Raw genomic sequence first — 72,089 nt, 5'->3', positions numbered from 1 at the left:
CTGCTCAACTCTTAGCTCATTTTACGCCCTATGAATAAATCACGCCCAACTCTTACAACACTTTGCCTCTTTGAAAGCTCAACTCTTACCTCAATTTACCCCCTCTGAACAAACTACACCACCCGTCACTGTTACACCATTTTCTCCCCTTAGCAGCTCAACTCGTACCTCGTTTTACATCTCTGAACAAACTACCCCTCCCCCCACCCACTCTTACACCATTTTACCCCCTTGGCAGCTCAAGTCTTACATCATTTTATCCCCTTACAACAAAGCGATCCCCAAATTCATATAACATCTTACTCCCCTTGTCAGCCCAGCTGTTAGCTCATTTTATAACCCCCTGAACAAATCATCCCAACTCTTACACCATTTTACCCCCATGGCAGCTAAACTCTTAGCTCATTTTACGCCCTATGAAAAAATCACGCCAAACTCTTACACCACTTTGCCCCTTTGGAAGCTCAACTCTTACCTCAATTTACCCCCCCTGAACAAACTAAACCCCCCTCACTCTTACACCATTTTACCCCCTTGGAAGCCCAGCTCGTAGCTCACTTTAACCTCACCCTGAACACATCAGCCCCAACTCTTACACCGCTTTTCTCCCCGTGGCAGCTCAACTCGTACCTCATTTTACATCTCTGAACAAACTACCCCCCCCCCCCCCCTCTTACACCATTTTACCCCCTTGGCAGCTCAACTCTTACCATCTCTTACATCATTTTACCCCCTTATAACGAAATATTCCCCAATTTCATATAACATTTTACTCCCCTTGGCAGCCCAGCTGTTAGCTCATTTTAACACCCCCTGAACAAATCATCCCAACTCTTACACCATTTTACCCCCATGGCAGCTCAACTCTTAGCTCATTTTACGCCCTATGAACAAATCACGCCCAAATCCTACACCACTTTGCCCCTTTGGAAGCTCAACTCTTACATCAATTTACTCCCTTCTGAACAAACTACACCCCCTCACTCTTACACCATTTTCCCCCTTGGCAGCCCAGCTCTTAGCTCATTTCAACCTCCCCCTGAACAAATCACCCCAACTCTTACACCATTTTACCCCCATGGCAGCTCAACTTTTAGCTCATTTTACGCCCTATGAACAAATCACGCCCAACTCCTACACCACTTTGCCCCTTTGGAAGCTCAACTCTTACATCAATTTACTCCCTTCTGAACAAACTACACCCCCTCACTCTTACACCATTTTCCCCCTTGGCAGCCCAGCTGTTAGCTCATTTTAACAACCCCTAAACAAATCACCCCAACTCTTACACCATTTTACCCCCATGGAAGCTCAATTCTTTCATTATTTTATCACCTCGGAAAAAATTACCGACTCACTCTTACATCATTTTACCCCCTTGGCAGCCCAGCTCTTAGCTCATTTTACGCCCTATGATCGAATCACGCCCAACTCTTACACCACTTTACCACTAGGAAGCTCAACCCTTACCTCCATCTACCCCCTCTGAACAAATTACCCCCCTCCCCTCACTCCTACACCATTTTACCCCCTTGGCAAGGCAGCTCTTAGCTCATTTTAACCTCCCCCTGAACACATCAGCCCCAACTCTTAAACCACTTTTCTCCTCTTGGCAGCTCAACTCGTACCTCATTTTACATCTCTGAACAAACTAACCCCCCCCCCCAATCTTACACCATTTTACAACCTTGGCAGCTCAACTCTTACATCTTTTTATCCCCTTACAACAAAATAATCCCCAAACTCATATAACATTTTATTCCCCTTGGCAGCCCAGCTGTTAACTCATTTTAACACCCCCTGAACAAATCACCCCAACTCTTACACCATTTTACGCCCACGGCAGCTCAACTCTTACATCTTTTTATCCCCTCGGAACAAATTACCGCCTCACTCTTACATCATTTCACCCCCTTGGCAGCCCAGCTCTTAGCTCATTTTAGCCCCACTGAAAAAAATCACCCCCAACTCTTACACCACTTTACCCCCCTTGCCAGCTCAACTCTTACCTCATTTTACCCCCTTTGAAAAAACTACCCCCCTCACTCTTACACCATTTTACCCCCTTGGCAGCCCAGCTCTTAGCTCATTTTAACCTCCCCCTGAACACATCAGCCCCAACTCTTACACCGCTTTTCTCCCCTTGGCAGATCAACTCGTACCTCATTTTACAACTCTGAACAAACTACCCCCCCAGTCTTACACCAACTTACCCCTTTGGCAGCTCAACTCTTACATCATTTTACCCCCTTACAACAAAATAATCCCCAAACTCATATAACATTTTACTCCCCTTGGCAGCCCAGCTGTTAGCTCATTTTAACACCCCCTGAACAAATCAACCCAACTCTTACACCATTTTACCCCCATGGCAGCTCAACTCTTACATCATTTTATCCCCTCGGAAAAAATTACCTCCTCACTCTTACATCATTTCACCCCCTTGGCAGCCCCGCTCTTAGCTCACTTAACGCCCTATGATCGAATCATGCCCACTCTTACAACACTTTACCCCTTGAAAGCTCAACTCTTACCTCAACCTACCTCATCTGAACAAACTACCGCCCTTCACTCCTACATCATTTTACCCCCTTGGCAGCACAGCTCTTAGCTCATTTTAACCTCCCCCTGAACACATCAGCCCCAACTCTTACACCACTTTTCTCCCCTGGCAGCTCAACTCGTACCTCAATTTACATCACTGAACAAACTACCCCCCTCCACTCACCCTTACACCATTTTACCCCCCTGGCAGCCCAGCTCTTAGCTCATTTTACGCCCTATGATCGACTCACGCCCAACTCTTACACCACTTTACCCCTTGGAAGTTCAACTCTTACCTCATTTTACCCCCTCTGAACAGCTACCCCCCTCCACTCACTCTTAAACCATTTTACCCCCTTGGCAGCCCAACTCTTAGCTCATTTTACGCCCTATGATCGACTCACGCCCAACTCTTACACCACTTTACCCCTTGGAAGTTCAAATCTTACCTCATTTTACCCCCTCTGAACAACTACCCCCCTCCACTCACTCTTATACCATTTTAACCCTTGGCAGCTCAACTGTTACCTCAATTTACCCCCTCTGAACAAACTAACCCCCCTCACTCTTACACCATTTTACCCCCTTGGCAGCCCAACTCTTAGCTCATTTTAAGCCCTATGATCGAATCACGCCCAACTCTTACACCACTTTACCCCTTGGAAGCTCAACTCTTACCTCAATTTACCCCCTCTCAACAAACTACCCCCACCCTCACTCCTACACCATTTTACCCCCTTGGCAGCGCAGCTCTTAGCTCATTTTAACCTCCCCCTGAACACATCAGCCCCAACTCTGACACCACTTTTCTCCCCTGGCAGCTCAACTCGTACCTCAATTTACATCTCTGAACAAACTACCCCCCCTCTCTCCTACACCATTTTACCCCCTTGGCAGCCCAGCTCTTAACTCATTTTAACCTCCCCCAGAACACATCAGCCCCAACTCCTACACCATTTTTCTCCCCTTGGCAGATCAACTCGTACCTCATTTTACCCCCTCTCAACAACTACCCCCCTCCACTCACTCTTACACCATTTTAACCCTTGGCAGCTCAACTCGTACCTCATTTTACATCTCTGAACAAACTAACCCACACCCCCCCAATCTTACACCGTTTTACCCCCTTGGCAGCTCAACTCTTACATCAGTTTATCCCTTTACAACAAAATAATCCCCAAACTCATATAACATTTTACTCCCCTTGGCAGCCCAGCTGTTAGCTCATTTTAACACCCCCTGAACAAATCACCCCAACTCTTACACCATTTTACCCCCATGGCAGCTCAACTCTTACATCATTTTATCCCCTCGGAAAAAATTACCGCCTCACTCTTACATCATTTCACCCCCTTGGCAGCCCCGCTCTTAGCTCACTTTACGTCCTATGATCGAATCATGCCCACTCTTACAACACTTTACCCCTTGAAAGCTCAACTCTTACCTCAACCTACCTCATCTGAACAAACTACCGCCCCTCACTCCTACATCATTTTACCCCCTTGGCAGCACAGCTCTTAGCTCATTTTAACCTCCCCCTGAACACATCAGCCCCAACTCTTACACCACTTTTCTCCCCTGGCAGCTCAGCTCGTACCTCAATTTACATCACTGAACAAACTACCCCCCTCCACTCACCCTTACACCATTTTACCCCCCTGGCAGCCCAGCTCTTAGCTCATTTTACGCCCTATGATCGACTCGCGCCCAACTCTTACACCACTTTACCCCTTGGAAGTTCAACTCTTACCTCATTTTACCCCCTCTGAACAACTACCCCCCTCCACTCACTCTTAAACCATTTTACCCCCTTGGCAGCCCAACTCTTAGCTCATTTTACGCCCTATGATCGACTCACGCCCAACTCTTACACCACTTTACCCCTTGGAAGTTCAAATCTTACCTCATTTTACCCCCTCTGAACAACTACCCCCCTCCACTCACTCTTACACCATTTTACCCCCTTGGCAGCCCAACTCTTAGCTCATTTTAAGCCCTATGATCGAATCACGCCCAACTCTTACACCACTTTACCCCTTGGAAGCTCAACTCTTACCTCAATTTACCCCCTCTCAACCAACTACCCCCACCCTCACTCCTACACCATTTTACCCCCTTGGCAGCGCAGCTCTTAGCTCATTTTAACCTCCCCCTGAACACATCAGCCCCAACTCTGACACCACTTTTCTCCCCTGGCAGCTCAACTCGTACCTCAATTTACATCTCTGAACAGATTACCCCCCCTCTCTCCTACACCATTTTACCCCCTTGGCAGCCCAGCTCTTAACTCATTTTAACCTCCCCCAGAACACATCAGCCCCAAATCCTACACCATTTTTCTCCCCTTGGCAGATCAACTCGTACCTCATTTTACCTCCTCTCAACAACTACCCCCCTCCACTCACTCTTACACCATTTTAACCCTTGGCAGCTCAACTCGTACCTCATTTTACATCTCTGAACAAACTAACCCCCACCCCCCCAATCTTACACCGTTTTACCCCCTTGGCAGCTCAACTCTTACATCAGTTTATCCCCTTACAACAAAATAATCCCCAAACTCATATAACATTTTACTCCCCTTGGCAGCCCAGCTGTTAACTCATTTTAACACCCCCTGAACAAATCACCCCAACTCTTACACCATTTTGCCCCCATGGCAGCTCAACTGTTACATCTTTTTATCCCCTCGGAACAAATTACCGCCTCACTCTAACATCATTTCACCCCCTTGGCAGCCCAGCTCTTAGCTCATTCTAACCCCACTGAAAAAAATCACCCCCAACTCTTACAGCACTTTACCCCTCTTGGCAGCTCAACTCTTACCTCATTTTACCCCCTTTGAAAAAACTACCCCCCTCACTCTTACACCATTTTAACCCCTTGGCAGCCCGGCTCTTAGCTCATTTTAACCTCCCCCTGAACACATCAGCCCTAAATCTTACAACGCTTTTCTCCCCTTGGCAGATCAACTCGTACCTCATTTTACAACTCTGAATAAATTACCCCCCCACTCTTACACCAATTTACCCCTTTGGCAGCTCAACTCTTACATCATTTTACCCCCTTACAACAAAATAATCCCCAAACTCATATAACATTTTACTCCCCTTGGCAGCCCAGCTGTTAGCTCATTTTAACACCCCCTGAACAAATCACCCCAACTCTTACACCATTTTACCCCCTGGCAGCTCAACTCTTACATCATTTTATCCCCTCGGAACAAATTACCGCCTCACTCTTACATCATTTCACCCCCTTGGCAGCCCAGCTCTTAGCTCACTTTACGCCCTATGATCGAATCATGCCCCACTCTTACACCACTTTACCCCTTGCAAGCTCAACTCTTACCTCAATTTACCCCATCTGAACAAACTACCGCCCCCCCCCTCACTCCTACACCATTTTACCCCCTTGGCAGCGCAGCTCTTAGCTCATTTTAACCTCCCCCTGAACACATCAGCCCCAACTCTTACCCCACTTTTCTCCCCTGGCAGCTCAACTCGTACCTCAATTTACATCTCTGAACAAACTACCTCCCTCCACTCACTCTTAAACCATTTTACCCCCTTGGCAGCCCAGCTCTTAGCTCATTCTACGCCCTATGATCGACTCACTTCCAACTCTTACACCACTTTACCCCTTGGAAGCTCAACTCTTACCTCATTTTACCCCCTCTGAACAACTACCCCCTCCACTCACTCTTACACCATTTTACCCCCCTTGGCAGTCCAACTCTTAGCTCATTTTACGCCCTATGATCGAATCAAATCCAACTCTTACACCACTTTACCCCTTGGAAGCTCAACTCTCACCTCAATTTACCCCCTCTCAACAAACTACCTCACCTCACTCCTACACCATTTTACCCACTTGGCATCGCAGCTCTTAGCTCATTTTAACCTCCCCCTGAACACATCAGCCCCAACTCTAAACACCACTTTTCTCCCCTGGCAGCTCAACTCGTACCTCAATTTACATCTCTGAACAAACTACCCCCCCCCCCCACTCTCTCCTACACCAGTTTACTCCCTTGGCAGCCCAGCTCTTAACTCATTTTAACCTCCCCCAGAACACATCAGCCCCAACTCCTACACCACTTTTCTCCCCTTGGCAGCTCAACTCGTACCTCATTTTACCCCCTCTGAACAACAACCTCCCTCCACTCACTCTTACACCATTTTGCCACCTTGGCAGCCCAGCTCTTACATCATTTTACCCCCTCACAACAAAATTCCCCCAAACTCATTCTACGCCCTATGATCGACTCACGCCCAACTCTTACACCACTTTACCCCTTGGAAGCTCAAATCTTACCTCATTTTATCCCGTCTGAACAACTACACCTCCACTCACTCCTACACCATCTTACCCCCTTGGCAGTCCAACTCTTAGCTCATTTTACGCCCTATGATCGAATCACGCCCAACTCTTACACCACTTTACCCCTTGGAAGCTCAACTCTTACCTCAATTTACCCCCTCTCAACAAACTACCCCACCTCACTCCTACACCATTTTACCCCCTTGGCAGCGCAGCTCTTAGCTCATTTTAATCTCCCCCTGAACACATCAGCCCCAACTCTTACACCCCTTTTCTCCCCTGACAGCTCAACTCGTACCTCAATTTACATCTCTGAACAAACTACCCCCCCACTCTCTCCTACACCATTTTACCCCCTTGGCAGCCCAGCTCTTTACTCATTTTAACCTCCCCCAGAACACATCAGCCCCAACTCCTACACCACTTTTCTCCCCTTGGCAGATCAACTCGTACCTCATTTTACCCCATCTGAACAACTACCCCCCTCCACTCACTCTTACACCATTTTACCCACTTGGCAGCCCAACTCGTAGCTCATTTTACGCCCTAAGATCCAATCACGCCCAACTCTTACACCACTTTACTCCTTTGAAGCTCAACTCTTACCTCAAATTACCCCCTCTCAACAAACTACCCCCCCCCCCCTCACTCCTACACCACTTTACCCCCTTGGCAGCCCAGCTCTTAACTCATTTTAAGCTCCCCCAGAACACATCAGCCCCAACTCCTACACCACTTTTCTCCCCTTGGCAGCTCAACTCGTAACTCATTTTACCCCCTCTGAACAACAACCCCCTTCCACTCACTCTTACACCATTTTGCCACCTTGGCAGCCCAGCTCTTACATCATTTTACCACCTCACAGCAAAATTCCCCCAAACTCTTACACAACTTTACCCCCGTTGGCAGCTCAACTCTTACCTCATTTTTTTCTCTCTGAACAAACTACCCCCCCCCACTCTTACACCATTTTACCCACTTGGCAGCTCAACTCTTAACTCATTTTAACCTCCCCCAGAACACATCAGCCCCAACTCCTACACCACTTTTCTCCCCTTGGCAGCTCAACTCCTACCTCATTTTATATCTCTGAACAAACTACCCCCTACCCCTCCCCCACTCTTACACCTTTTTACCCCCTTGGCAACTCAACTCTTACATCATTTTACCCCCTCACAACAAAATTCCCCCAAACTCTTACACAACTTTACCCCCATTGGCGGCTCAACTCTTACCTCATTTTTTTCTCTCTGAACAAACTACCCCCCCGCCCCACTCTAACAACATTTTACCCCCTTGGCAGCTCAACTCTTACATCATTTTACCCCCTTACAACAAAATAACCCCCAAATTCATATAACCTTTTACCCCCTTGGCAGCCCAGCTCTTAACTCATTTTAACCTCCCCCAGAACACATCAGCCCCAACTCCTACACCACTTTTCTCCCCTTGGCAGCTCAACCCGTTCCTCATTTTACCCCCTCTGAACAACAACCCCCCTCCACTGACTCTTACACCATTTTGCCTCCTTGGCAGCCCAGCTTTTAGCTCATTTTACGCCCTATGATCGAAACAATCCCAACTCTTACACCACTTTAACCCTTGGAAGCTCAACTCTTACCTCAATTTACCCCCTCTGAACCAAATATCCCCCTTCACTCCTACACCTTTTTACCCCCTTAGCAGCGCAGCTCTTAGCTCATTTTAACCTCACCCTGAACACATCACCCCCAACTCTTACACCACTTTTCTCCCCTTTGCAGCTCAACTCGTACCTCATTTTACATCTCTGAACAAACTAACCCCTACCCCTCCCCACTCTTACACCTTTTTACACCCTTGGCAGCTCAACTCTTACATCATTTTATCCCCTCGGAACAAATTACCGCCTAACTCTTACATCGTTTTACCCCCTTGGCAGCCCAGCTCTTTGCTCATTTTTACCTCCCCAGAACACTTCAGCCCCACTCTTACACCACTTTTCCCCCTGAGCAGCTCAACTCGTACCTCATTTTACCCCCTCTGAACCAATACCCCCCACTCACTCTTACACCATTTTACCCCCTTGGCAGCCTAGCTCTTAGCTCATTTTACGCCCTATGATCGAATCACGCCCAATTCTTACAAAACTTTACCCCTTGGAAGCTCAACTGTTACCTCAAATTACCCCCTCTGAACAAACTAACCCCCCCCCCCCCTCACTCTTACACCATTTTACCCCCTTGGCAGCGCAGCTCTTAGCTCATTTTAACCTCCCCCTGAACACATCAGCCCCAACTTTTACACCACTTTTCTGCCCTTGGCAGCTCAACTCGTACCTCATTTTACATCTCTGAACAAACTACCCCCCCACTCTTTCTTACACCATTTTACCCCCTTGGCAGCCTAGCTGTTAGCTCATTTTACGCCCTATGATCGAATCACGCCCAACTCTTACAAAACTTTACCCCTTGGAAGCTCAACTGTTACCTCGATTTACCCCCTCTGAAGAAACTAACCCCCCCTCACTCTTAAACCATTTTCCCCCTTGGCAGCCCAGCTCTTAGCTCATTTTAACCTCCCCCTGAACACATCAGCCCCAACTCGTACACCGCTTTTCTCCCCTTGGCAGATCCACTCGTACCTCATTTTACAACTCTGAACAAACTACCCCCCCCCCCCCACTCTTACACCAATTTACCCCCTTGGCAGCTCAACTCTTACATCGTTTTACCCCCTTACAACAAAAGAATCCCCAAACTCATATAACATTTTACCCACCTTGGCAGCCAAGCTGTTAGCTCATTTTAACACCCCCTGAACAAATCACCCCAACTCTTACACCATTTTACCCCCACGGCAGCTCAATTCGTACATCATTTTATCCCCTCGGAACAAATTACCGCCTCACTATTACATCATTTTACCCCCTTGCAGCCCAGCTCTTAGCTCATTTTACGCCCTATGATCGAATAACGCCCAACTCTTACACCACTTTACCCCTTGGAAGCTCAACTCTTATCTCAATTTACCCCATCTGAACAAACTACCGCCCCCTCACTCCTACACCATTTTACCCCCTTGGCAGCGCAGCTCTTAGCTCATTTTAACCTCCCCCTGAACACATCACCCCCAACTCTTACACCACTTTTCTCCCCTTGGCAGCTCAACTCGCACCTCATTTTACATCTTTGAACAAACTAACTCCTACCCCCCACTCTTACACCTTTTTACACCCTTGGCAGCTCAACTCTTACATCATTTTATCCCCTCGGTACAAATTACCGCCTAACTCTTACATCGTTTTACCCCCTTGGCAGCCCAGCTCTTTGCTCATTTTTACCTCCCCAGAACACTTCAGCCCCAACTCTTACACCACTTTTCTCCCCTTGGCAGCTCAACTCGTACCTCATTTTACCCCCTCTGAACAACTACCCCCCCCCCAATCACTCTTACACCATTTTACCCCCTTGGCAGCCTAGCTCTAAGCTCATTTTACGCCCTATGATCGAATCACGCCCAATTCTTACAAAACCTTACCCTTTGGAAGCTCAACTGTTACCTCAATTTACCCCCTCTGAACAAACTAACCCCCCCATCACTCTTACGCCATTTTAACCCCTTGGCAGCGCAGCTCTTAGCTCATTTTAACCTCCACCTGAACACATCAGCCCCAACTTTTACACGACTTTTCTCCCCTTGGCAGCTCAACTCGTACCTCATTTTACATCTCTGAACAAACTAACCCCCCCCCCACTCTCTCTTACACCATTTTACCCCCTTGGCAGCCTAGCTCTTAGATCAATTTACGCCCTATGATCGAATCACGCCCAACTCTTACAAAACTTTACCCCTTGGAAGCTCAACTGTTACCTCAATTTAACCCCTCTGAACAAACTAACCCCCCTCACTCTTACACCATTTTCCCCCTTGGCAGCCCAGCTCTTAGCTCATTTTAACCTCCCCCTGAACACATCAGCCCCAACTCTTACACCGCTTTTCTCCCCTTGGCAGATCAACTCGTACCTCATTTTACAACTCTGAAAAAACTACGCCCCCCCACTCTTACACCAATTTACCCCCTTGGCAGCTCAACTCTTACATCATTTTACCCCCTTACAACAAAATAATCCCCAAACTCATATAACATTTTACTCACCTTGGCAGCCCAGCTGTTAGCTCATTTTAACACCCCCTGAACAAATCACTCCAACTCTTACACCATTTTACCCCCAAGGCAGCTCAACTCGTACATCATTTTATCCCCTCGGAACAAGTTACCGCCTCACTCTTACATCATTTCACCCCCTTGGCAGCCCAGCTCTTAGTTCATTTTACGCCCTATGATCGAATCACCCCCAACTCTTACACCACTTTTCTCCCCTTTGCAGCTCAACTCGTACCTCATTTTACATCTCTGAACAAACTAACCCCTACCCCTCCCCACTCTTACACCTTTTTACACCCTTGGCAGCTCAACTCTTACATCATTTTATCCCCTCGGAACAAATTACCGCCTAACTCTTACATCGTTTTACCCCCTTGGCAGCCCAGCTCTTTGCTCATTTTTACCTCCCCAGAACACTTCAGCCCCACTCTTACACCACTTTTCCCCCTGAGCAGCTCAACTCGTACCTCATTTTACCCCCTCTGAACCAATACCCCCCCACTCACTCTTACACCATTTTACCCCCTTGGCAGCCTAGCTCTTAGCTCATTTTACGCCCTATGATCGAATCACGCCCAATTCTTACAAAACTTTACCCCTTGGAAGCTCAACTGTTACCTCAAATTACCCCCTCTGAACAAACTAACCCCCCCCTCACTCTTACACCATTTTACCCCCTTGGCAGCGCAGCTCTTAGCTCATTTTAACCTCCCCCTGAACACATCAGCCCCAACTTTTACACCACTTTTCTGCCCTTGGCAGCTCAACTCGTACCTCATTTTACATCTCTGAACAAACTACCCCCCCACTCTTTCTTACACCATTTTACCCCCTTGGCAGCCTAGCTGTTAGCTCATTTTACGCCCTATGATCGAATCACGCCCAACTCTTACAAAACTTTACCCCTTGGAAGCTCAACTGTTACCTCGATTTACCCCCTCTGAAGAAACTAACCCCCCCTCACTCTTAAACCATTTTCCCCCTTGGCAGCCCAGCTCTTAGCTCATTTTAACCTCCCCCTGAACACATCAGCCCCAACTCGTACACCGCTTTTCTCCCCTTGGCAGATCCACTCGTACCTCATTTTACAACTCTGAACAAACTACCCCCCCCCCCCCCACTCTTACACCAATTTACCCCCTTGGCAGCTCAACTCTTACATCGTTTTACCCCCTTACAACAAAAGAATCCCCAAACTCATATAACATTTTACCCACCTTGGCAGCCCAGCTGTTGGCTCATTTCAACACCCCCTGAACAAATCACCCCAACTCTTACACCATTTTACCCCCACGGCAGCTCAATTCGTACATCATTTTATCGCCTCGGAACAAATTACCGCCTCACTATTACATCATTTTACCCCCTTGGCAGCCCAGCTCTTAGCTCATTTTACGCCCTATGATCGAATAACGCCCAACTCTTACACCACTTTACCCCTTGGAAGCTCAACTCTTATCTCAATTTACCCCATCTGAACAAACTACCGCCCCCCTCACTCCTACACCATTTTACCCCCTTGGCAGCGCAGCTCTTAGCTCATTTTAAACTCCCCCTGAACACATCACCCCCAACTCTTACACCACTTTTCTCCCCTTGGCAGCTCAACTCGCACCTCATTTTACATCTTTGAACAAACTAACTCCTACCCCCCACTCTTACACCTTTTTACACCCTTGGCAGCTCAACTCTTACATCATTTTGTCCCCTCGGTACAAATTACCGCCTAACTCTTACATCGTTTTACCCCCTTGGCAGCCCAGCTCTTTGCTCATTTTTACCTCCCCAGAACACTTCAGCCCCAACTCTTACACCACTTTTCTCCCCTTGGCAGCTCAACTCGTACCTCATTTTACCCCCTCTGAACAACTACCCCCCCCCCCACTCACTCTTACACCATTTTACCCCCTTGGCAGCCTAGCTCTTAGCTCATTTTACGCCCTATGATCGAATCACGCCCAATTCTTACAAAACCTTACCCTTTGGAAGCTCAACTGTTACCTCAATTTACCCCCTCTGAACAAACTAACCCCCCTCACTCTTACGCCATTTTACCCCCTTGGCAGCGCAGCTCTTAGCTCATTTTAACCTCCACCTGAACACATCAGCCCCAAATTTTACACCACTTTTCTCCCCTTGGCAGCTCAACTCGTACCTCATTTTACATCTCTGAACAAACTAACCCCCCCCCCCCCACTCTCTCTTACACCATTTTACCCCCTTGGCAGCCTAGCTCTTAGATCAATTTACGCCCTATGATCGAATCACGCCCAACTCTTACAAAACTTTACCCCTTGGAAGCTCAACTGTTACCTCAATTTACCCCCTCTGAACAAACTAACCCCCCTCACTCTTACACCATTTTCCCCCTTGGCAGCCCAGCTCTTAGCTCATTTTAACCTCCCCCTGAACACATCAGCCCCAACTCTTACACCGCTTTTCTCCCCTTGGCAGATCAACTCGTACCTCATTTTACAACTCTGAAAAAACTACGCCCCCCCCCCCCCACTCTTACACCAATATACCCCCTTGGAAGCTCAACTCTTACATCATTTTACCCCCTTACAACAAAATAATCCCCAAACTCATATAACATTTTACTCACCTTGGCAGCCCAGCTGTTAGCTCATTTTAACACCCCCTGAACAAATCACTCCAACTCTTACACCATTTTACCCCCAAGGCAGCTCAACTCGTACATCATTTTATCCCCTCGGAACAAGTTACCGCCTCACTCTTACATCATTTCACCCCCTTGGCAGTCCAGCTCTTAGCTCATTTTACGCCCTATGATCGGCTCACGCCCAACTCTTACACCACTTTACCCCTTGGAAGCTCAACTCTTACCTCAATTTACCCCCTCTGAACAAACCAGCCCCCCCCCCTCTCCTACACCATTTTACTCCCTTGGCAGCCCAGCTCTTAATTCATTTTAACCTCCCACAGAACACATCAGCCCCAACTCCTACACCACTTTTCTCCCCTTGGCAGCTAAACTCGTACCTCATTTTACCCCCTCTGAACAACAAACCCCCTCCACTCACTCTTACACCATTTTGACACCTTGGCAGCCCAGCTCTTAGCTCGTTTTACGCCCTATGATCGAATCACGCCCAACTCTTACAAAACTTTACCCCTTGGAAGCTCAACTGTTACCTCAATTTACCCCCTCTGAACAAACTAACCCCCCCTCACTCTTACACCATTTTCCCCCTTGGCAGCCCAGCTCTTAGCTCATTTTAACCTCCCCCTGAACACATCAGCCCCAACTCTTACACCGCTTTTCTCCCCTTGGCAGATCAACTCGTACCTCAATTTACAACTCTGAAAAAACTACGCCCCCACTCTTACACCAATTTACCCCCTTGGCAGCTCAACTCTTACATCATTTTACCCCCTTACAACAAAATAATCCCCAAACTCATATAACATTTTACTCACCTTGGCAGCCCAGCTGTTAGCTCATTTTAACACCCCCTGAACAAATCACTCCAACTCTTACACCATTTTACCCCCAAGGCAGCTCAACTCGTACATCATTTTATCCCCTCGGAACAAATTACCGCCTCACTCTTACATCATTTCACCCCCTTGGCAGCCCAGCTCTTAGTTCATTTTACGCCCTATGATCGAATCACGCCCAAATCTTACACCACTTTACCCCTTGGAAGCTCAACTCATACCTCAATTTACCCCATCTGAACAATCTACCGCCCCCCTCAATCCTACACCATTTTACCCCCTTGGCAGCGCAGCTCTTAGCTCATTTTATCCTCCCCCTGAACACATCAGCCGCAACTCTTATACCCCTTTTCTCCCCTGGCAGCTCAATTCGTACCTCAATTTACATCTCTGAACAAACTACCCCCCTCCACTCACTCATACACCATTTTACCCCCTTGGCAGTCCAGCTCTTAGCTCATTTTACGCCCTATGATCGGCTCACGCCCAACTCTTACACCACTTTACCCCTTGGAAGCTCAACTCTTACCTCAATTTACCCCCTCTGAACAAACTACCCCCCCCCTCTCCTACACCATTTTACCCCCTTGGCAGCCCAGCTCTTAATTCATTTTAACCTCCCACAGAACACATCAGCCCCAACTCCTACACCACTTTTCTCGCCTTGGCAGCTCAACTCGTACCTCATTTTACCCCCTCTGAACAACAAACCCCCTCCACTCACTCTTACACCATTTTGCCACCTTGGCAGCCCAGCTCTTAGCTCGTTTTACGCCCTTTGATCGAATCAATCCCAACTCTTACAAAACTTTACCCCTTGAAAGCTCAACTGTTACCTCAATTTACCCCCTCTGAACAAACTAATCCCCCCTCACTCTTACACCATTTTCCCCCTTGGCAGCCCAGCTCTTAGCTCATTTTAACCTCCCCCTGAACACATCAGCCCCAACTCTTACACCGCTTTTCTCCCCTTGGCAGATCACCTCGTACCTCATTTTACAACTCTGAACAAACTACGCCCCCCACTCTTACACCAATTTACCCCCTTGGCAGCTCAACTCTTACATCATTTCAACCCCTTACAACAAAATAATACCCAAACTCATATAACATTTTACTCACCTTGGCAGCCCGGCTGTTAGCTCATTTTATCACCCCAAGAACAAATCACTCCAACTCTTACACCATTTTACCCCCAAGGCAGCTCAACTCGTACATCATTTTATCCCCTCGGAACAAATTACCGCCTCACTCTTACATCATTTCACCCCCTTGGCAGCCCAGCTCTTAGTTCATTTTACGCCCTATGATCGAATCACGCCCAACTCTTACACCACTTTACCCCTTGGAAGCTCAACTCTTACCTCAATTTACCCCATCTGAACAAACTACCGCCCCCCTCAATCCTACACCACTTTACCCCCTCGGCAGCGCAGCTCTTAGCTCATTCTATCCTCCCCCTGAACACATCAGCCCCAAATCTTATACCCCTTTTCTCCCCTGGCAGCTCAACTCGTACCTCATTTTACCCCCTCTGAACAACGAACCCCCTCCACTCACTCTTATACCATTTTGCCACCTTGGCAGCCCAGCTCTTAGCTCGTTTTACGCCCTATGATCGGCTCACGCCCAACTCTTACACCACTTTACCCCTTGGAAGCCCAAGTCTTACCTCAATTTACCCCCTCTGAACAAACTACCCCCCCCCCCTCTCCTACACCATTTTACCCCCTTGGCAGCCCAGCTCTTAATTCATTTTAACCTCCCACAGAACACAACAGCCCCAACTCCTACACCACTTTTCTCCCCTTGGCAGCTCAACTCGTACCTCATTTTACCCCCTCTGAACAACAATCCCCCTCCACTCACTCTTATACCATTTTGCCACCTTGGCAGCCCAGCTCTTAGCTCGTTTTACGCCCTATGATCGAATCACGCCCAAATCTTACACCACTCTACCCCTTGGAAGCTCAACTCTTACCTCAATTTACCCCCTCTGAACCAACTATCCCCCCTCTCCCCTACATTATTTTACCCCATTGACAGCGCAGCTCTTAGCTCATTTTAACCTGCCCCTGAACACATCACCCCCAACTCTTACACCATTTTTCTCCCCTTGGCAGCTCAACTCGTACCTCATTTTACATCTCTGAACAAACTACCCCCTACCCCCCCCCCCACTCTTACACCTTTTTAACCCCTTGGCAACTCAACTCTTACATCATTTTACCCCCTCACAACAAAATTCCCCCAAACTCTTACACAACTTTACCCCCGTTGGCAGCTCAACTCTTACCTCATTTTTTTCTCTCTGAACAAACTACCCCCTCCCCCCGCACTCTTACACCATTTTACCCCCTTGGCAGCTCAACGCTTACATCAATTTAACCCCTTACAACAAAATAACCCCCAAACTCATACAACATTTTACCCCCTTGGCAGCCCAGCTCTTAACTCATTTTAACCTCCTCCAGAACACATCAGCCCCAACTCCTACACCACTTTTCTCCACTTGGCAGCTCAACTCGTCTCGTACCTCATTTTACCCCCTCTGAACAACAACCCCCCTCCACTCACTCTTACACCATTTTGCCTCCTTGGCAGCCCAGCTCTTAGCTCATTTTACGCCCTATGATCGAATCACGCCCAACTCTTACACCACTTTATACCTTGGAAGCTCAACTCTTACCTCAATTTACCCCCTCTGAACCAATTATCCCCCCTCACTCCTACACAATTTTACCCCCTTGGCAGCGCAGCTCTTAGCTCATTTTAACCTCCCCCTGAACACATCACCCCCAACTCTTACACCACTTCTCTCCCCTTGGCAGCTCAACTCGCACCTCATTTTACATCTCTGAACAAACTACCCCCTACCCACCCCCCCACTCTTACACCTTTTTACCCCCTTGGCAACTCAACTCTTACATCATTTTACCCCCTTACAACAAAATAATCCCCAAACTCATATAACATTGTACTCACCTTGGCAGCCCAGCTGTTAGCTCATTTTAACACCCCCTGAACAAATCACTCCAACTCTTACACCATTTTAACCCCGAGGCAGCTCAACTCGTACATCATTTTATCCCCTCGGAACAAATTACCGCCTCACTCTTACAACATTTCACCCCCTTGGCAGCCCAGCTCTTAGCTCATTTTACGCCCTATGATCGAATCACGCCCAACTCTTACACCACTTTACCCCCCTTGACAGCTCAACTCGTACCTCATTTTACCCCCTCTGAACAACTATCTCCCCCACTCACTCTTACACCATTTTACCCCCTTGGCAGCCTAGCTCTTAGCTCATTTTACGCCCTATGATCGAATCCCGCCCAACTCTTACAAAACTTTACATCTTGGAAGCTCAACTGTTACCTCAATTTACCCCCTCTGAACAAACTAACCCCCCCTCACTCTTACACCATTATACCCCCTTGGCAGCGCAGCTCTTAGCTCATTTTAACCTGCCCCTGAACACATCAACGCCAACTTTTACACTACTTTTCTCCACTTGGCAGCTCAACTCGTACCTCATTTTACCCCCTCTGAACAACAACCCCCCTCCACTCACTCTTACACCATTTTGCCTCCTTGGCAGCCCAGTTCTTAGCTCATTTTACGCCCTATGATCGAATCACGCCTAAACTCTTACACCACTTTATACCTTGGAAGCTCAACTCTTACCTCAATTTACCCCCTCTGAACCAACTATCCCCCCCCCCCCCTCACTCCTACACAATTTTACCCCCTTGGCAGCGCAGCTCTTAGCTGATTTTAACCTCCCCCTGAACACATCACCCCCAACTCTTACACCACTTCTCTCCCGTTGGCAGCTCAACTCGCACCTTAATTTACATCTCTGAACAAACTACCCCCTACCCCCCACTCTTACACCTTTTTACCCCCTTGGCAACTCAACTCTTACATCATTTTACCCCCTTACAACAAAATAATCCCCAAACTCATATAACATTGTACTCACCTTGGCAGCCCAGCTGTTAGCTCATTTTAACACCCCCTGAACAAATCACTCCAACTCTTACACCATTTTACCCCCAAGGCAGCTGACCTTGTACATCATTTTATCCCCTCGGAACAAATTACCGCCTCACTCTTACATCATTTCACCCCCTTGGCAGCCCAGCTCTTAGCTCATTTTACGCCCTATGATCGAATCACGCCCAACTCTTACACCACTTTACCCCCCTTGACAGCTCAACTCGTACCTCATTTTACCGCCTCTGAACAACTATCTCCCCCCACTCACTCTTACACCTTTTTACCCCCTTGGCAGCCTAGCTCTTAGCTCATTTTACGTCCTATGATCGAATCCCGCCCAACTCTTACAAAACTTTACATCTTAGAAGCTCAACTGTTACCTCAATTTACCCCCTCTGAACAAACTACCCCCCCCCCCCCACTCTTACATCGTTTTACCCCCTTGGCAGCCCAGCTCTTTGCTCATTTTTACCTCCCCAGAACACTTCAGCCCCAATTCTTACACCACTTTTCTCCCCTTGGCAGCTCAACTCGTAACTCATTTTACCCCCTCTGAACAACTACCCCCCCACTCACTCTTACACCATTTTAACCCCTTGGCAGCCTAGCTCTTAGCTCATTTTACGCCCTATGATCGAATCACGCCCAACTCTTACAAAACTTTACCCCTTGGAATCTCAACTGTTCCCTCAATTTACCCCCTCTGAACAAACTAACCCCCCCTCACTCTTACACCATTTTACCCCCTTGGCAGCGCAGCTCTTAGCTCATTTTAACTTCCCCCTGAACACATCAGCCCCAACTTTTACACCACTTTTCTCCCCTTGGCAGCTCAACTCGTACCTCATTTTACATCTCTGAACAAACTACCGCCCCCCCACACTCTTACACCATTTTACCCTCTTCGCAGCTCAACTCTTACATCATTTTATCCCCTCGGAACAAATTACCGCCTAACTCTTACATCGTTTTACCCCCTTGGCAGCCCAGCTCTTTGCTCACTTTTACCTCCCCAGAACACTTCAGCACCAACTCTTACACCACTTTTCTCCCCTTGGCAGCTCAACTCGTACCTCATTTTACACCCTATGAACAACTACCCCCCCCCCTCCAATCACTCTTACACCATTTAACCCCCTTGGCAGCCTAGCTCTTAGCTCATTTTACGCCCTATGATTGAATCGCGCCCAATTGCTTACAAAACTTTACCCCTTGGAAGCTCAACTCTTACCTCAATTTACCCCCTCTGAACAAACTAAACCCCCCCTCACTCTGACACCATTTTACCCCCTTGGCAGCGCAGCTCTTAGCTCATTTTAACCTCCCCCTGAACACATCAGCCCCAACTCCAACACCACTTTTCTCCCCTTGGCAGCTCAAATCGTACCTCATTTTACCCCCTCTGAACAACAACCCCCCTCCACTCACTCTTACACCATTTTACCCCCTTGGCAGCGCAGCTCTTAGCTCATTTTAACCTCCCCTTGAACACATCAGCCCCAACTCCAACACCACTTTTCTCCCCTTGGCAGCTCAAATCGTACCTCATTTTACCCCCTCTGAACAACAACCCCCCTCCACTCACTCTTACACCATTTTGCCTCCTTGGCAGCCCAGCTCTTAGCTCATTTTACGCCCTATGATCGAATCACTCCCAACTCTTACACAAATTTACCCCTTGGAATCTCAAATCTTACCTCAATTTACCCCCTCTGAACCAACTATCCCCCCTCACTCCTACACCATTTTACACCCTTGGCAGCGCAGCTCTTAGCTCATTTTAACCTCCCCCTGACCACATCACCCCCAACTCTTACACCACTTTTCACCCCTTGGCAGCTCAACTCGTACCTCATATCACATCTCTGAACAAACTACCCCCTACCCCCCCCCACTCTTACACCTTTTTACCCCCTTGGCAACTCAACTCTTACATCAATTTACCCCCTCACAAAAAAATTCACTCCAACTCTTACACAACTTTACCGCCGTTGGCAGCTCAACTCATACCTCAATTTTTCCCCTCTGAACAAACTACTTCCCCCCACGCTTATACCATTTTACCCCCATGGCAGCTCAACTCTTACATCATTTTATCCCCTCGGAACAAGTTACCGCCTAACTCTTACATCGTTTTACCCCTTTGACAGCCCAGCTCTTTGCTCATTTTTACCTCCCCAGAACACTTCAGTCCCAACTCTTACACCACTTTTCTACCCTTGGCAGCTCAACTCGTACCTCATTTTACCCCCTCTGAACAACAACCCCCCTCCACTCACTCTTACACCATTTTACCCTCTTGGCAGCGCAGCTCTTAGCTCATTTTAACCTCCCCCTGAACACATCAGCCCCAACTCCAACACCACTTTCTCCCCTTGGCAGCTCTAATCGTACCTCATTTTACCCCCTCTGAACAACAACCCCCCTCAACTCACTCTTACACCATTTTGCCTCCTTGGCAGCCCAGCTCTTAGCTCATTTTACGCCCTATGATCGAATCACTCCCAACTCTTACACAAATTTACCCCTTGGAAGCTCAAATCTTACCTCAACTTACCCCCTCTGAACCAACTATCCCCCCTCACTCCTACACCATTTTACACCCTTGGCAGCGCAGCTCTTAGCTCATTTTAACCTCCCCCTGACCACATCACCCCCAACTCTTACACCACTTTTCACCCCTTGGCAGCTCAACTCGTACCTCATATCACATCTCTGAACAAACTACCCCCTACCCCCCCCCCCACTCTTACACCTTTTTACCCCCTTGGCAACTCAACTCTTACATCAATTTACCCCCCTCACAACAAAATTCACTCCAACTCTTACACAACTTTACCGCCGTTGGCAGCTCAACTCATACCTCAATTTTTCCCCTCTGAACAAACTACTTCCCCCCACGCTTATACCATTTTACCCCCATGGCAGCTCAACTCTTACATCATTTTATCCCCTCGGAACAAGTTACCGCCTAACTCTTACATCGTTTTACCCCTTTGGCAGCCCAGCTCTTTGCTCATTTTTACCTCCCCAGAACACTTCAGTCCCAACTCTTACACCACTTTTCTACCCTTGGCAGCTCAACTCGTACCTCATTTTACATCTCTGAACAAACTACCCCCCCCCCCCCCCACTCTTACACCATTTTACCATCTTGGCAGCTCAACTCTTACATCACTTTACCCCCTCACAACAAATTACCCCAAACTCTTACACCACTTACCCCCGTTGGCAGCTCAACTCTTGCCTCATTATATGCCCTGTGAATAAACTACCCCCCACTCTTACACCGTTTTACCCCCTTGGGAGCTCAACTCTTACATTATTTTACCCCCTTACAAAAAAATAACCCCCTGAACAAATCATCACTACTCTTACACCATTTTACCCCCCTTGGCAGCTCAACTCTTACATCATTTTACCCCTTCACAACAAATTACCCCAACTCTTACACAACTTTACCCCCTTGGCAGCTCAACTCTTACCTCATTTTACCCCCTTACAACAAAATAACCCCCAAACTCATACAACATTTTACTCCCCTTGGCAGCCCAGGTGTTAGCTCATTTTAACACCCCCTGAACAAATCATCCCTACTCTTACACCATTTTTCCCCCTTGGCAGCTCAAATCTTACATCACTTTACGCCCTCGGAATAATTTACACCCTCACTTTAATGTCAAATTACCTACTCACAACAGAATAACCCCCAAAACCTAACAGCATTTTACTCCCCTTGGCAGCCCAGCTCTTGCCTCAATTTACCCCCTCTGAACAAGATACCCCCCCCCCCCCCCCTCACTCTTGCACCATTTTACTCCCTTGGCAGCTCAAATATTACATTCATTTAAACCCTCACAACAAATTAAACCCCAAATTCTCATTTTACTCCAATTGGCACCCCAGCTCTTAGCTCAATTTAACCCCACTGAAAAACTGACCCCCAACTCTTACACCATTTTACCCCCTTGGCAGCTCAACTCTTATATCATATTACCCTTTACAACAACTAAACCCCAAACTCATACAACATTTTACTCCCCTTGGCAGCCCAGTTCTTACCTCATTTTACCCCCTCTGAACAAGCTAACCCACCCTCACTCTTGCACCATTTTACTCCCTTGGCAGCTCAACTATTACATTCTTTTAACCCCTCACAACAAACTAAACCCCAAATTCTTACATCATTTTTCTCCAATTGGCACCCCTGCTCTTAGCAAATTTTAACCCCACTGAAAAAATCACCCCCAACTCTTCCACCACTTTACCCCCCTTGGCAGCTCAACTCTTACCTCATTTTACCCCCTCTGAACAAATCACCCCCAACTCTTACACCACTTTACCCCGTTGGCAGCTCAACTCTTAACTCATTTTATTCCCTCTGAATAAACTACCCCTCCCCCCCCCACTCTTACACAATTTTACCCCCTTGGCAGCTCAACTCTTACATCAATTTACCCCCTTACAGCAAATAAACCCCAAACTCATACAACATTTTACTACCCTTGGCAGCCCAGGTGTTAGCTCATTTTAACACATCCTGAACAAATCACCCCAACTCTTACACCATTTCACCCTCATGGCAGCTCAACTCTTACATCATTTTATCCCCTCGGAACAAATTACCGCCTCACTCTTACAACATTTCACCCCCTCGGCAGCCCAGCTCTTAGCTCATTTTACGCCCTATGATCGAATCACGCCCAACTCTTACACCACTTTACCCCTTGGAAGCTCAACTCTTACCTCAATTTACCCCCTCTCAACAAACTACCCCCCCCCCCCCCTCACTCCTACACCATTTTACCCCCTTGGCAGCGCAGCTCTTAGCTCATTTTAACCTCCCCCTGAACAAACTACTCCTTTCACACTTACACCATTTTACCCCCTTGGCAGCTCAACTCTTACATCACTTTACGCCCTCGGAATAATTTACCCCCTCACTGTAATATCATTATACCTACTGACAACAAAATAACCCCCAAAATCTAACACCATTTTACTCCCTTTGGCAGCCCAGCTCTTACCTCATTTTACCCTCTCTGAACAAGCTACCAACCCCCCCCCCCCCCCCCCCCCCCCCCCCCTCACTCTTACACCATTCTACTCCAATTGGCACCCCAGCTCTTAGCTCAATTTAACCCCACTGAAAAATTCACCCCCAACTCTTACACCACTTTACCCCCCTTGGCAGCTCAACTCTTACCTCATTTTACCCCCTTTGAAAAAATTACCCCCCTCATACTTACACCATTTTAACCCCTTGGCAGCTCGTCTTTTACATCAATTTACCCCTCACAACAAATAAACCCCAAACTCATACAACATTTTACTCCCCTTGGCAGCCCAGCTGTTAGTTCATTTTAACATCCCCTGAACAAATCACCCCAACAGTTACACAACTTTACCCCTTTGGCAGCTCAGCTCTTACATCACTTTGCGCCCTCGGAATTAGTTACCCCCTCAATTTAATATCATTTTACCTCCTCACAACAATATAACCCCCAGAATCTAACACCATTTTACTCCTCTTGGCAGCCCAGCTCTTAACTCATTTTACCTCCTCTGAACAAGCTACCCCCACCCTCACTCTTACACCATTTTACTCCCTTGGCAGCTCAACTATTACATTCTTTTAATCCCTCACAACAAACTAAACCCCAAATTCTTACACCATTTTTCTCCAATTGGCACCCCAGCTCTTAGCAAATTTTTAACCCCACTGAAAAAATCACCCCCAAATCTTCCACCACTTTACCCCCTTGGCAGCTCAACTGTTAACTCATTTTACCCCCTCTGAACAAATTACCCCCAACTCTTACACCACTTTACCCCCTTGGCAGCTCAACTCTTACCTCATTTTACCCCCTTACAGCAAATAAACCCCAAACTTATACAACATTTTACTACCCTTGGCAGCCCAGGTGTTAGCTCATTTTAACGCCTCCTGAACAAATCACCCCAACTCTTACACCATTTTACCCTCATGGCAGCTCAACTCTTACATCATTTTACCCCCTCACATCAAATTACCCCCAATTCTTACACAACTTTTCCACCTTGGCAGCTCAACTCCTACCTCATTTTACCCCCCCTGAACAAACTACCCCTTTCACACGTACACCATTTTACCCCCTTGGCAGCTCAACTCTTACATCACTTTACGCCCTCGGAATAATTTACCCCCTCACTTTAATATCATTATACCTACTGACAACAAAATAACCCCCAAAATCTAACACTATTTTACTCCCTTTGGCAGCCCAGCTCTTACCTCATTTTACCCCCTCTGAACAAGCTACCAACCCCCCCCCCCCCCCCCTCACTCTTACACCATTTTACTCCCTTGGCAGCTCAACTATTACATTCTTTTACCCCCTCACAACAAATTAACCCAAAAATTCTTACACAATTTTACTCCATTTGGCGCCCCAGCTCTTAGCTCAATTTAACCCCACTGAAAAAAGCACCCCAACTCTTACACCACTTTACCCCCCTTGGCAGCTCAACTCTTACCTCATTTTACCCCCTTTGAAAAAATTACCCCCCTCATACTTACACTATTTTACCCCCTTGGCAGCTCGTCTTTTACATCAATTTACACCTCACAACAAATAAACCCCAAACTCATACAACATTTTACTCCCCTTGGCAGCCCAGCTGTTAGTTCATTTTAACACCCCCTGAACAAATCACCCCAACTCTTACACAATTTTACCACCATGGCAGCTCAACTCTTACATCATTTTACCCCCTCACAACAAATTACCCCCAACAGTTACACAACTTTACCCCTTTGGCAGCTCAGCTCTTACATCACTTTACGGCCTCGGAATAAGTTACCCCCTCAATTTAATATCGTTTTACCTCCTCACAACAAAATAACCCCCAAAATCTAACCCAATTTTACTCCTCTTGGCAGCCCAGCTCTTAACTCATTTTACCTCCTCTGAACAAGCTACCCCCAACCCTCACTCTTACACCATTTTACTCCCTTGGCAGCTCAACTATTACATTCTTTTAACCCCTCACAACAAACTAAACCCAAATTCTTACACCATTTTTCTCCAATTGGCACCCCAGCTCTTAGCAAATTTTAACCTCACTGCAAAAATCACCCCCAACTCTTCCACCACTTTACCCCCCTTAGCAGCTCAACTCTTACCTCATTTTACCCCCTCTGAACAAATTACCCCCAACTCTTACACCACTTTACCCCCCTTGGCAGCTCAACTCTTACCTCATTTTACCCCCTCTGAACAAATTACCCCCAACTCTTACACCACTTTACCCCCCTTGGCAGCTCAACTCTTACCTCATTTTACCCCCTTTGAAAAAATTACCCCCCTCATACTTACACCATTTTACCCCCTTGGCAGCTCGTCTTTTACATCAATTTACCCCTCACAACAAATAAACCCCAAACTCATACAACATTTTACTCCCCTTGGCAGCCCAGCTGTTAGTTCATTTTAACACCCCCTGAACAAATCACCCCAACTCTTACACCATTTTACCCCCATGGCAGCTCAACTCTTACACCATTTTACCCCTTCACAACAAATTACCCCCAACAGTTACACAACTTTACCCCTTTGGCAGCTCAGCTCTTACATCACTTTGCGCCCTCGGAATAAGTTACCCCCTCAATTTAATATCATTTTACCTCCTCACAACAAAATAACCCCCAGAATCTAACACCATTTTACTCCTCTTGGCAGCCCAGCTCTTAACTCATTTTACCTCCTCTGAACAAGCTACCCCTCACCCTCACTCTTACACCATTTTACTCCCTTGGCAGCTCAACTATTACATTCTTTTACCCCCTCACAACAAATTAACCCACAAATTCTTACACCATTTTACTCCAATTGGCACCCCAGCTCTTAGCTCAATTTAACCCCACTGAAAAAAGCACCCAAACTCTTACACCAATTTACCCCCCTTGGCAGCTCAACTCTTACCTCATTTTACCCCCTTTGAAAAAATTACCCCCCTCATACTTACACCATTTTACCCCCTTGGCAGCTCGTCTTTTACATGAATCTACCCCTCACAACAAATAAACCCCAAACTCATACAAAATTTTACTCCCCTTGGCAGCCCAGCTGTTAGTTCATTTTAACACCCCCTGAACAAATCACCCCAACTCTTACACCATTTTACCCCCATGGCAGCTCAACTCTTACATCATTTTACCCCCTCACAACAAATTACCCCCAACAGTTACACAACTTTACTCCTTTGGCAGCTCAGCTCTTACATCACTTTACGCCCTCGGAATAAGTTACCCCCTCAATTTAATATCATTTTAGCTCCTCACAACAAAATAAACCCCAAAATCTAACACCATTTTACTCCTCTTGGCAGCCCAGCTCTTAACTCATTTTACCTCCTCTGAACAAGCTACCCCCACCCTCACTCTTACACCATTTTACTCCCTTGGCAGCTCAACTATTACATTCTTTTAACCCCTCACAACAAACTAAACCCCAAATTCTTACACCATTTTTCTCCAATTGGCAACCCAGCTCTTAGCAAATTTTAACCCCACTAAAAAAATCACCGCCAACTCTTCCACCACTTTACCCCCCTTGGCAGCTCAACTCTTACCTCATTTTACCCCCTCTGAACAAATTACCCCCATTTCTTACACCACTTTTCCCACTTTGGCAGCTCAACTCTTACCTCTTTTTACACCCTTACAGCAAATAAACCCCAAACTCATACAACATTTTACTACCCTTGGCAGCCCAGGTGTTAGCTCATTTTAACACCTCCTGAACAAATCACCCCAACTCTTACACCATTTTACCCTCATGGCAGCTCAACTCTTACATCATTTTACCCCCTCACATCAAATTACCCCCAACTCTTACACAACTTTACCACCTTGGCAGCTCAACTATTACTTTCTTTTACCCCCTCACAACAAATTAACCCACAAATTCTTACACTATTGGCACCCCAGCTCTTAGCTCAATTTAACCCCACTGAAAAAAGCACCCCAACTCTTACACCACTTTACCCCCCTTGGCAGCTCAATTCTTACCTCATTTTACCCCCTTTGAAAAAATTACCCCGCTCATACTTACACCATTTTACCCCCTTGGCAGCTCGTCTTTTACATCAATTTACCCCTCACAACAAATAAACCCCAAACTCATACAACATTTTACTCCCCTTGGCAGCCCAGCTGTTAGTTCATTTTAGCACCCCCTGAACAAATCACCCCAACAGTTACACAACTTTACTCCTTTGGCAGCTCAGCTCTTACATCACTTTGCGCCCTCGGAATTAGTTACCCCCTCAATTTAATATCATTTTACCTCCTCACAACAAAATAACCCCCAGAATCTAACACCATGTTTCTCCTCTTGGCAGCCAGCTCTTAACTCATTTTACCTCCTCTGAACAAGCTACCCCCCACCCTCACTTTTACACCATTTTACTCCCTTGGCAGCTCAACTATTACATTCTTTTAACCCCTCACAACAAACTAATTCCCCAAATTCTTACACCATTTTTCTCCAATTGGCAACCCACCTCTTAGCAAATTTTAACCCCACTAAAAAAATCACCGCCAACTCTTCCACCACTTTACCCCCCTTGCCAGCTCAACTCTTACCTCATTTTACCCCCTCTGAACAAGTTACCCCCAACTCTTACACCACTTTTCCCTCTTTGGCAGCTCAACTATTACCTCTTTTTACACCCTTACAGCAAATAAACCCCAAACTCATACAACATTTTACTACCCTTGGCAGCCCAGGTATTAGCTCATTTTAACACCTCCTGAACAAATCACCCCAACTCTTACACCATTTTACCCTCATGGCAGCTCAACTCTTACATCATTTTACCCCCTCACATCAAATTACCCCCAACTCTTACACAACTTTACCACCTTGGCAGCTCAATTATTGCATTCTTTTACCCCCTCACAACAAATTAACCTACAAATTCTTACACTATTTTACTCCAATTGGCACCCCAGCTCTTAGCTCAATTTAACCCCCCTGAAAAAAGCACCCCAACTCTTACACCACTTTACCCCCCTTGGCAGCTCAATTCTTACCTCATTTTACCCCCTTTGAAAAAATTACCCCCCTCATACTTACACCATTTTACCCCCTTGGCAGCTCGTCTTTTACATCAATTTACCCCTCACAACAAAGAAACCCCAAACTCATACAACATTTTACTCCCCTTGGCAGCCCAGCTGTTAGTTCATTTTAACACCCCCTGAACAAATCACCCCAACTCTTACACCCTTTTACCCCCAGGGCAGCTCAACTCTTACATCATTTTACCCCCTCACAACAAATTACCCCCAACACTTACACAACTTTACCCCTTTGGCAGCTCAACTCTTACATCACTTTACGCCCTCGAAATAAGTTACCTCCTCACTTTAATATCATTTTACCTCCTCACAACAAAATAACCCCCAAAATCTAACACCATTTTTCTCCTCTTGGCAGCCCATCTCTTAACTAATTTTACCCACTCTGAACAAGCTACCCCCCCTCACTCTTACACCATTTTATTTCCTTGGCAGCTCAGCTACTACATTCTTTTAACCCCTCACAACAAATTAACCCCCAAATTCTTACACCATTTTACTCCAATTGGCACCCAAGCTCTTAGCTCAATTTAACCCCACTGAAAAAATGACCCCCAACTCTTACACCACTTTACCCCCCTTGGCAGCTCAACTCTTACCTCATTTTTCCACCTTGGAAAAAATTACACCCCTCATACTTACACCATTTTACCCCCTTGGCAGCTCATCTTTTACATCAATTTACCCCCTCACAACAAATAAACCCCAAACTCATACAACATTTTACTCCCCTTGGCAGCCCAGCTGTTAGTTCATTTTAACACCCCCTGAACAAATCACCCCAACTCTTACACCATTTTACGCCCATGGCAGCTCAACTCTTACATCATTTTACCCCCTCACAACAAATTATCCCCAACACTTACACAACTTTACCCCTTTGGCAGCTCAACTCTTACATCACTTTACGCCCTCGGAATAAGTTGCCCACTCACTTTAATATCATTTTACCTCCTCACAACAAAATAACCCCCAAAATCTAACACCATTTTACTCCTCTTATTCTACCCCCCCCCCCCCCTCACTCCTACACCATTTTACTACCTTGGCAGCTCAGCTATTACATTCTTTTAACCCCTCACAACAAATTAACCCCCAAATTTTTACACCATTTTACTCCAATTGGCACCCCAGCTCTTAGCTCAATTTAACCCCACTGAAAAAATGACCCCCAACTCTTACACCACTTTACCCCCTTGGCAGCCCAACTCTTACCCCATTTTACCCCCTTTGGAAAAACTACCCCCCTCATACTTACACCATTTTACCCCCTTGGCAGCTCATCTCTTACATCATTTTACCTCCTCACAACAAATTACCCCCAACTCTTACACCATTTTACCCCCATGACAGCTCAACTCTTACCTCATTTTATTCCCTCTGAATAAACTACCCCCCTCATACTTACACCATTTTACCCCCTTGGCAGCTCATCTCTTACATCATTTTACCTCCTCACAACAAATTACCCCCAACTCTTCCACCATTATACCCCCATGACAGCTCAACTCTTACATCATTTTACCCCCTCTGAACAAACTGCCCCCTTCTCACTTACTCCCTTTTGACCCCTTGGCAGCTCAAATGTTACATCACTTTACACCCTCGGAATAAATTAACCCCTCACTTTTATATGATTTTACCTACCCAAAACAAAATAACCCCCAAACTCTTACACAACGTTACCCCTTTGGAATCTCAACTGTTACACCAATTTACTCCAATTGGCATCCCAGCTCTTAGCTCATTTTAACCCCACTGAAAAAATCACCCCGAACTCTTACACCACTTTACCCCCCTTGGCAGGTCAACTCTTACCTCATTTTACCCCCTATGAAAAAACTACGCCCCTCATACTTACACCAATTTACCCCTTGGCAGCTCATCTCTTACATCAATTTACCCCCTCACAACAAATTACCCCCAACTCTTACACCACTTTAAGCCCGTTGGCAGCTCAACTCTTACCTCATTTTATTCCCTCTGAATAAACTACCTTCCACTCCTACACCATTTTACCCCCTTGGCGGCTCAACTTTTACATCACTTTACACCCTTTGGAAAAATTACCCCCCTCATACTTACACCATTTTACCCCCTTGGCAGCTCATCTCTTACATCATTTTAACCCCTCACAACAAATCACCCCGAACTCTTACACCACTTTACCCCCGTTGGCAGCTCAGCTCTTACCTCATTTTATTCCCTCTGAATAAACTACCCCCCTCATACTTACACCATTTTACCCCCTTGGCAGCTCATCTCTTACATCATTTTAACCCCTCACAACAAATTACCCCCAACTCTTACACCACTTTACCCCCGTTGGCAGCTCAGCTCTTACCTCATTTTATTCCCTCTGAATAAACTACCCACTCATACTTACACCATATTACCCCCTTGGCAGCTCATCTCTTACATCATTTTACCCCCTCACAACAAATTACCCCCAACTCTTACACCATTTTACCCCCATGACAGCTCAACTCTTACATCATTTTACCCCCTCTGAACAATCTGCCCCCTTCTCACTTACACCCTTTTGACCCCTTGGCAGCTCAACTCTTGCATCAATTTACGCCCTCGGAATAAATTAACCCCTCACTTTTATATGATTTTACCTACCGAAAACAAAATAACCCCCAAACCTCAGTTTACCCCACTCTGAACAAACTACCCCGCTCACACTTACACCATTTTAGCCCTTGGCAGCTCAACTCTTACATCATTTTACCCCAACAACAAATTACCCCAACACTTAAACCATTTTACCCCTTTGGCAGCTCAGCTCTTACATCATTTAACCCCCTCTGAACAAACTGCCCCCTTCTCACTTATACCATTTTGACCCCTTGGCAGTTCAACTCTTACATCACTCTACACCCTCGGAATAAATTAACCCCTCACTTTTATATGATTTTACCTACCCAAAACAAAATAACCCCCAAACTCTTACACAACGTTACCCCTTTGGCATCTCAACTCTTACACCAATTTACTCCAATTGGCACCCCAGCTCTTAGCTTATTTTAACCCCACTGAATAAATCACCCCGAACTCTTACACCACTTTAAACCCCTTGGCAGCTCAACTCTTACCTCATTTTACCCCCTTTGAAAAAACTACCCCCCTCACACTTACACCATTTTACCCCCTTGGCAGCTCAACTTTTACATCACTTTACCCCCTTACAACAAATCAACCCCAAACTCATACAACATTTTACTCCCCTTGGCAGCCCAGCTGTTAGTTCATTTCAACACCCCCTGAACAAATCACCCCAACTCTTACACCATTTTACCCCCATGACAGCTCAATTCTTACATCATTTTACCCCCTCACAACAAATTACCCCCAACTCTTAGACCACTTTACCCCCGTTGGCAGCTCAATTCTTACCTCATTTTATTCCCTCTGAATAAACTACCTTCCACTCCTACACCATTTTACCCCCTTGGCAGCTCAACTTTTACATCACTTTACCCCCTTACAACAAATCAACCCCAAACTCATACAACATTTTAATCCCCTTGGCAGCCCAGCTGTTAGTTCATTTCAAAACCCCCTGAACAAATCACCCCAACTCTTACACCATTTTACCCCCATGACAGCTCAATTCTTACATCATTTTACCCCCTCACAACAAATTACCCCCAACTTTTACACAACTTTACCCCTCCTTGGCAGCTCAACTCTTACCTCATTTTACCCCCTTTGGAAAAACTACCCCCCTCATACTTACACCATTTTACCCCCTAGGCAGCTCATCTCTTACATCATTTTAACCCCTCAAAACAAATTACCTCCAACTCTTACACCACTTTACCCCCGTTGGCAGCTCAACTCTTACCTCATTATATTCCCTCTGAATAAACTACCCCCCTCATACTTACACCACATTACCCCCTTGGCAGCTCATCTCTTACATCATTTTACCCCCTCACAACAAATTACCCCCAACACTTACACCATTTTACCCCCTTGGCAGCTCAACTCCTACATCATTTTACCCCCTTTGAAAAAAACTACCCCCCTAATACTTACACCATTTTACCCCCTTGCAGCTCATCTCATACATCATTTTACCCCCTCACAACAAATTACCTCCAACTCTTACACTATTTTAGCCCCTTGGAAGCTCAATTCTTACATCACTTTACCCCTTTTGAAAACACTACCCCCCTCATACTTACACCATTTTACCCCCTTGGCAGCTCATCTCTTACATCATTTTACCTCCTCACAACAAATTACCCCCAACTCTTACACAACTTTACCCCTTTGGCAGCTCAATTCTTACCTCATTTTACCCCCTCTGAACAAACTACCCCCTTCACACTTACACCAGTACCCCCCTTGGCAGCTCAACTCTTACATCACTTAACGCGCTCGCAATAATTTACCCCCTCACTTTAATATCATTTTACCTACTCACAACAAAAAAACTACAACTCTTACACCACTTTACCCCCTTGGCAGCTCAACTCTTACCTCATTTTACCCCACTCTGAACAAACTACCCCGCTCACACTTACACCATTTTAGCCCTTGGCAGCTCAACTCTTACATCATTTTACCCCCTCACAACAAATTACCTCCAACTCTTACACCATTTTAGCCCCTTGGCAGCTCAATTCTTACATCATTTTACCCCTTTTGAAAACACTACCCCCCCTCATACTTACACCATTTTACCCCCTTGGCAGCTCATCTCTTACATGGCAGCTCCTCACAAAATATAACCCCCAACTCTTACACAACTTTACCCCTTTGGCAGCTCAATTCTTACCTCATTTTACCCCCTCTGAACAAACTACCCCCTTCACACTTACACCAGTACCCCCCTTGGCAGCTCAACTCTTACATCACTTAACGCCCTCGCAATAATTTACCCCCTCACTTTAATATCATTTTACCTACTCACAACAAAATAACTCCAACTCTTACACCACTTTACCCCCTTGGCAGCTCAACTCTTACCTCATTTTACCCCACTCTGAACAAACTACCCCGCTCACACTTTCACCATTTTAGCCCTTGGCAGCTCAACTCTTACATCATTTTACCCCAACAACAAATTACCCCAACACTTACACCATTTTACCCCCTTGGCAGCTCAGCTCTTACATCATTTTACCCCCTCACAACAAAATAACCCCCAAACTCTTACACAATTTTACTCCCCTGGCAGCTCAACTCTTACCTCATTTTACCCCCTCTGAACAAACTGCCCCCTTCTCACTTACACCATTTTGACCCCTTGGCAGCTCAACTCTTAAATCATTTTACACCCTCGGAATAATTTAATTCCTCACTTTTATATGATTTTACCTACCCAAAACAAAATAACCCCCAAACTCTTACGCAACGTTACCCCTTTGGCATCTCAACTCTTACACCAATTTACTCCAATTGGCATCCCATCTCTTAGCTCATTTTACCCCACTGAAAAAATCACCCCGAACTCTTACACCACTTTACTCCACTTGGCAGCTCAACTCTTACCTCATTTTACCCCCTTTGAAAAAACTACGCCCCTCATACTTACACCATTTTACCCCTTGGCAGCTCATCTTTTTCATCAATTTACCCCCTCACAACAAATTACCCCCAACTCTTACACCATTTTACCCCCGTTGGCAGCTCAACTCTTACCTCATTTTATTCCCTCTGAACAAACTACCTTCCACTCCTACACCATTTTACCCCCTTGGCAGCTCAACTTTTACATCACTTTACCCCCTTACAACAAATCAACCCCAAACCCATACAACATTTTACTCCCCTTGGCAGCCCAGCTGTTAGTTCATTTTAACACCCCCTGAGCAAATCACCCCAACTCTTACACCAATTTAGCCCCATGGCAGCTCAATTCTTACATCAATTTACCCCCTCACAACAAATTACCCCCAACTCTTACACAACTTTAGCCCTTTGGCAGCTCAACTCTTACCTCATTTTACCCCCTCTGAACAAACTACCCCCCTCAAACTTACACCATTTTACCCCCTTGGCAGTTCAACTCTTACATCACTTTACGCCCTCGGAATAATTTACCCCCTCACTTAAATACCATTTTACCTACTCACAACAAAATAACCCAACTCTTACACCTTTTTACCCCCTTGGCAGCTCAACTCTTACATCATTTTACCCCCTCTGAACAAACTACCCCCCTCACACTTAAACCATTTTACCCCTTGACAGCTCAACTCTTACATCATTTTACCCCAACAACAAATTACCCCAACACTTACACAATTTTACCCCCTTGCCAGCTCAGCTCTTACATCATTTTACCCCCTCACAACAAAATAACCCCCAAACTCTTACACAATTTTACCCCCTTGGCAGCTCAACTCTTACCTCATTTTACCCCCTCTGAACAATCTACCCCCTTCACACTTACACCATTTTACCCCCTTGGCAGCTCAACTCTTACATCACTTTACACCCTCGGAATAAATTACCCCCTCACTTTTATATGATTTTACCTACCCTAAACAAAATAACCCCAAACTCTTACACAACTTTACCCCTTTGGCATCTCAACTCATACCTCACTTTACCCCCTCTGAACAATCTACCCCTTCACACTTACACCATTTTACCCCCTTGGCAGCTCAAATCTTAAATCATTTTACCCCAACAACAAATTACCCCAACACTTACACCATTTTACCCCCTTGGCAGCTCAACTCTTACATCGCTTCACCCCCATGGAATAAATTACCCCCTCACTTTCATATCATTTTACTTACTCACAACAAAATAGACCCCAAAGTTTAACACCATTTTACTCCCCTTGGCAGCCAAGCTCTTAACTCATTTTACCCCCTCTGAACAAGCTACCCCCCCCCCCTCACTCTTACACAATTTTTCTCCCTTGGCAGCTCAACTCTTATATCTTTTTACCCCCTCACGACAAATTAACCCCCAATTTCTTACACCATTTTACTCCAATTGGCACCCAAGCTCTTAGCTCATTTTAACCCCCCTTATCAAATCACCACCAACTCTTTACCACTTTACCCACCTTGGCAGCTCAAGTCTTACCTCGTTCTACCCTCTCTAAACAAACTAACCCCCTCACACTTACACCATTTTACCCCCTTCCCAGCCCAACTCTTACATCATCTTACCCAAACACAACAAATTACCCCCAACAATTACAACATTTTACCCCCTTGGCAGCTCTGCTATTACATCATTTTACCCCCTCATAACAAAATAACCCCCAAACTCTTACACCATTTCACACCACTCTATTGGCGGTTCAACTCTTATATCTTTTTACCCCCTCACAGCAAATTAACCCCCAAACTCTTAAACCATTTTGCACCAATTGGCACCCCAGCTCTTAGCTCATTTTAACCACCTGAACAAATCACCCCCAACTCTTAAACCACTTTACCCCCCTTGGCAGCTCAACTCTTACCTCATTTTACCCCTCTGAACAAACTACCCCCCTCACACATACACCATTTTACCCCCTTGGCAGCTCAACTCTTACATCATTTTACGCCCTCACAACAAAATAACCTCGAAAATCTTACAACATTTTAATCCCCTTGGCAGCCCAGCTGTTAGCTCATTTTAACACAACCTGAACAAATTACCCCCACTCTTACATCATTTTACCCGCTCGGCAGCTGTGACTCTTACATCTTTTTACCCCCTCACAATAAATTAACCCCCAAATTTTTAAACCATCTTATTCCAATTGGCACCCCAGCTCTTAGCTCATTTTAAGCCCCCCACCCCCCTGAACAAACCACCCCCAACTCTTACACCACTTTTCCCGCCTTAGCAGCTCAACTATTACCTCATTTCACCCCTCTGAATAAATTATCAACTCAATCTTACATCTTTTTACCTCCTCACAACAAAATACCCCCAAACTCTTACACCATTTTAACCTCTTGGCAGCCCAACTCTTACATCACTTTACCCCAACACAACAAATTATCCCCTGCTCTTACACAGCTTTACCCCCTTGACAGCTCAACTCTTACCTCTTTTTACCCCTCTGAACAAACTACCCCCCTCACACATACACCATTTTACCCCCTTGGCAGCTCAACTCTTACAACATTTTAGCCCAACACAACAAATTACCCCCAACTCTTACACAACTTTACCCCCCCCCCCCTTGGCAGCTCAACTCTTACCTCATTTTACCCCCTCTGAACAAACTAACCCCTTCACACTTACACCATTTTACCCCCTTGGCAGCTCAGGTCTTACATCATTTTACCCCCTCACAACAAAATAACCCCCAAACTCTTACAACATTTTACCCCCCTTGGCAGCCCAGGTGTTAGCTCATTTTAACATCCCCTGAACAAATCACCCCCTACTCTAACACCATTTTACCTACTTGGCAGCTCAACTCTTACACCATTTTACCCCCTCACAACAAACTACCCCCACTCTTACACAAATTTACCCCCTTGGCATTTCAACTCTTACCTCATTTTACCCCCTCTGAACGAACTACCCCCTCACCCTTACATCAATTCACCCGCTTGGCAGCTCATCTCTTACATCTTTTTACCCCCTCACAACAAAATAACCCCCAATTTCTTACTCCATTTTATTCCAATTGGCACCCCAGCTCTTACCGCCTCACCCGTACATCATTTTATCTCTTCAAAACAAATTGCACCAAACTTTTACACCATTTTACCCCCTTGGCAGCTCAACTCTAACATCATTTTACCCCCTCGGAAAAAATTATCTCCTCACTCTTACATCATTTTGCCACCTCACAACCAATTACCCTCGAACTCTTACCCCATTCTACTCCCTTGGCAGCCAAGCTCTTAGCTCATTTTCCCCCTCCCCCCTCCCTGAACAAATCACCCCCAACTCCTACACCACTTTACCCCTCTTGGCAGCTCAACTCTTACCTCATTTTACCCCCTCTGAACAAACTACACCCTTCATACTTACACCATTTTACCCCCTTGGCAGCTCATCTCTTACATCATTTTAACCCTCGGAACAAATTACTGCCTCACTCTTACATCATTTTATCTCCTCACGACAAGTTGCACCAAACTCTCACACTATTTTACCCCCTTGGCAGCCCAGCTCTTAGCTCCTTTTAACACTATGAACAAATCACCCCCAACTCTTACACAACTTTAACCCTTTGGAAGCTCAAGTTATACCCCATTTTACCCCAAAATACCTTAACAAAATACCCCCTCCTCCCTTCACTCTTAAACCATTTTACCCCCTTGGCAGCTCAACTCTAACATCATTTTACCCCCTCGGAACAAATTATCTCCTCACTCTTACATCATTTTACCCCCTCACAACCAATTACCCTCAAACTCTTACACCATTCCACTCCCTTGGCAGCCAAGCTCTTAGCTCGTTTTCCCCCTCCCCCCTCCCTGAACAAATCACCCCCAACTCTTGCACAACGTTACCCCCTGGCAGCTCAACTCTTGCCTCATTTCACACCTCTGAACAAATTATCCACTCACTCTTACACCATTTTACCCCCTTGGCAGCCCAGCTCTTAGCTCCTTTTACCCCTATGAAAAAATAACGCCCAAATCTTTCACAACTTTGCCCCCTTGTCAGCTCAACTCTTACTTCATTGTAACCCCTCTGAAAAAACTACCCCCTTCACACTTACACCATTTTACCCCCTTGGCAGCTCATCTCTTACATCATTTTAACCCTCGGAACAAATTACCGCCTCACTCTTACATCATTTTATCTCCTCACAACAAGTTGCACCAAACTCTCACACTATTTTACCCCCTTGGCAGCCCAGCTCTTGGCTCCTTTTAACACTATGAACAAATCACCCCCAACTCTTACACAACTTTAACCCTTTTGCAGCTCAACTTATACCCCATTTTACCCCCTATTAACAAAATACCCCCTCCTCCCCTCACTCTTAAACCATTTTACCCCCTTGGCAGCTCAACTCTAACATCATCATAATTATCTCCTCACTCTTACATCATTTTACCCCCTCACAACCAATTACCCTCAAACTCTTACACCATTCTACTCCCTTTGCAGCTCAACCCTTAACTCATTTTACCCCCTCTGAACAAACTAACGCCCCCCACCCCCTCACTCTTACACCATTTTACCCCTTTGGCATCTCATTTTTTCCCTTGGAACAAATTACCGCCTCACTCTTACATCATTTTACCTCCTCATAACAAAATAACCCCCAAACCCTAACACCATATTACTCCCCTTGGCAGCCCAGCTCATTTTACCACCCCTGAACAAATCACGCCCAACTCTTACACCGTTTTAGCCCTTGGCAGCTCATCTCTTACACCATTTTAACCTAACACAACAAAATACACCCAACTCTTACACAACTTTACCCTCTTGGCAGCTCAACTCTTACCTCTTTTTAACCCCTCTGAACAAACTATCCCCCTCACACTTACACCATTTTACTCCCTTGGCAGCTCAACTTTTACATCATTTTACCCCAACACAACAAATTACTCAAGCTCTTACACAACTTTACCCCCTTGGCAGCTCAACTCTTACCTCATTTTACCCCCTCTGAACAAACTAACCCCTTCACACTTACACCATTTTACCCCCTTGGCAGCTCAGGTCTTACATCATTCTACCCCCTCACAACAAAATAATCCCCAAACTCTTACAACATTTTACCCCCCTTGGCAGCTCAACTCTTAAATCATTTTACCCCCTCTGATCAAACTAACGCCCCCCCTCACTCTTACATCATTTTACCTCCTCACAACCAAATAACCCCCAAAACCTAACACCATTTTACTCCCCTTGGCAGCCCAGCTCTTGGATCATTTTACACCCCTGAATAAATCACCCCCAACTCTTACACCATTTTAGCCCTTGTCAGCTTAACTGTTTCACCATTTTACCCCCTCACAACAAATTACCCCACACTCTTACACAACTTACGCCCTTGGCAATTTCAACTCTTACTTCATTTTACCCCCTCTGAAAAAACTACCCCCTTCACACCTACACCATTTTACCCCCTTGGCAGCTCAGGTCTAACATCATTTTACCCCCTCACAACAAAATATCCCCCAATTTCTTACTCCATTTTATTCCAATTGGCACCCCAGCTCTTAGCTCATTTTAGCCTCCCCCCTGAACAAATCACCCCCAACTCTTGCATCACTTTAACCCCCCTGGCAGCTCAACCCTTACCTCATTTTACCCCCTCTGAACAAACTAACCCCTTCACACTTACACCATTTTACCCCCTTGGCAGCTCAGGTCTTACATCATTTTACCCCCCCACAACAAAATAACCCCCAAACTCTTACAACATTTTACCCCCCTTGGCAGCTCAACTCTTAAATCTTTTTACCCCCTCTGATCAAAGTAACGCCCCCCCCCCCCTCACTCTTACATCATTTTACCTCCTCACAACCAAATAACCCCCAAACCCTAACACCATTTTACTCCCCTTGGCAGCCCAGCTCTTGGCTCATTTTACCACCCCTGAACAAATGACCCCCAACTCTTACACCATTTTAGCCCTTGTCAACTCAACTGTTTCACCATTTTACCCCCTCACAACAAATTACCCCCCACTCTTACACAACTTACGCCCTTGGCATTTCAACTCTTACTTCATTTTACCCCCTCTGAAAAAACTACCCCCTTCACACCTACACCATTTTACCCCCTTGGCAGCTCAGGTCTCACATCATTTTACCCCCTCACAACAAATTACCCCCACTCTTACATAACTTTAACCCCTTGTCATTTCAACTCTTACCTCATTTTACCCCCTCTGAACAAACTACCCCCCTCACTCTTACATCAATTCACCCGCTTGGCAGCTCAACTCTTACATCTTTTTACCCCCTCACAACAAAATAACCCCCAATTTCTTACTCCATTTTATTCCAATTGGCACCCCAGCTCTTAGCTCATTTTAGGCTCCCCCCTGAACAAATCACCCCCAACTCTTACACCACTTTAACCCCCCTGGCAGCTCAACCCTTACCTCATTTTACCCCCTCTGAACAAACTAACCCCTTCACACTTACACCATTTTACCCCCTTGGCAGCTCAGGTCTTACATCATTTTACCCCCTCACAACAAAATAACCCCCAAACTCTTACAACATTTTACCCCCCTTGGCAGCTCAACTCTTAAATCATTGTACCCCCTCTGAACAAACTAACCCCTTCACACTTACACCATTTTACCCCCTTGGCAGCTCAGGTCTTACATCATTTTACCTCCTCACAACCAAATAACCCCCAAACTCTAACACCATTTTACTCCCCTTGGCAGCCCAGCTCTTGGCTCATTTTACCACCACTGAACAAATCACCCCCAATTCTTACACCATTTTAGCCCTTGTCAGCTCAACTGTTTCACCATTTTACCCCCTCACAACAAATTACCCCCCACTCTTAAACAACTTACGCCCTTGGCATTTCAACTCTTACTTCATTTTAACCCCTCTGAACAAACTACCCCCCTCACTCTTACATCAATTCACCTGCTTGGCAGCTCAACTCTTACATCTTTTTACCCCCTCACAACAAAATAACCCCCAATTTCTTACTCCATTTTTTTCCAATTGGCAACCCAGCTCTTAGCTCACTTTAGCCTCCCCCCTGAACAAGTCACCCCCAACTCTTACACCAATTTAACCCCCCTGGCAGCTCAACCCTTAACTCATTTTAACCCCTCTGAATAAACTACACCCCTTCATACTTACACCACTTTACCCTCTTGGCAGCTCATCTCTTACATCATTTTACCCCCTCGGAACAAATTACCGCCTCACTCTTACATCATTTTATCTCCTCACAACAAATTGCACCAAACTTTTACACAATTTTACCCCCTTGGCAGCCCAGCTCTTAGCTCCTTTTAACCCTATGAACAAATCAACCCCAACTCTTACACAACTTTAACCCTTTGGCAGCTCAACTTTTACCTCATTTTACCCCCTCTTAACAAATTAGCCCCCCCCCTCACTCTTAAACCATTTTACCCCCTTGCCAGCTCAACTCTAACATCATTTTACCCCCTCGAAAAAATTATCTCCTCACTCTTACATCATTTTACCACCTCACAACCAATTACCTTCAAACTCTTACACCATTCTACTCCCTTGGCAGCCAAGCTCTTAGCTCATTTTCCCCCTCCCCCCTCCCTGAATAAATCACCCCCATTCCTTACACCACTTTACCCCTCTTTGCAGCTCAACTCTTACCTCCATTTACCCCCTCTGAACAAACTACACCCCTTCATACTTACACCATTTTACTCCCTTGGCAGCTCATCTCTTACATCATTTTACCCCCTCGGAACAAATTACCGCCTCACTCTTACATCATTTTATCTCCTTACAACAAGTTGCACCAAACTCTTACACTATTTTACCCCCTTGGCAGCCCAGTTCTTAGCCTCCTTTTAACCCTATGAACAAATCACCCCCAACTTTTACACAAATTTAACCCTTTGGCAGCTCAACTTATACCTCATTTTACCCCCTCTTAACAAAATACCCCCACCTCCCCTCACACTCAAACCATTTTACCCCCTTGGCAGCTCAACTCTAAAATCATTTTATCCCCTCGGAACAAATTATCTCCTCGATCTTACATAATTTTACACCCACACAACCAATTACCCTCAAACACTTACACCATTCTACTCCCTTGGCAGCCAAGCTCTTAGCTCATTTTCCCCCTCCCCCCTCATTGAACAAAGCACCCCCAACTCTTACACAACTTTACCCCCTGGCAGCTCAACTCCTGCCTCATTTCACACCTCTGAACAAATTATCCACTCACACTTACATATTTTAACCCCTCACAATAAAATAACCACCAAACCACCAATTTACTCCCCTTGGCAGCCCAGCTCATAGCTCATTTTACCACCCCTGAACAAATCACTCCAACTCTTACACCACTTTACCCACCTTGGCAGCTCAACTCTTATCTCATTTTACCCCCTCGGAACAAATTTCAGCCTCACTCTTACATCATTTTACCTGCTGACAACAAATTACCCGCAAACTCTTACACCATTTTACCCCCTTGGCAGCCCAGCTGTTAGCTCCTTTTACCCCTATGAAAAAATTATGCCCAAATCTTTCACAACTTTACCCCCTTGGCAGCTCAACCCTTAACTCAGTTTACCACCTCTGAACAAACTAACGCCCCCCTACTCACTCTTACACCATTTTAACCCCTTGGCATCTCATTTTCCCCCTCTGAACAAACTACCACCCCCCTCACTCCTACACTATTTTACCCCCTTGGCAGCTTGACTCTTACATCATTTTTCCCCCTCGGAACAAATTACCGCCTCACTCTTACATCATTTTACCTCCTCACAACAAAATAAACCCCAAACCCTAACACCATTTTACTCCCCTTGGCAGCCAAGCTCTTAGCTCATTTTCCACCTCCTCCCTCCCTGAACAAATCACCCCAACTCTTACACAACTTTAAACTCCTGGCAGCTCAACTCCTGCCTCATTTCACACCTCTGAACAAATTATCCACTCACACTTACATATTTTTAACCCCTCACAATAAAATAACCACCAAACCCTTAACCAATTTACTCCCCTTGGCAGCCCAGCTCATAGCTCATTTTACCATCCCTGAACAAATCACTCCAACTCTTACACCACTTTACCCACCTTGGCAGCTCAACTCTTACCTCATTTTACCCCCTCGGAACAAATTACAGCCTCACTCTTACATCATTTTACCTGCCGACAATAATTACCCGCAAACTCTTACACCATTTTACCCCCTTGGCAGCCCAGCTCTTAGCTCCTTTTACCCCTATGAAAAAATTACGCCCAACTTTTTCACAACTTTACCCCCTTGGCAGCTCAACCCTTAACTCATTTTAACCCCTCTGAACAAACTAACGCCCCCCTGACTCTGACACCATTTTACCCCCTTGGCATCTCATTTTCCCCCTCGGAACAAATAACCGCCTCACTCTTACATCATTTTACCTCCTCACGGCAAAATAACCCCCAAACCCTAACACCATTTTACTCCCCTTGGCAGCCCAGCTCTTAGCTACTTTGACCCCTTATGAAAAAATTACGCCCAACTCTTACACAACTTTACCCCCTTGGCAGCTCAACCCTTAACTCAGTTTACCACCTCTGAACAAACTAACGCCCCCACCCCTCACTCTTACACCATTTTAACCCCTTGGCATCTCATATTCCCCCTCTGAACAAACTACCACACCCCCCTCACTCCTACACTATTTTACCCCCTTGGCAGCTTGACTCTTACATCATTTTTCCCCCTCGGAACAAATTACCGCCTCACTCTTACATCATTTTACCTCCTCACAACAAAATAAACCCCAAACCCTAACACCATTTTACTTCCCTTGGCAGCCAAGCTCTTAGCTCCTTTTCCCCCTCCTCCCTCCCTGAACAAATCACTCCAACTCTTACACAACTTTAAACCCCCTGGCAGCTCAACTCTTGCCTAATTTCACCCCTCTGAACAAATTATCCACTCACTCTTACATCTTTTTACCCCCTCACAATAAAATAACCCCCAAACCCTTAACCAATTTACTCCCCTTGGCAGCCCAGCTCAAAGCTCATTTTACCACCCCTGAACAAATCACTCCAACTCTTACACAACTTACCTAATTTTACTCCCTCGGAACAAATTACCGCCTCACTCTTACATCATTTTACTGCTCACAACAAATTACCCTCAAGCTCTAACACTATTTTACCCCCTTGGCAGCCCAGCTCTTAGCTCCTTTTAACCCTATGAACAAATCACCCCAACTCTTACACAACTTTAACCCCTCAGCAGCTCAACTTTTACCTCATTTTACCCCCTCTTAACAAATTACCCCCCCCCCCCTCCGCTCACTCTTAAACCATTTTACCCCTTGGCAGCTCAACTCTAACATCATTTTACCCCCTCGGAACAAATTATCTCCTCACTCTTACATCATTTTATCTCCTCACAACAAATTGCACCAAACTCTTACACTATTTTACCCCCTTGGCAGCCCAGCTCTTAGCTCCTTTTAACCCTATGAACAAATCACCCCCAACTCTTACACAACTTTAACCCCTTTGCAGCTCAACTTTTACCTCATTTTAGCCCCTCTTAACAAATTACCCCCCCCCCTCCCCTTTCTTAAACCAGTTTACCCCCTTGGCAGCTCAACTCTAACATCATTTTACCCCCTCGGAACTAATTATCTCCTCACTCTTACATCACTTTACCCCCTCACAACCAATTACCCTCAAACGCTTACACCATTCTACTCCCTTGGCAGCCAAGCTCTTAGCTCCTTTTCCCCCTCCCCTCTCCCTGAACAAATCACCCCCAACTCTTACACAACTTTACCCCCTGGCAGCTCAACTCTTGCCTCATTTCACCCCTCTGAACAAATTATCCACTCACTCATACAACTTTTTATCCCCTCACAATAAAATAACCCCCAAACCCTTAACCAATTTACTCCCCTTGGCAGCCCAGCTCATAGCTCACTTTACCACCTCTGAACAAATCACTCCAACTCTTACACCACTTTACCCACCTTGGCAGCTCAACTCTTACCTCATTTTACCCCCTCGGAACAAATAACCGCCTCAATCTTACACCATTTTACCTGCTCACAACAAATTACCCGCAAACTCTTACACAATTTTACCCCCTTGGCAGCCCAGCTCTTAGCTCTTTTCACCCCCTATGAAAAAATTACGCCCAATTCTTACACAACTTTATCCCCTTGGCAGCTCAACCCTTAACTCATTTTAACACCTCTGAACAAAATAACGCCCCCCTCACTCTTACACCATTTTACCCCCTTGGCATCTCATTTTTCTCCCTCTGGACAAACTACCACCCCCCTCACTCCTACACTATTTTACCCCCTTGGCAGCTCGACCCTTACATCATTTTCCCCCTCGAAACAAATTACCGCCTCACTCTTACATCATTTTACCTCCTCACAACAAAATAACCCCCAAACCTTAACACCATTTTACTCCACTTGGCAGCCAAGCTCTTAGCTCCTTTTCCCACTCCGCCCTCCCTGAACAAATCACCCCAACTCTTACGCAACTTTACCCCCCTGGCAGCTCAACTCTTGCCTCATTTCACCCCTCTAAACAAATTATCCACTCACTCTTACATCTTTTTACCCTCTCACAAAAAAATAACCCCCAAACCCTTAACCAATTTACTCCCCTTGGCAGCCCAGCTCATAGCTCATTTTACCACCCCTGAACAAATCACTCCATCTCTTACACAACTTTATCCCCTTGGCAGCTCAACCCTTAACTCATTTTAGCACCTCTGAACAAACTAACGCCCCCCCTCACTCTTACACCATTTTACCACCTTGGCATCTCATTTTTCTCCCTCTAAACAAACTACCACCCCCCTCACTCCTACACTATTTTACCCCCTTGGCAGCTTGACTCTTACATTATTTTCCCCCCTCGAAACAATTTACCGCCTCACTCTTACATCATTTTACCTCCTCACAACAAAATAACCCCCAAACCCTAACACCATTTTACTCCCCTTGGCAGTCCAGCTCTTAGCTCCTTTTACCCTCTATGAAAACATTACGCCCAACTTTTACACAACTTTAACCCCTTGGCAGCTCAACCCCTAACTAATTTTACCACCTCTGAACGAAATAACCCCCCCCACTAACTCTTACACCATTTTAACCCCTTGGCAGCTTGACTCTTACATCATTTTTCCCCCTCGGAACAAATTACCGCCTCACTCTTACATCATTTTACCTCCTCACAACAAATTGCACCAAACTCTTACACTATTTTACCCCCTTGGCAGCCTAGCTCTTAGCTCCTTTTAACCCTATGAACAAATCATCCCCAACACTTACAAAACTTTAACCCCTTGGCAGCTCAACTTTTACCTCAATTTACCCCCTCCTAACAAATTACCCCCCCTCCCCTCACTCCTAAACCATTTTACCCCCTTGGCAGCTCAACTCTAATATCATTTTACCCCCTCGGAACAAATTATCTCCTCACTCTTACATCATTTTACCCCCTCACAACCAATTACCCTCAAACGCTTACACACTTTTACTCCCTTGGCAGCCAAGCTCTTAGCTCCTTTTCCCCCTCCCCCCTCCGTGAACAAATCACCCCCAACTCTTACACAACTTTACCCCCCTGGCAGCTCAACTCTTGCCTCATTTCACCCCTCTGAACAAAATATCCACTCACTCTTACATCTTTTTATCCCCTCACAATAAAATAACCCCCAAACCCTTAACCAATTTACTCCCCTTGGCAGCCCAGCTCAAAGCTCATTTTACCACCCCTGAACAAAGAGCTCCATCTCATACACCACTTTACCCACCTTGGCAGCTCAACTTTTACCTCATTTTACCCCCTCGGAACAAATTACCGCCTCACTCTTACACAATTTTACACCCACACAACCAATTACCCTCAAACACTTACACCATTCTACTCCCTTGGCAGCCAAGCTCTTAGCTCATTCCCCCCCTCCCCCCTCCCTGAACAAATCACCCCCAACTCTTACACAACTTTACCCCCCTGGCAGCTCAACTCTTGCCTCATTTCACACCTCTGAACAAATTATCCACTCACTCTTACATCTTTTTACCCCCTCACAATAAAATAACCCCCAAAACCTTAACCAATTTACTCCCCTTGGTAGCCCAGCTCATAGCTCATTTTACCACCCCTGAACAAATCACTCCAACTCTTACACAACTTTACCCCCTTGGCAGCTCAACCCTTAACTCAGTTTACCACCTCTGAACAAACTAACGCCCCCCCTCACTCTTACACCATTTTAACCCCTTGGCATCTCACTTTTCCCCCTCTGAACAAGCTACCACCCCCTCACTCCTACACTATTTTACCCCCTTGGCAGCTTGACTCTTACATCATTTTTCCCCCTCGGAACAAATTACCGCCTCACTCTTACATCATTTTACCTCCTCACAACAAAATAAACCCCAAACCCTAAAATCACCCCCAACTCTTACACAACTTTAACCCATTGGCAGCTCAACTTTTACCTCATTTTACCCCCTCGTAACAAATTACCCCCCCCCCCCCCTCCCCTCACTCTTAAACCATTTTACCCCCTTGGCAGCTCAACTCTAACATCATTTTACCCCCTCGGAACAAATTATCTCCTCACTCTTACATCATTTTATCTCCTCACAACAAATTGCACCAAACTCTTACACTACTTTACCCCCTTGGCAGCCCAGCTCTTAGCTCCTTTTATCCCTATGAACAAATCACCCCCAACTCTTACACAACTTCAACGCCTTTGCAGCTCAACTTTTACCTCATTTTAGCCCCTCTTAAGAGATTACCCCCCCCCCCCCTCCCCTCACTCTTAAACCAGTTTACCCCCTTGGCAGCTCAACTCTTACATCATTTTACCCCCTCGGAACAAATTATCTCCTCACTCTTACATCATTTTAACCCCTCACAACCAATTACCCTCAAACGCTTACACCATTCTACTCCCTTGGCAGCCAAGCTCTTAGCTCCTTTTCTCCCTCCCCACTCCCTGAACAAATCACCCCCAACTCTTACGCAACTTTACCCCCTGGCAGCTCAACTCTTGCCTCATTTCATCCCTCTGAACAAATTTTCCACTCACTCCTACACCTTTTTATCCCCTCACAATAAAATAACCCCCAAACCCTTAACCAATTTACTACCCTTGGCAGCCGAGCTCATAGCTCATTTTACCACCTCTGAACAAATCACTCCAACTCTTACACCACTTTAACCACCTTGGCAGCTCAACTCTTACCTCATTTTACCCCCTCGGAACAAATTACCGCCTCACTCTTACACCATTTTACCTGCTCACAACAAATTACCCGCACACTCTTACACCATTTTACCCCCTTGGCAGCCCAGCTCTTAGCTCTTTTCACCCCCTATGAAAAAATTGCGCCCAACTCTTACACAACTTTAACCCCTTTGCAGCTCAACTTTTACCTCATTTTAGCCCCTCTTAACAAATTACCCCCCCTCCCCTCACTCTTAAACCAGTTTACCCCCTTGGCAACTCAACTCTAACATCATTTTACCACCTCACAACCAATTACCCTCAAACGCTTACACCATTCTACTTTCCTTGGCAGCCAAGCTCTTAGCTCCTTTCCCCCTCCCCCCTCCCTGAACAAATCACCCCCAACTCTTAAAAAACTTTACCCCCTGGCAGCTCAACTCTTGCCTCATTTCACCCCAGTGAACAAATTATCCACTCACTCCTACATCTTTTTATCCCATCTCAATAAAATAACCCCCAAACCCTTAACCAATTTACTCCCCTTGGCAGCGCAGCTCATAGCTCATTTTACCACCTCTGAACAAATCACTCCAACTCTTACACCACTTTACCCACCTTGGCAGCTCAACTCTTACCTCATTTTACCCCCTCGGAACAAATTACCGCCTCACTCTTACACCATTTTACCTGCTCACAACAAATTACCCGCAAACTCTTACACCATTTTACCCCCTTGGCAGCCCAGCTCTTAGCTCTTTTCACCCCCTATGAAAAGATTACGCCCAACTCTTACACAACTTTAACCCCTTTGCAGCTCAACTTTTACCTCATTTTAGCCCCTCTTAACAAATTACCCCCCCTCCCCTCACTCTTAAACCAGTTTACCCCCTTGGCAACTCAACTCTAACATCATTTTACCACCTCGGAAGACATTATCTCCTCACTCATACATCATTTTACCCCCTCACAACCAATTACCCTCAAACGCTTACACCATTCTACTCCCTTGGCAGCCAAGCTCTTAGCTCCTTTCCCCCTCTCCCCTCCCTGAACAAATCACCCCCAACTCTTAAAAAACTTTACCCCCTCGCAGCTCAACTCTTGCCTCATTTCACCCCAGTGAACAAATTATCCACTCACTCCTACATCTTTTTATCCCATCTCAATAAAATAACCCCCAAACCCTTAACCAATTTACTCCCCTTGGCAGCCCAGCTCATAGCTCATTTTACCACCTCTGAACAAATCACTCCAACTCTTACACCACTTTACCCACCTTGGCAGCTCAACTCTTACCTCATTTTACCCCCTCGGAACAAATTACCGCCTCACTCTTACACCATTTTACCTGCTCACAACAAATTACCCGCAAACTCTTACACCATTTTACCCCCTTGGCAGCCCAGCTCTTAGCTCTTTTCACCCCTATGAAAAGATTACGCCCAACTCTTACACAACTTTAACCCCTTTGCAGCTCAACTTTTACCTCATTTTAGCCCCTCTTAACAAATTACCCCCCCCCCCTCCCCTCACTCTTAAACCAGTTTACCCCCTTGGCAACTCAACTCTAACATCATTTTACCACCTCGGAAGAAATTATCTCCTCACTCTTACATCATTTTACCCCCTCACAACCAATTACCCTCAAACGCTTACACCATTCTACTCCCTTGGCAGCCAAGCTCTTAGCTCCTTTCCCCCTCCCCCCTCCCTGAACAAATCACTCCCAACTCTTAAAAAACTTTACCCCCTGGCAGCTCAACTCTTGCCTCATTTCGCCCCAGTGAACAAATTATCCACTCACTCCTACATCTTTTTATCCCTTCTCAATAAAATAACCCCCAAACCCTTAACCAATTTACTCCCCTTGGCAGCCCAGCTCATAGCTCATTTTACCACCTCTGAACAAATCACTCCAACTCTTACACCACTTTACCCACCTTGGCAGCTCAACTCTTACCTCATTTTACACCCTCGGAACAAATTACCGCCTCACTCTTACACCATTTTACCTGCTCACAACAAATTACCCGCAAACTCTTACACCAATTTACCCCCTTGGCAGCCCAGCTCTTAGCTCTTTTCACCCCCTATGAAAAGATTACGCCCAACTCTTACACAACTTTAACCCCTTTGCAGCTCAACTTTTACCTCATTTTAGCCCCTCTTAACAAATTACCCCCCCTCCCCTCACTCTTAAATCAGTTTACCCCCTTGGCAACTCAACTCTAACATCATTTTACCACCTCGGAAGAAATTATCTCCTCACTCTTACATCATTTTACCCCCTCACAACCAATTACCCTCAAACGCTTACACCATTCTACTCCCTTGGCAGCCAAGCTCTTAGCTCCTTTCCCCCTCCCCCCTCCCTGAACAAATCACCCCCAACTCTTAAAAAACTTTACCCCCTGGCAGCTCAACTCTTGCCTCATTTCACCCCAGTGAACAAATTATCCACTCACTCCTACATCTTTTTATCCCATCTCAATAAAATAACCCCCAAACCCTTAACCAATTTACTCCCCTTGGCAGCCCAGCTCATAGCTCATTTTACCACCGCTGAACAAATCACTCCAACTCTTACACCACTTTACCCACCTTGGCAGCTCAACTCTTACCTCATTTTACCCCCTCGGAACAAATTACCGCCTCACTCTTACACCATTTTACCTGCTCACAACAAATTACCCGCAAACTCTTACACCATTTTACCCCCTCGGCAGCCCAGCTCTTAGCTCTTTTCACCCCCTATGAAAAGATTACGCCCAACTCTTACACAACTTTACCCCCTTGGCAGCTCAACCCTTAACTCATTTTACCACCTCTGAACAAATTACCGCCTCACTCTTACACCATTTTACCCCATTGGCATCTCATTTTTCTCCCTCTGAACAAAACTACCACCACCCACCCTCACTCCTACACTATTTTACCCCTTTGGCCGCTTGACTCTTACATCATTTTTCCCCCTCGAAACAAATTACCGCCTCACTCTTACATCATTTTACCTCCTCACAACAAAATAACCCCCAAACCTTAACACCAATTTACTCCCCTTGGCAGCCAAGCTCTTAGCTCCTTTTCCCCCTTCGCCCTCCCTGAAAAAATCAACCCAACTCTTACACAACTTTACCACCCTGGCAGCTCAACTCTTGCCTCATTTCACCCCTCTTAACAAATTATCCACTCACTCTTACATCTTTTTACCCTCTCACAAAAAAATGACCCCCAAACTCTTAACCTATTTACTCCCCTTGGCAGCCCTGCTCATAGCTAATTTTACCACCCCTGAACAAATCACTCCATCTCTTACACAACTTTACCGCCTTGGCAGCTCAACCCTTAACTCATTTTACCACCTCTGAACAAACTAACGCCCCCCTCACTCTTACACCGTTTTACCCCCTTGGCATCTCATTTTTCTCCCTCTGAACAAACTGACACCCCCTCACTCCTACACTATTTTACCCCCTTGGCAGCTTGACTCTTACATCATTTTTCCCCCTCGAAACAATTTACCGCCTCACTCCTACATCATTTTGCCTCCTCACAACAAAATAACCCCCAAACCCTAACACCATTTTACTCCCCTTGGCAGCCCAGCTCTTAGCTCTTTTTCCCCCACCCCCCTCCCTGAACAAATCACCCACCCCGAACTCTTACACAACTTTAAACCCCCTGGCAGCTCAACTCTTGCCTAATTTCACCCCTCTGAAGAAATTATCCATTCACTCTCACATCTTTTTTCCCCCTCACAATAAAATAACCCCCAAACCCGTAACCAATTTACTCCCCTTGGCAGCCCAGCTCATAGCTCATTTTACCACCCCTGAACAAATCACTCCAACTCTTACAACACTTTACCCACCTTGGCAGCTCAACTCTTACCTAATTTTACCCCCTCGGAACAAATTACCGCCTCACTCTTACATCATTTTACCTGCTCACAACAAACTACCCGCAAACTCTTACACTGTTTTACCCCCTTGGCAGCCCAGCTCTTAGCTCCTTTTAACCCTATGAACAAATTACCCCCAACTCTTACACAACTTTAACCCCTTGGCAGCTCAACTTTTACCTCATTTTACCCCCTCTTAACAAATTACCCCCCCCCCTCCCCTCACTCTTAAACCATTTTACCCCCTTGGCAGCTCAACTCTAACATCATTTTACCCCCTCGGAACAAATTATCTCCTCACTCTTACATCATTTTATCTCCTCACAACAAATTGCACCAAACTCTTACACTATTTTACCCCCTTGGCAGCCCAGCTCTTAGCTCCTTTTAACCCTATGAACAAATCACCCCAACTCTTACACAACTTTAACCCCTTTGCAGCTCAACTTTTACCTCATTTTAGCTCCTCTTAACAAATTACCCCCCCCCCCCCTCCCCTCACTCTTAAACCAGTTTACCCCCTTGGCAGCTCAACTCTAACATCATTTTACCCCCTCGGAACAAATCATCTCCTCACTCTTACATCATTTTACCCCCTCACAACCAATTACCCTCAAACGCTTACACCATTCTACTCCCTTGGCAGCCAAGCTCTTAGCTCCTTTTCCCCCTCCCCTCTCCCTGAACAAATCACCCCCAACTCTTACTCAACTTTACCCCCTGGCAGCTCAACTCTTGCCTCATTTCACCCCTCTGAACAAATTATGCACTCACTCCTACATCTTTTTATCCCCTCACAATAAAATAACCCCAAAACCCTTAACCAATTTACTCCCCTTGGCAGCCCAGCTCATAGCTCATTTTACCACCTCTGAACAAATCACTCCAACTCTTACACCACTTTACCCACCTTGGCAGCTCAACTCTTACCTCATTTTACCCCTCGGAACAAAATACCGCCTCACTCTTACACCATTTTACCTGCTCACAACAAATTAACCGCAAACTCTTACACCAATTTACACCCTTGGCAGCCCAGCTCTTAGCTCTTTTCACCCCCTATGAAAAAATTACGCCCAACTCTTACACAACTTTACCCCCTTGGCAGCTCAACCCTTAACTCATTTTACCACCTCTGAACAAAATGACGCCCCCCCCTCACTCTTACACCATTTTACCCCCCTGGCATCTCATTTTTCTCCCTCTGAACAAACTACCACCACCCACCCTCACTCCTACACTATTTTACCCCTTTGGCAGCTTGACTCTTACATCATTTTTACCCCTCGAAACAAATTACCGACTCACTCTTACATCATTTTACCTCCTCACAACAAAATAACCCCCAAACCTTAACACCATTTTACTCCCCTTGGCAGCCAAACTCTTAGCTCCTTTTCCCCCTCAGCCCTCCCTGAACAAACCACCCCAACTCTTACACAACTTTACCCCCTGGCAGCTCAACTCTTGCCTCATTTCACCCCTCTGAACAAATTATCCACTCACTCGTACATCTTTTTACCCTCTCACAAAAAAATAACCCCCAAACCCTTAACCAATTTACTCCCCTTGGCAGCCCAGCTCATAGCTCATTTTACCACCACTGAACAAATCACTCCAACTCTTACACAACTTTACCCCCTTGGCAGCTCAACCTTAACTCATTTTACCACCTCTGAACAAACTAACGCCCCCCCCCCCTCACTCTTACTCCATTTTACCCCCTTGGCAGCTTGACTCTTACATCATTTTTCCCCCTCGAAACAAATTACCGCCTCACTGTTACATCATTTTACCTCCTCACAACAAATTGCACCAAACTCTTACACTATTTTACCCTCTTGGCAGCCCAGCTCTTAGCTCCTTTTAACCCTATGAACAAATCACCCCAACTCTTACACAACTTTAACCCCTTTGCAGCTCAACTTTTACCTCATTTTAGCCCCTCTTAACAAATTACCCCCCCCCCTCCCCTCACTCTTAAACCAGTTTACCCCCTTGGCAGCTCAACTCTAACATCATTTTACCCCCTCGGAACAAATCATCTCCTCACTCTTACATCATTTTACCCCCTCACAACCAATTACCCTCAAACGCTTACACCATTCTACTCCCTTGGCAGCCAAGCTCTTAGCTCCTTTTACCCCTCCCCTCTCCCTGAACAAATCACCCCCAACTCTTACACAACTTTACCCCCTGGCAGCTCAACTCTTGCCTCATTTCACCCCTCTGAACAAATTATGCACTCACTCCTACATCTTTTTATCCCCTCACAATAAAATAACCCCCAAACCCTTAACCAATTTACTCCCCTTGGCAGCCCAGCTCATAGCTCATTTTACCACCTCTGAACAAATCACTCCAACTCTTACACCACTTTACCCACCTTGGCAGCTCAACTCTTACCTCATTTTACCCCTCGGAACAAAATACCGCCTCACTCTTACACCATTTTACCTGCTCACAACAAATTACCCGCAAACTCTTACACCAATTTACACCCTTGGCAGCCCAGCTCTTAGCTCTTTTCACCCCTATGAAAGAATTACGCCCAACTCTTACACAACTTTACCCCCTTGGCAGCTCAACCCTTAACTCATTTTACCACCTCTGAACAAAATGACGCCCCCCCTCACTCTTACACCATTTTACCCCCCTGGCATCTCATTTTTCTCCCTCTGAACAAACTACCACCACCCACCCTCACTCCTACACTATTTTATCCCTTTGGCAGCTTGACTCTTACATCATTTTTACCCCTCGAAACAAATTACCGACTCACTCTAACATCATTTTACCTCCTCACAACAAAATAACCCCCAAACCTTAACACCATTTTACTCCCCTTGGCAGCCAAACTCTTAGCTCCTTTTCCCCCTCAGCCCTCCCTGAACAAACCACCCCAACTCTTACACAACTTTACCCCCTGGCAGCTCAATTCTTGCCTCATTTCACCCCTCTGAACAAATTATCCACTCACTCGTACATCTTTTTACCCTCTCACAAAAAAATAACCCCCAAACCCTTAACCAATTTACTCCCCTTGGCAGCCCAGCTCATAGCTCATTTTACCACCCCTGAACAAATCACTCCAACTCTTACACAACTTTATCCCCTTGGCAGCTCAACCTTAACTCATTTTACCACCTCTGAACAAACTAACGCCCCCCCCTCACTCTTACTCCATTTTACCCCCTTGGTAGCTTGACTCTTACATCATTTTTCCCCCTCGAAACAAATTACCGCCTCACTGTTACATCATTTTACCTCCTCACAACAAATTGCACCAAACTCTTACACTATTTTACCCTCTTGGCAGCCCAGCTCTTAGCTCCTTTTAACCCTATGAACAAATCATCCCCAACTCTTACACAACTTTAACCCCTTGGCAGCTCAACTGTTACCTCATTTTACCCCCTCTTAACAAATTACACCCCCCTCCCCTCACTCTTAAACCATTTTACCCTCTTGGCAGCTCAACTCTAACATCATTTTACCCCCTCGGAACAAATTATCTCCTCACTCTTACATCATTTTACGCCCTCACAACCAATTACCCTCAAACGCTTACGCCATTCTACTCCCTTGGCAGCCAAGCTCTTAGCTCCTTTTCCCCCTCCCCTCTCCCTGAACAAATCACCCCCAACTCTTACACAACTTTACCCCCTGGCAGCTCAACTCTTGCCTCATTTCACCCCTCTGAACAAATTATGCACTCACTCCTACATCTTTTTATCCCCTCACAATAAAATAACCCCCAAACCCTTAACCAATTTACTCCCCTTGGCAGCCCAGCTCATAGCTCATTTTACCACCTCTGAACAAATCACTCCAACTCTTACACCACTTTACCCACCTTGGCAGCTCAACTCTTACCTCATTTTACCCCTCGGAACAAAATACCGCCTCACTCTTACACCATTTTACCTGCTCACAACAAATTACCCGCAAACTCTTACACCAATTTACACCTTTGGCAGCCCAGCTCTTAGCTCTTTTCAACCCCTATGAAAGAATTACGCCCAACTCTTACACAACTTTACCCCCTTGGCAGCTCAACCCTTAACTCATTTTACCACCTCTGAACAAAATGACGCCCCCCCTCACTCTTACACCATTTTACCCCCCTGGCATCTCATTTTTCTCCCTCTGAACAAACTACCACCAACCACCCTCACTCCTACACTATTTTACCCCTTTGGCAGCTTGAGTCTTACATCATTTTTCCCCCTCGAAATAAATTACCGACTCACTCTTACATCATTTTACCTCCTCACAACAAAATAACCCCCAAACCTTAACACCATTTTACTCCCCTTGGCAGCCCAGCTCATAGCTCATTTTACCACCCCTGAACAAATCACTCCAACTCTTACACAACTTTACCCCCTTGGCAGCTCAACCTTAACTCATTTTACCACCTCTGAACAAACTAACGCCCCCCCCTCACTCTTACACCATTTTACCCCCTTGGCAGCTTGACTCTTGCATCATTTTTCCCCCTCGAAACAAATTACCGCCTCACTGTTACATCATTTTACCTCCTCACAACAAATTGCACTAAACTCTTACACTATTTTACCCTCTTGGCAGCCCAGCTCTTAGCTCCTTTTAACCCTATGAACAAATCATCCCCAACACTTACACAACTTTAACCCCTTGGCAGCTCAACTGTTACCTCATTTTACCCCCTCTTAACAAATTACACCCCCCTCCCTTCACTCTTAAACCATTTTACCCCCTTGGCAGCTCAACTCTAACATCATTTTACCCCCTCGGAACAAATTATCTCCTCACTCTTACATCATTTTACCCCCTCACAACCAATTACCCTCAAACGCTTACACCATACTACTCCCTTGGCAGCCAAGCTCAAAGCTCCTTTTCCCCCTCCCCCCTCACTGAACAAATCACCCCCAACTCTTACACAACTTTACCCCCTGGCAGCTCAACTCTTGCCTCATTTCACCCCTCTGAACAAATTATCCACTCACTCTTACATCTTTTTATCCCCTCACAATAAAATAACCCCCAAACCCTTAACCACTTTACCCACCTTGGCAGCTCAACTCTTACCTCATTTTACCCCCTCGGAACAAATTACCGCCTCACTCTTACATCATTTTACCTCCTCACAACAAAATCAGCCCCAAACCCTAACACCATTTTACTCCCCTTGGCAGCCCAGCTCCTAGCTCCTTTTACCCCCTATGAAAAAATTACGCCCAACTCTTACACAACTTTACCCCCTTGGCAGCTCACCCCTTAACTCATTTTACCACCTCTGAACAAACTAACGCCCCCCCCCCCTCACTCTTACACCATTTTGCCCCCTTGGCATCTCATTTTTCTCCCTCTGAACAAACTACCACCCCGCCCCTCACTCCTGCACTATTTTACCCCCTTGGCAGCTTGACTCTTACATCATTTTTCCCCCTCGAAACAAATTACCGCCTCACTCTTACATGATTTTACCTCCTCACAACAATCTAACCCCCAAAACTTAACACCATTTTACTCCACTTGGCAGCCCAGCTCTTAGCTCCTTTTACCCCCTATGAAAAAATTAAGCCCAACTCTTACACAACATTACCCCCTTGGCAGCTCAACCCTTAACTCATTTTACCACCTCTGAACAAACTAACGCCCCCCTCACTCTTACACCATTTTACCCCCTTGGCATCTCATTTTTCTCCCTCTGAACAAATTACCGCCTCACTCTTACATCATTTTACCTGCTCACAACAAATTACCCGCAAACTCTTACACCATTTTACCCCCTTGGCAGCCCAGCTCTTAGCTCTTTTCACCCCCTATGAAAAAATTACGGCCAACTCTTACACAACTTTACCCCCTTGGCAGCTCAACCCTTAACTCATTTTACCCCCTCTGAACAAACTAACACCTCCCACTCATTCCAACACCATTTTACCCCCGTGGCATCTCATTTTTCCCCCTCGGAACAAATTACCGCCTCACTCTTACGTAATTTTACCTCCTCACAACAAAATAACCCCCAAACCCTAACACCATTTTACTCCCCTTGGCGGCCCAGCTCTTAGCTCCTTTTACCCCCTATGAAAAAATTACGTCCAACTCTTACACAACTTTAAGCCCCTGGCAGCTCAACTCTTGCCTCATTTCACCCCTCTGAACAAATTATCCACTCACTCTTACATCTTTTTACACCCTGAAAAACAAAATAACCCCCAAACCCACAACCAATTTACTCCCCTTGGTAGCCCCGCTCATAGATCGTTTTATCACCCCTGAGCAAATCACTCCAACTCTTACAACACTTTACCCCCTTGGCAGCTCAACCCTTAAATCATTTTACCACCTCTGAACAAACTAACACCCCCCCCCCCTCAATCTTACACCATTTTACCCCTTGGCATCTCATTTTTCTCCCTCTGAACAAACTACCACCACCCCCCCCTCCTCACTCCTACACAATTCTCCCCCCTTAGCAGCTTAATTCTTACATCACTTTTCCCTCTCGGAACAAATTACCGCCTCACTCTTACATCATTTTACATGCTCACAACAAATTACGCGCAAACTCTTACACCATTTTACCCCCTTGGCAGCCCAGCTCTTAGCTCCTTTATACCCCTATGAAAAAATTACGCCCAATTCTTACACAACTTTACCCACTTTGCAGATCAACTCTTACCTCATTTTAACCCCTCTGAACAAAATAAACCCCCCTTACTCTTACACCATTTTACCCCCTTGGCAGCTCAACTCTTACATCATTTTAGACGCTCACAACCAATTACCCCAAAACTCTTAAACCAATTTACCCCCTTGGCAGCCCACCTCTTAGCTCATTTTACTCCCTATGAACAAATCACCCGCAACCCTTACACCAGTTTACCCCCCTTTGAAGCTCAACTCTTACGTCAATTTACTCTCTCTCAACAAACTACCCCCTTCCCCCCTAACTCTTAGCACCCAATTTTGCACCCCTTGGCAGTTTAACTCTTACATTATTTAAACCCCTCGGAACAAATTACCCCCTCACTCTTAAATCATTTTACGTACTCACAACAAAATAACCCCCAAACTCTTACACCATTTTACTCCCCTTGGCAGCTCAGCTCTTAGCCCATTTTAACCTCCCACCAGAACAAATCAGCCCCAACTCTTACACCTCCTTAACTCCTTTGCAGCTCAACTCTAACATCATTTTACCCCCTCGGAACAAATTATCGCCCCACTCTTACATCATTTTACCTCCTCACAACCAATCACCCTCAAGCTCTTACACCTTTTTACTCCCTTGTTAGCCCTGTTCTTAGCTCATTTTAACCCACCCCCCCTGACCAAATCTTCCCCAATTCTTACACCTTTTCACCCCCCCCCCCCCTTGCAGCTCAACTCCTACCTCATTTTGCCCCCTCTGAACAAACTAACCCCCTTCTCTTTCTTACACCATTTTACCCCCTTGGCAGCTCAATTCTTACATCATTTTTCCCCCTCGGAACAAATTAGCGCCTCACTCTTACATCATTTAACCTCCTCAGAACAAATTAGCCCCAAACTCTTAAACAATTTTAACCTCTTGGCAGCCAAGCTCTTGGCTCCCTTTACCCGTCCCCACTCCCTGGACAAGTCACCCCAACTCTTGCACAACTTTACCCCCTTGGCAGCTCAACTCTTGCCTCATTTCACCCCTCTGAACAAATTATCCGCTCAATATTACATCTTTTTACCTCCTGAAAATTAAAATAACCCCAAACCCTTAACCAGATTACTCCCCTTGGCAGCCCAGCTCACAGCTCATTTTACCACCCCTGAGCAAATCACTCCAACTTTTACAACACTTTACCCACCTTGGCAGTTCAACTCTTATCTCATTTTACCCCCTCTGAACAAACTATCCCCCCACTCACTCCTACACTATTCTACCCCCTTAGCAGCTTAACTATTACATCAGTTTTCCCCCTCGGAACAAATTACCCGCAAACCCTTACACCATTTTACCTCCTTTGCAGCCCAGCTCTTAGCTCCTTTTACCCCCTATGAACAAATCACCCTAACTCTTTCACCAGTTTACCCCCCTTGGAAGCTCAACTCTTACCTCATTTTACCCTCTCTGAACAAACTACTCCCCATCCCCCTCACTCTTACACCATTTTACACCTCTTAGCAGGTTAACTCTTACATTATTTTACCCCCTCGGAACAAACTACCCCCCCCCCACTCTTATCTCATTTTACGCACTCACAACAAAAAAACCCAAAGTCTTACACCATTTTACTCCCCTCGGCAGACAAGCTCTTAGCTCATTTTAACATCCCCCCTGAACAAATCAGCCCCAACTCTTACACCTCTTTACCCCGCTTGGCAGCTCAACTCTTACCTCATTTTACCCCACTCTGAACAAACTACCCCGCTCACACTTTCACCATTTTAGCCCTTGGCAGCTCAACTCTTACATCATTTTACCCCAACAACAAATTACCCCAACACTTACACCATTTTACACCCTTGGCAGCTCAGCTCTTACATCATTTTACCCCCTCACAACAAAATAACCCCCAAACTCTTACACAATTTTACTCCCCTGGCAGCTCAACTCTTACCTCATTTTACCCCCTCTGAACAAACTAACCCCCTTCTCTTTCTTACACCATTTTACCCCCTTGGCAGCTCAATTCTTACATCATTTTCCCCCTCGGAACAAATTAGCGCCTCACTCTTACATCATTTCACCTCCTCAGAACAAATTAGCCCCAAACTCTTAAACAATTTTAACCTCTTGGCAGCCAAGCTCTTGGCTCCCTTTACCCGTCCCCACTCCCTGGACAAGTCACCCCAACTCTTGCACAACTTTACCCCCTTGGCAGCTCAACTCTTGCCTCATTTCACCCCTCTGAACAAATTATCCGCTCAATATTACATCTTTTTACCTCCTGAAAATTAAAATAACCCCAAACCCTTAACCAGTTTACTCCCCTTGGCAGCCCAGCTCAGAGCTCATTTTACCACCCCTGAGCAAATCACTCCAACTTTTACAACACTTTACCCACCTTGGCAGTTCAACTCTTATCTCATTTTACCCCCTCTGAACAAACTATCCCCCCACTCACTCCTACACTATTCTACCCCCTTAGCAGCTTAACTATTACATCAGTTTTCCCCCTCGGAACAAATTACCCGCAAACCCTTACACCATTTTACCTCCTTTGCAGCCCAGCTCTTAGCTCCTTTTACCCCCTATGAACAAATCACCCTAACTCTTTCACCAGTTTACCCCCCTTGGAAGCTCAACTCTTACCTCATTTTACCCTCTCTGAACAAACTACTCCCCATCCCCCTCACTCTTACACCATTTTACACCTCTTAGCAGGTTAACTCTTACATTATTTTACCCCCTCGGAACAAACTACCCCCCCCCCCACTCTTATCTCATTTTACGCACTCACAACAAAAAAACCCAAAGTCTTACACCATTTTACTCCCCTCGGCAGACAAGCTCTTAGCTCATTTTAACATCCCCCCTGAACAAATCAGCCCCAACTCTTACACCTCTTTACCCCGCTTGGCAGCTCAACTCTTACATCTTTTTACCCCCTCACAAAAAATTACCGCCATTTCTAACACAGCTTTACCCCTTTGGCAGCTCAACTCTCACCTCGTTTTACCCCCTCTGAACAAACTACCCCCCTGACTCTTACACCATTTTAACCCTCTTGGCAGCTCAACTCTCGCATCATTTACCCCCTCTGAACAAACTACCCCCTCACTTTTTTATATTCTTACCCCCGTTGCAACAAAATAATCCCCAAACTCTTACACCATTCTACACCCTTGCCAGATCAACTCTTACCTCAGTTTACCCCCTCTGAACAAAATACCCCCCCTCTCACTCTTACACCATTTTACCCTCTTGGCAGCTCAACTCTTACATCATTTCACCCCCTCACAACCAATTACCCCCAAACTCTTACACCATTATACCCCCTTGGAAGCCCACCTCTTAGCTCATTTTACTCCCTATAAACAAATCACCCCCAACTCCTACACCAGTTTACCCCATTTGGAAGCTCAACTCTTACCTCAATTTACCCTCTCTGAACAAACTAATCCCCTTCCCCTTGGCAGCCCAGCTCTTAGCTCCTTTTACCCCCTATGAAAAAATTAAGCCCAACTCTTACACAACCTTACCCCCTTGGCAGCTCAACCCTTAACTCATTTTACCACCTCTAAACAAACTAACGCCCCCCTCACTCTTACACCATTTTGCCCCCTTGGCATCTCATTTTTCTCCCTCTGAACAAATTACCGCCTCACTCTTACATCATTTTTACTCCTCACAACAAAATAACCCCCAAACCCTTAACCAATTTACTCCCCTTGGCAGCCCAGCTCATAGCTCATTTTACCACCCCTGAACAAATCACTCCAACTCTTGCACCACTTTACCCACCTTGGCAGCTCATCTCTTACCTCATTTTACCCCCTCGGAACAAATTACCGCCTCACTCTTACACCATTTTACCTGCTCACAACAAATTACCCGCAAACTCTTACACCATTTTACCCCCTTGGCAGCCCAGCTCTTAGCTCTTTTCACCCCTATGAAAAAATTACGGCCAACTCTTACACAACTTTACCCCCTTGGCAGCTCAAACCTTAACTCATTTTACCCCCTCTGAACAAACTAACACCTCCCACTCATTCCAACACCATTTTACCCCCGTGGCATCTCATTTTTCCCCCTCGGAACAAATTACCGCCTCACTCTTACGTAATTTTACCTCCTCACAACAAAATAACCCCCAAACCCTAGCACCATTTTAATCTCTTGGCAGCCCAGCTCTTAGCTCCTTTTACCCCCTATGAAAAAATTACGTCCAACTCTTACACAACTTTAAGCCCCTGGCAGCTCAACTCTTGCCTCATTTCACCCCTCTGAACAAATTATCCACTCACTCTTACATCTTTTTACCCCCTGAAAAACAAAATAACCCCCAAACCCTCAACCAATTTACTCCCCTTGGTAGCCCCGCTCATAGCTAGTTTTATCACCCCTGAGCAAATCACTCCAACTCTTACAACACTTTACCCCCTTGGCAGCTCAACCCTTAAATCATTTTACCACCTCTGAACAAACTAACACCCCCCCCCCTCAATCTTACACCATTTTACCCCTTGGCATCTCATTTTTCTCCCTCTGAACAAACTACCACCACCCCCCCTCCTCACTCCTACACAATTCTCCCCCCTTAGCAGCTTAATTCTTACATCACTTTTCCCTCTCGGAACAAATTACCGCCTCACTCTTACATCATTCTACATGCTCACAACAAATTACGCGCAAACTCTTACACCATTTTACCCCCTTGGCAGCCCAGCTCTTAGCTCCTTTATACCCCAAAAATTACGCCCAATTCTTACACAACTTTACCCACTTTGCAGATCAACTCTTACCTCATTTTAACCCCTCTGAACAAAATAAACCCCCCTCACTCTTACACCATTTTACCCCCTTGGCAGCTCAACTCTTACATCATTTTAGACGCTCACAACCAATTACCCCAAAACTCTTAAACCAATTTACCCCCTTGGCAGCCCACCTCTTAGCTCATTTTACTCCCTATGAACAAATCACCCGCAACCCTTACACCAGTTTACCCCCCTTTGAAGCTCAACTCTTACGTCAATTTACTCTCTCTGAACAAACTACCCCCTTCCCCCCTAACTCTTAGCACCCAATTTTGCACCCCTTGGCAGTTTAACTCTTACATTATTTAAACCCCTCGGAACAAGTTACCCCCTCACTCTTAAATCATTTTACGTACTCACAACAAAATAACCCCCAAACCCTTACATCATTTTACTCCCCTTGGCAGCTCAGCTCTTAGCCCATTTTAACCTCCCACCAGAACAAATCAGCCCCAACTCTTACACCTCCTTAACTCCTTTGCAGCTCAACTCTAACATCATTTTACCCCCTCGGAACAAATTATCGCCCCACTCTTACATCATTTTACCTCCTCACAACCAATCACCCTCAAGCTCTTACACCTTTTTACTCCCTTGGCAGCCCAGTTCTTAGCTCATTTTAACCCACCCCCCTGACCAAATCTTCCCCAATTCTTACACCTTTTCACCACCCCCCCTTGCAGCTCAACTCCTACCTCATTTTGCCCCCTCTGAACAAACTAACCCCCTTCTCTTTCTTACACCATTTTACCCCCTTGGCAGCTCAATTCTTACATCATTTTTCCCCCTCGGAACAAATTAGCGCCTCACTCTTACATCGTTTCACCTCCTCAGAACAAATTAGCCCCAAACTCTTAAACAATTTTAACCTCTTGGCAGCCAAGCTCTTGGCTCCCTTTCCCCGTCCCCACTCCCTGGACAAGTCACCCCAACTCTTGCACAACTTTACCCCCTTGGCAGCTCAACTCTTGCCTCATTTCACCCCTCTGAACAAATTATCCGCTCAATATTACATCTTTTTACCTCCTGAAAATTAAAATAACCCCAAACCCTTAACCAGTTTACTCCCCTTGGCAGCCCAGCTCAGAGCTCATTTTACCACCCCTGAGCAAATCACTCCAACTTTTACAACACTTTACCCACCTTGGCAGTTCAACTCTTATCTCATTTTACCCCCTCTGAACAAACTATCCCCCCACTCACTCCTACACTATTCTACCCCCTTAGCAGCTTAACTATTACATCAGTTTTCCCCCTCGGAACAAATTACCCGCAAACTCTTACACCATTTTACCTCCTTTGCAGCCCAGCTCTTAGCTCCTTTTACCCCCTATGAACAAATCACCCCAACTCTTTCACCAGTTTACCCCCCTTGGAAGCTAAACTCTTACCTCATTTTACCCTCTCTGAACAAACTACTCCCCATCCCCCCTCACTCTTACACCATTTTACACCTCTTAGCAGGTTAACTCTTACATTATTTTACCCCCTCGGAACAAACTACCCCCCCCCCCCCACTCTTATCTCATTTTACGCACTCGCAACAAAAAAACCCAAAGTCTTACACCATTTTACTCCCCTCGGCAGACAAGCTCTTAGATCATTTTAACCTCCCCCCTGAACAAATCAGCCCCAACTCTTACACCTCTTTACCCCGCTTGGCAGCTCAACTCTTACATCTTTTTACCCCCTCACAAAAAATTACCGCCATTTCTAACACAGCTTTACCCCTTTGGCAGCTCAACTCTCACCTCGTTTTACCCCCTCTGAACAAACTACCCCCCTGACTCTTACACCATTTTAACCCTCTTGGCAGCTCAACTCTCGCATCATTTACCCCCTCTGAACAAACTACCCCCTCACTTTTTTATATTCTTACCCCCGTTGCAACAAAATAATCCCCAAACTCTTACACCATTCTACACCCTTGCCAGATCAACTCTTACCTCAGTTTACCCCCTCTGAACAAAATACCCCCCCTCTCACTCTTACACCATTTTACCCTCTTGGCAGCTCAACTCTTACATCATTTCACCCCCTCACAACCAATTACCCCCAAACTCTTACACCATTATACCCCCTTGGAAGCCCACCTCTTAGCTCATTTTACTCCCTATAAACAAATCACCCCAACTCCTACACCAGTTTACCCCATTTGGAAGCTCAACTCTTACCTCAATTTACCCTCTCTGAACAAACTAATCCCCTTCCCCCCTCACTCCTGCATCATTTTACACCTCTTGGCAGGTTAACTCTTACATCATTTTACCCCCTCGGAACACATTACCCCCTCACTCTTAAATCATTTTAAATACTCACAACAAATTAACCCCCAAACTCATACACCATTTTACTCCCCTTGGCAGCCCAGATCTTAGCTCATTTTAACTTCCCCCCTGAAAAAATCAGCCCCAACTCTTACACCTCTTTACCCCGCTTGGCAGCTCAACACTTACATTTTTTACCCCCTCACAACAAATTATCCCAAATTCTTACACAACTTTAACCCCTTGGCAGCTCAGCTCTCACCTCATTTTACCCCTCTGAACAAACTCCCCCCCCCCTCACTCTTACACCATTTTACCCCTCTTGGCAGCTCAACACTTACATCGTTTCACCCCCTCACAACAAATAACCCCCAACTATTACACCACTTTACCCCCCTTTGGCAGCTCAACTCTTACCTCATTTTACCCTCTGAACAAACTACCCCCTCACTCTTACATCTATTTACCCCCTCACAACAAAATAACCCCCAAACTCTTAGACCATTTTACTCCCTTGGCAGACCAGCTCTTAGCTCACTTTAACGCCCCCTGAACAAATCACCCCGAACTCTTACAACATTTTAGCCCCTTGGCAGCTGAACTCTTACATCATTTTACCCCCTCACAACGAATTACCCTCATTTCTTTCACAAATTTAACCCCTTGGTAGCTCAACTCTTACCTCATTTTACCCCTTCTGAAAAAACTACCCCCCCCCCCTCACTCTTACACCTTTTTACCCTCTTGGCAGCTCAACTCTTACTTCGTTTTCCGCCTCACACCTAATTACCCCCAAATCTTGCACCACTTTACCCCCTTGGCAGCTCAACTCTTACCTCGTTTTACCCCCTCTGAAAAAAACGACCCCCCTCACTCTTACACCAATTTACCCCTCTTGGCAGCTCAACTCTTACATCACTTTAGCCCCTCACAACAAATTACCACCAATTCTTACACAACTTTACCCCCTTGGCAGCTCAACTCTTACCTCTTTTTACCCCCTCTGAACAAACTACCCCCCTCACTCTTACACCAATTTACCCCTCTTTGCAGCTCAACTCTTACATCACTTTACCCCCTCACAACAAACTACCCCCAACTATTACACCACTTTACCCTCCTTGGCAGCTCAACTCTTGCCTCATTTCACCCCCTCTGAGCAAACTACCCCATCACTCTTACATCTTCTTACCCCCTCACAACAAATAACCCCCAAACGCTTACACCATTTTACTCTCCATGGCAGCCCAGCTGTTAGCTCACTTAAACACCCCCTGAACAATTCACCCCCTACTCTTACAACATTTTACCCCCTTGGCAGCTGAACTCTTACATCATTTTACCCCCTCACAACAAATTACCCCCATTTCTTACACAATTTTACCCCCTCGGCAGCTCAACTCTTACCTCCACTTACCCTCTCTGAAAAAACTAACCTCCCCCCTCTCACTCTTACACCACTTTACCCCCCTTGACTGTTCAACTCAACTCTTACCTCATTTCACCCCCTCTGAACAAATTACCCCCTCACTCTTACATCTTTATACCCCCTCGCAACAAAATAACCCCCAACCTCTTACACCATTTTACTCCCCTTAGCAGCCCAGCTGCTAGCTCACTTTAACACCCCTGAACAAAACACCCCCAACTCTTACAACATTTTATCCCCTTGGCAGCTCAACATTTACCTCATTTAATCCCCTCTGAACAAATGACCTCCTAACTCTTACATCTTTTTACCCCCTCACAACAAAATAACCCCCAACTTCTTACACCATTTTACTCCCTTTGGCAGCCCAGCTGTTGGCTCATTTTAACACCCCCTGAACAAATCACCCCCAACTCTTACAACATTTTACCCCTCTTGGCTGCTCAACTCTTACATCTTCTTAACCCCTCACAACAAATTACCCCCAATTCCTACACAACTTCATCCCCTTGGCAGCTCAACTCTTACCTCAATTTACCCTCTCTGTACAAACTACTCAGCTTCCCCCCTCACTCGTACACCATTCTACACCCTTGCCAGATGAACTCTAACCTCAGTTTACTACCTCACAACAAAATACCCCCAGTTCTTAAACCACTTTACCCTCCTTGGCAGCTCAACTGTTACCTCTTTTCAGCCCTCTGAGCAAACTACCCCATCACTCTTACATCTTCTTACCCCCTCACAACAAATAACCCCCAAACGCTTACACCATTTTACTCTCTATGGCAGCCCAGCTGTTAGCTCACTTAAACACCCCCTGAACAATTCACCCCCTACTCTTACAACATTTTACCCCCTTGGCAGCTGAACTCTTACATCATTTTACCCCCTCACAACAAATTACCCCCATTTCTTACACAATTTTACCCCCTCGGCAGCTCAACTCTTACCTCCACTTACCCTCTCTGAAAAAACTAACCTCCCCCCTCTCACTCTTACACCAGTTTACCCCCCTTGACTGTTCAACTCAACTCTTACCTCATTTCACCCCCTCTGAACAAAATACCCCCTCACTCTTACATCTTTATACCCCCTCGCAACAAAATAACCCCCAACCTCTTACACCATTTTACTCCCCTTAGCAGCCCAGCTGCTAGCTCACTTTAACACCCCCTGAACAAAACACCCCCAACTCTTACAACATTTTAGCCCCTTGGCAGCTGAACTCTTACATCATTTTACCCCCTCACAACGAATTACCCTCATTTCTTTCACAAATTTAACCCCTTGGTAGCTCAACTCTTACCTCATTTTACCCCTTCTGAAAAAACTACCCCCCCCCCTCACTCTTACACCTTTTTACCCCTCTTGGCAGCTCAACTCTTACTTCGTTTTCCGCCTCACACCTAATTACCCCCAAATCTTGCACCACTTTACCCCCTTGGCAGCTCAACTCTTACCTCGTTTTACCCCCTCTGAAAAAAACGACCCCCCTCACTCTTACACCAATTTACCCCTCTTGGCAGCTCAACTCTTACATCACTTTACCCCCTCACAACAAATTACCACCAATTCTTACACAACTTTACCCCCTTGGCAGCTCAACTCTTACCTCTTTTTACCCCCTCTGAACAAACTACCCCCCTCACTCTTACACCAATTTACCCCTCTTTGCAGCTCAACTCTTACATCACTTTACCCCCTCACAACAAACTACCCCCAACTATTACACCACTTTACCCTCCTTGGCAGCTCAACTCTTGCCTCATTTCACCCCCTCTGAGCAAACTACCCCATCACTCTTACATCTTCTTACCCCCTCACAACAAATAACCCCCAAACGCTTACACCATTTTACTCTCCATGGCAGCCCAGCTGTTAGCTCACTTAAACACCCCCTGAACAATTCACCCCCTACTCTTACAACATTTTACCCCCTTGGCAGCTGAACTCTTACATCATTTTACCCCCTCACAACAAATTACCCCCATTTCTTACACAATTTTACCCCCTCGGCAGCTCAACTCTTACCTCCACTTACCCTCTCTGAAAAAACTAACCTCCCCCCTCTCACTCTTACACCACTTTACCCCCCTTGACTGTTCAACTCAACTCTTACCTCATTTCACCCCCTCTGAACAAATTACCCCCTCACTCTTACATCTTTATACCCCCTCGCAACAAAATAACCCCCAACCTCTTACACCATTTTACTCCCCTTAGCAGCCCAGCTGCTAGCTCACTTTAACACCCCTGAACAAAACACCCCCAACTCTTACAACATTTTATCCCCTTGGCAGCTCAACATTTACCTCATTTAATCCCCTCTGAACAAATTACCCCCTCACTCTTACATCTTTTTACCCCCTCACAACAAAATAACCCCCAACTTCTTACACCATTTTACTCCCTTTGGCAGCCCAGCTGTTGGCTCATTTTAACACCCCCTGAACAAATCACCCCCAACTCTTACAACATTTTACCCCTCTTGGCTGCTCAACTCTTACATCTTCTTAACCCCTCACAACAAATTACCCCCAATTCCTACACAACTTCATCCCCTTGGCAGCTCAACTCTTACCTCAATTTACCCTCTCTGTACAAACTACTCAGCTTCCCCCCTCACTCGTACACCATTCTACACCCTTGCCAGATGAACTCTAACCTCAGTTTACTACCTCACAACAAAATACCCCCAGTTCTTAAACCACTTTACCCTCCTTGGCAGCTCAACTGTTACCTCTTTTCAGCCCTCTGAGCAAACTACCCCATCACTCTTACATCTTCTTACCCCCTCACAACAAATAACCCCCAAACGCTTACACCATTTTACTCTCTATGGCAGCCCAGCTGTTAGCTCACTTAAACACCCCCTGAACAATTCACCCCCTACTCTTACAACATTTTACCCCCTTGGCAGCTGAACTCTTACATCATTTTACCCCCTCACAACAAATTACCCCCATTTCTTACACAATTTTACCCCCTCGGCAGCTCAACTCTTACCTCCACTTACCCTCTCTGAAAAAACTAACCTCCCCCCTCTCACTCTTACACCACTTTACCCCCCTTGACTGTTCAACTCAACTCTTACCTCATTTCACCCCCTCTGAACAAAATACCCCCTCACTCTTACATCTTTATACCCCCTCGCAACAAAATAACCCCCAACCTCTTACACCATTTTACTCCCCTTAGCAGCCCAGCTGCTAGCTCACTTTAACACCCCCTGAACAAAACACCCCCAACTCTTACAACATTTTATCCCCTTGGCAGCTCAACATTTACCTCATTTAATCCCCTCTGAACAAATGACCTCCTAACTCTTACATCTTTTTACCCCCTCACAACAAAATAACCCCCAACTTCTTACACCATTTTACTCCCTTTGGCAGCCCAGCTGTTGGCTCATTTTAACACCCCCTGAACAAATCACCCCCAACTCTTTCAACATTTTACCCCTCTTGGCTGCTCAACTCTTACATCTTCTTAACCCCTCACAACAAATTACCCCCAATTCCTACACAACTTCATCCCCTTGGCAGCTCAACTCTTACCTCAATTTACCCTCTCTGTACAAACTACTCAGCTTCCCCCCTCACTCGTACACCATTCTACACCCTTGCCAGATGAACTCTTACCTCAGTTTACTACCTCACAACAAAATACCCCGAGTTCTTAAACCACTTTACCCTCCTTGGCAGCTCAACTGTTACCTCTTTTCAGCCCTCTGATTAAATTATCCCTCACTCTTACATCTTTTTACTCCCTCACAACAAAATAACCCCCAACTTCTTACACCATTTTACTCCCCTTGGCAGCCCAGCTCTTTGCTCATTTTACCCCCCCCCCTCACTCCCCAAACAAATCACCCTAAACTCTTACATCACTTTATCCCCCTTGGCAGCTCAACTCTTACCTCATTTCACCCCCTCTGAACAAATTAACCCCTCACTCTTACATCTTTTTACCCCTTCGCAACAAAATAATCCCAAACTCTTACACCATTTCACTCCCATTGGCAGCCTAACTCATAAACCATTCCCCCCCTCGGAACAAGTTACCCCCTCACTCTTACATCAATTTTACCCCCTCAACAAAATAACCCCAAACTCTTACACCATTTTACTCCCTTTGGCAGCCCAGCTCTTAGCTCATTTTACAAACCGCCTGAACAAATCACCCCAACTCTAACACCACATTATCCCCTTAACAGCCCAGCCCTTAGCTCATTTTACCCCGCACTGAACAAATCTTCCCCAACTTTTACACCAATTTAACCCCCTTGCAGCTCAACTCTTACCTCATTCACCCCTCTGAACAAATTACCCCCTCACTCATACATCTTTTTACTCCCTCACAACAAAATTACCCCCAAACTCTTAAACCATTTTACTCCCATTGGCAGCCCAGCTCTTTGCTCATTTCACCCCCTCCCCCCGGAATAAATCACCCAAAACTCTTACATCACTTTACCCCCCCTTGGCAGCTCAGCCCTTACCTCATTTCACCCCCTCTGAACAAATTAAACCCTCAATCTTACATCTTTTTACCCCTTCACAACGAATTAGCCCCAACTCTTACACCACTTACCCCCGTTGGCAGCTCAACTC

The sequence above is a fragment of the Convolutriloba macropyga genome, chromosome 13, assembly GCF_964194025.1.
Source record: "Convolutriloba macropyga chromosome 13, txConMacr16.3, whole genome shotgun sequence".
NCBI lineage: Eukaryota > Metazoa > Xenacoelomorpha > Acoela > Convolutidae > Convolutriloba > Convolutriloba macropyga.
This window is presented reverse-complemented; position numbering follows the sequence as displayed.